A 60,948-nucleotide genomic window follows, 5' to 3' on the forward strand; every position below is an offset into this window, starting at 1 on the left:
TTAATAAATTTTTGCAAAGAATGTCGAGCCACATGATTACTAACATTAACAAAATAACGAGTATTATCTCACTCACTAGGAACTCTAACAAAATCACATGCTTGAAGAGTAACATTTTCATCACCTACACTCAGTACAAGCTCAGCATTACCTCCATCAATAACAGTTTTAGCAGTGGCTAAAAATGGTTGACCTAAGATCAAGGGTACCTCAATATCCTCATCCATGTCAAATATAAAAATATTAATAGGGAATATGAATTTATCAACTTTCAAAAGTACATCCCCAATATTACCCCTAGTATAACACCCCTAACCCGTATTCATCGCAGGATTAGAGTTACGAGGTATTACTTAACATAACACAATCTAACACAGTCATTTATTACGGTTCATGTCTACTAATCATATATCATATACAAACCATACTTCTTTTCCATGCAAACCAATTTCACAATACAAATAATACTCTGAAATTTAACCAAGTCATAATCATTCTACTATTCAAAGTTCGAACCAACAAACATACATCGAATCATATTACATTATAACAAAACACAACCACCAACTAAATCATTACTCAAGCCGAATCTTATAACCAAACATTATCATACATATATACCTCGAAACCTACTTCCCAAAAGAGCTTATAACATGACTGAATATAAATAATAATTAGTATCTCTAACAAGCCATTTCGCATGGCAACTTATATACAATTCAAAATTAGCCATAGTCTATACATGCCATATGTCATAATATCAAGCTTTCAAAATACTGAAATGGCGATTGATAGTGTGACGATATTCCTTGACGATCCCCAAGCTCGAGCTACCTTTATATATCTATAAAACAATGGAAGGATGTACAAAGTAACCTTTGGAAGCTTAGTAAGCCATAAGCAAATAAATCATCTCAATGATATTTATAATTCAATTCAACTAGGTCGAATTTAAATAAATCTCAAACACATATACATTTAAACTAACTCATATAAATTCATATTATCACATTAAATACTAAACTTACCTTAATATTTCATGAACATATAAACTTCACACATACCTGAACCATTTAGCTCAAATTCACATTCTAAATTATAAAGAACATACGGAAATCATATAAAGCTCGTACAATGCCATATCCCGGAGATGGTCTTACATGCTAATGCATATCGATGCCACTATCCCAGACAGGGTCTTATACGAATCATATACGATGCCAATGTCCCAGACATGGTCTTACACATTTCCTTACTTCAATGCCAATGTCCCAAACATGGTCTTACACGTTTTCTCACTTCAATGTTAATGTCCCAGACATGGTCTTACACGTTTTCTCACTTTGATGCCAATGTACCAGACATGGTTTTACACGAAATCACATCTCAGAAGTCCTAATATCATGACATCAGTATCCTTTACATTTCCTAAGGTTCATTCAGAACTTTCAACTTCGTAATTAAATCAATTCACGCACGAAACTAGTCATCCAATGCTCAAATCAACTCGGCAATATATATGTATACATATACAAATCAATTCGAAAATGTATATCCATATGCAAATCAATTTGGAAATATATAAAACATATACATTTGAATTCAAAAACATTTATTTACTTATGAACCTACCTCGTACGGAAACGAACGGATCGGATCAACTACTCTTCAACTTTCCATTTCCCCCAATCTAAATCCGATTTCTTTCTTTCTTGATCTATATGAATTCAAATTTAACTCATTTAATCACCTATTTATTCAGTTTCATCCAAAAATACCTATTCAGACATTTTTGTACTTTATCCCCTACAGTTTCACATTTATTCAATTTAGTCTTTATTTCACAAATACACAAAATTCACACAACTCAATACAACCCAAGCTTAACCAAATTAATATAATGCCCCTATCAGCCCAAAAATTTCATTTATTTCACATTTTAACCATCAATTTGCATTTTTCACAATTTAATCCCTATTTGACATTTTTGTCAAAAATCACTTTACAAAACATATTAATCTATCAACAATTATTCATTTGTCATCATAAAAATTCAAAAACATTAAGCTATCATCAATGGAAACTCACAAATTCATCAACCAATTCAAAAATTAGGGTATGGGTTAGCTAGAACACGAAACAACGATCTCAATAACATAAAAATTTTTAAAAACTAAGCTCAAACCGTACCTTAATCAAGCTATGTGTGTGCTGAACCCTAATTGCTCATCAATGGTGTCTTTCTTCTTCAATATTTGTCCAAGAAAGAAAAGATGGACAAAATTTTAGCTTTGGTTTTATTTATTTTATCATTAATTTAATTATTTACTATTTTACCATTAAAAACATTAGTAATTACACCAAATGTCACTCCACTATCATTCACTAACTCATAAATGGACTATTTACCACTTAAAGACCTTTACTATAATGTTCTATAGCTATTAGACACATTTAGCTTATAGAACACAACTTTTATGCTTTACGCGATTTAGTCCTTTTTACCAAATTAAGCATTCAAACAGTACAATTTATTTACGAAACTTTCACACATATATAATCACATGTTTTAAATACCAAAAATGATATTGAAATAATTTTTTGACCTCAGATTTTTGGTTCTGAAACCACTGTTTCAATTTAACTAAAATCGGGTTGTTACACCTAAGGTACCTAATTGATCTGTCAGCTAATTGAATATTCATCCTAGTAGGTTTTGGTTCCCCAAGACCAAGTTGTTTGAACATTTTATAATACATAATGTCTATACAAGCCCCTAAATCAGCCAAAGCTTTTTCAACATTTAAACTACCAATAAGACAAATAATGGTAAAACTCCTAAGATCTTTAAGCTTGTTAGGTAGTTTGTTTTGGAGAATGGCTGAGCAATCCTCATTGAGTTCCACAGTTGACAAGTCGTTTAAGTTAATTTTATTTGTTAACAACTCCTTTAAAAATTTTGCATATTTGGGAATCTGCGAAAGAGTTTCAACAAAAGGTAAGTTAATATGCAATTTTTTTTAAAAGCTAAAGAAATTTACCATACTGTTCTTTTATATGGTCTTGCTTCAATGTTACCGGATATAGAATTCGTGGTTTGTATTCTCTAACCATCGGCTTATGCTCATTCTTGCTTTCCTCAACCCTATCATTTTTCTCAACAACTTCTAGATTTAACTTCTTTTCAGACTCGACTAACCCTTTTACACTTCGAACAGTGATTGCGTGGACTTACTCCTTTGGGTTAGTTTCAATGTTACTAGGTAAACTACCTTGTTGTCTTTCCAAAACCAGTTTAGCAACATATTCGATCTGATTTTCAAGCCCTTGAATCAATGCTTCCTGAATTTTCAGAGTTGTCTCAGTGTTTTGAAATTGAGTTTCGGACACCAAAATAAATTTAGCTAACATCTCCTCAAGGTTCAATTTCTTTTCCTGCTTATAAAGTTGTTGAAAACCCGAAGGGGGTTATGACCTCTGATTTCCTTGATCACCCCAAGAGAAATTTGGATGGTTTCTCCAATCTACATTATAGTTATTGCTATAGGGTTATTTTGAGCTCTAGAATTGTTATCCATAAAGTTGACTAGCTTATGCTCCATGCTAGAACCAGAGGGTAAACATTCTGATTAATCATCCCCGCTCCATTAGTAACATATTGCACTACTGAATTCACCTGCTTAAAAAATTTTAAACCATCAATTTTCTTACCAAGAGCTTTAACATGATTTTCTAACATAGAAATTGCATCAATATTAAAAACATTAGCTACTTTAATTGATTTTGTTCTCATGACTTGCCACTAATAGTTATAAAGTGTCATCTCCTCAATAAACTCATGAGCCACCTTAAGTGTCTTACTAGTCAATGTTTCACCAGATGTTGCGTCAATTAGTTGCCTAGCTAATGGATTTAAATCGTTGTAAAAGGTTTGAACTTGTAACCGTAAAGGTAATTCATGATGAGGGCACCTTCTCAAAAGATCCTTAAATCTCTCCCATGCATCATATAATGTCTTCAAATCAATTTGAGCAAAAAAAAGAGAGATCGTCCCTCAACTTAGCTGTTTTAGCCGGTGGGAAATATTTCAACAAAAAATTTTCAATCATCTGATCCCAAGTCATGATAGAACCCCGTGAAAGTAAGTTCAACCACTGTTTTTCCTTGCCCCTTAAAGAAAATGGGAACAACCGTAAGTGTATGGCATCATCGAGAACGCTATTAATCTTGAATGTGTCACAAATCTCTAGAAAGATAACCAAATGAGCATTTGGATCTTTATCTTGCAACCCATCAAATTGAGCATACTGTTGTATCATCTAAATTGTATTTGGCTTTAGCTCAAAATTATTTACAACAATAATAGGTCTGACGATACTCGATTCAACCTCAATCAGAGTAGGTTTAGGATAATCATACATAGTCCGAGGAGTAGGAACTGCAGAAAGCTACTGATTATTTTGATTATCATCCATCTCCACAGTAATATCATTTTCCTCTTGTTTGTCTACTAAAATATGTTTATCTTTATAACACCCTGAAATTTGAGGTTAGAAGTTTTGGGGTATGTGCTTAGGGTTAGTGTGTAGGTTGAGCAGTTGTGTCTGTTTTCGTATTCTATTGTCAAAATGGGACTGCTGGTGTGGTGTTTTTTTTTGAAAATATGGGTGGTTACATGGCCGTGTGTAATTGGGAATTAGGGTTTCTACGTAAATTTTGGTGCCATACAGTCGTCTGGCTAATTTTGGGGATTTAGGGATTTTTAGTCATTTTGCACACGGGTGTGTTGACCTCATATATGACCTAGGCACTTCCACACGACTAGGACACGTGACCATGTGGCCCTTTTTCGCTAATTTTGGTACTGTGTTGGTTTTTGATCTGATTGTATTTTTGTGTGCTTCGACCCTTGGCTAGGTCTTAGTAAGGGTGGTCAGGACTCTATTTCGACTTGGACTTGTGCGTTATTCGCAATCATAGCTCTAGTTAAATGGTTCGTTTAAGTGTTAAATGATGTTACGTTATAATGATTCTAAATCTAGGCAATCGAATGTGTGTATTTCTGATTTTGTATTCTGTTTCAGTATGTCTATTTACAAATGGTGTGCATTTTGCATTTGCATCGATCGTTTTGGGTTTGATTGCAAAGAGAATGGAGTCTGATCTGTTATGGGTAGTTTTAACTACGACTCATTAGTACAGCAATTTACCGCACTGTATTACACATATGTCAGCTCTGCTACATATTATCATTTGAGTGGCTTAGTCTATATTTGTGGTGTGTAGGGTTGGATGGGCCTTTCGAGGTCCTATGTTGTGTGCATAGTTGGTTGAGCTTGATTAGCTCATATGTGGTGTGAATGAGGGGTCGGAAAGATGTTTGGCTGGATAGGTGGGTTTCATATTGATGCATTCTTTCCGCATTCTGTCTGTCTGTTTGATTGTGAGACTAACTATTTATAGATCGATGAGTTTCAGCACTGATACGTTTGATTGTTTGTGGTGATTATTCGTATATCAGATTGCCATTGAGATATTTTTAATTGTCACACTTGACTTTTGTTTTTCTGTCATCTTCTAATTCACACTGAGCTCGTGTAACTCACCCCCTTAGTTTTCTCTTTCAGGTACCCTCATGTTCAAAAGCTGGACTCAACATACCGGAGGTCTTAGACAGTCGCGTTTTTAAACAAAATAATTAGTCTTCTCTTTTTTATTTCGAACTATTTTGGATTGTGCTTACTAAAAAGGGACTGTGGTATAAATTAAATTTTGGAATTCCATAAATTGAGTTTTATCTCAAAATGAATTTTTGATTTTGCGGATTTATATTTCCGAACGTTTTAATGTATTCTGAAGATTTTTGTTTTAAATCCTAAAATAATAAACGGAGCTGCGTTTGAATGAGATTTTGACAAATCATTTGTGAATAGCTTTTCGATCACTTCGGTGATCAATGTAACCTCAGGGATTCGGTCTAAACTTCTAGGCCGGGTTTTGGGGCGTTACAATCTTGCCTTGATTTTCTAACCTCTCTACGATTTCTACGAGTAGTCTTTTCAACTTCACAATAAAAAATTAACGGTTCTGACGGGTTTTCTCTAGTCATAAATCAAAAAAACCTTTCAGAATCAAACAAACAAAAAATTAGAATATAAAAATTAAATTAAAAACAAAAATATTAAAATAAAAATAAAAAATGACTAAATCAATAGAAATAAAGTTTTCCTAATATTTTAGTCTCTGACAATGATCCCAAAAACTTGATACAATCATAAACTAACTAAAAATCTGACTAAGGCAAGTGCACCTATCAATTAATAGTATAGCTACGGTGAACAAAGATATCGTTCCAACAAAGACTAAAAGTACTAGTAATTAATGTCTTTCTATTATTTAACCAACAAACTTGAGTGGTTAATTTAAAACTAAAATTAACTAATTAAATTAACTAAAGAACACGTCAAAGAACAAATTAGGAAAATAATCGAGTAAACAACCAAGAAGCGAAACAATACCCAGGAAAGAATTCACCTAGATTTCATCTATCACTATCAATCCAAATTACACAACTTCTTCACTTAGTATCTTGATTTGTAGAAATCCCTAAATTATGTTAATATCTAACTTCAAGACTAAAAGCAACTAAGTCTATGTTGATTAATTGAATTTTTTTCTAATTAAAACCACTATTATCACATTAGCTCGGTCTATGGATCCCCTTATTAGATTTGACTCTAATTCGGTAGATTTATGTTGTCTTATTTCTAGTATTGCATGTAACTCCACTCAATTATGATAGAACTACTCGTAAACAGGGTCTATTCCTCTTCTGATTTAAGTACATCAAACATAGATTAATAGTCTAAAAATATTAAAATAAGAATTAAGCACACATAATTGAAAATAAGATCCAAGTATTTATTGCGTAAAAATAGAAATCAAATAACATAATCCATCCTAGGGTTCATCTCCCTAGGTATTTGGAAAATTAGTTCATGCTAGCAAATAAAAACATCCCAAAGATAGTATAAACACAATAAACAAAGAAACTCATAATAAACTTTAAAGAAATCAAAAGGAGATCTTCAATCTTGATGGAAATCTGCTTCAGAATTGGCTTCAATGGTGTTTTTCGAGTTGTTTGCTTCAATACTCTCTAACGGCTCACTCCCCTCTTCTTATTTTTTTCTTATATAGGTCTTAAAATACCCGAAAAACTTAAAAATGTGTTTCCCCACAAGTTTGGAGTGAGATTCACGATTTCCACACAATGTGACACAGGTGTAACAACCCATTTTTCAGTGGTATCGAAAATAGTATTTTCGAGGCCATAAATTCAACGAGTGAGTCCATAAATATTATTATTTAATATTTATGATTCAAATATAGTATTATAATAAATTTTTATTTGATAATTTATGTTATTTGAATGATTAATTAAGTTCAAGTGATATATCTCTAAAGTCAAGTGGTTTTAGAAAAGGAGGTATACGTGTATTAAAATTTGGTTAAGAAATTTTAACGTTTAAATAGTTAATTAAGTAAAAAAGGACCAAATTTAAAAATGTGCAAAAGTATATTTCTATTAGATAAAGGGGTCAACTGGTTATGGAATATTAAACTAATGGACTTAAATGGTAAATGTACCAAATAAATTTATAGTAAACGATTTTGGGTGATTAAATGCATGAAATTTGATTAATTTTAAAAGGGTAAAATTGTAAATTCATAATTAAATGGAAATTCAAATAAACAAAAGGCCAAAAATTGCTTTTATCTTCTCCTTTTCTCAAAAGCAAACCAAAAACACCATTAGAGAGGTTGGAAGCTTTCGGCCAAGTTTTAATTCCACACATGGTATGGTATTTTGTTTCGATTTTAATTTTTTTATGTTTTTATTATCGTTTTAGCTTAATTTAGCGAGCTCGAGCTCAATTTATAAAACTGTTAAAAGTCTAGAGACTTGCCATGAATGGCTTTGAGGTATTTTTTTATTTTAAATGATAGATTATTAATGTTGGTAGTTAAATATAAGTATTTGGTTAAGTGATTTTTGATGATTTTAATTTTTAGGGATTAAATTGTTGAAATAGTAAAATTCAATGTAAATTGTGTGAAATGAGGGAAAATATGGGTTGTTATAAGACTAAGGAAAAATCAGATAGCATGAATTTTAATTAAAAGAGGTTAAATTGCAAGTTTTGGGTTTAGGGGCTAAATTGCATAAAAGTTAAAATGTTAGGGGTAGTTTCATAAATTCACCTTAAATTGGATTATAGCTTGAATTAGTTATTTTAAGCTATCTGAATTGTTTAATTGAATTAAATTATCATTTAAATCAAGATATGCAACAACCGGACTTGAATCATGGAAAAGTTAAAGTCTCAAATTAGTTCTCGATTCAATTTTTATATATTAATACAATGAACGGTTGATAAATGGATGAATGAATAAGTAGCCTTAAACTAATTGTATGGAAATGTTATATATGGAGTTGTATTTTCTATTTGAATAGATTGAAGTTGATTAATGTGGATAATGTAATGAGTTAAGTTACGAGATGATGGAAGTAAGATTATATGATTACGCATCTTGAGGTATAGGGTATATATAATAATTGTTGGTTTCACCGACCAGTGCTGGGCACATACATATATATAATATTTGTCAGTTTCACTGACTAGTGTTGGGCACATATATATAATAATTGACGGTTTTACCGACCAGTGCTAGGCATAAATATATATAATATTTGTCGGTTTCACCAACCAGTGCTGGGCACACGTATATATAATATTTGTTGGTTTCATCGACCAGCGTTAGGCTCAAAACTTTATTATGAAATTATCCGTTAGATACTGGGTACCAATAACGGGTTATTTGATTGGAGTAGTGTATCACTCTATTTTGATATGCTTGGTATTGAAAAGGGTAACAACGGAATGGCTATTATATCAATGTTCTACGGTCAGGTATGTGAATAAGAACTTATGAGTATTAAATTCATGGATTGAAGTTTATTATGTGAATAAAAGGTTGAACTGAGTTTTAAATACGTGTATGGGTAATGTTTTAAGTCATTATAAGTTATTTGTTTCATTTGGTTTAACGGGTGATTAAAGCTTAAATCGATTACATATGTATATGGAACGATTTAAGTTTTTAGAAGATGAAAGGGAAAAATGTTGATATATGTATTTGAAATGAAAAGAATGTCAATTGAATATATGAAGAATGAAATATATATTAAAAGCTTGTTGTGATATGTTTCATGACTTAGTTGGATTACATGTACATTGTTACATTTTCTAATTTTGTGAAGTGTTGTGGATAGGAAAGAAAAACATCCATATGATCTAATGAACAATATTTGAATGGTTTAATTGCTTTAGGTTCGGTAAGTTTAAGTTCCCTTTATACGAGTGTACTATGCACTACTTGCTTACGTAGTTGCTTTTCTCTATTTTGTAGATCATCAAAAAGTTCAACCGGTTGGAATATTGTTAAAGCTTTATCACACTATTTGTCGATCATTTTGGTAGTTTTTGGTTAATTTGGTTTATAGTTATAAATGGCATGTATAGGGCTTAATGTAATCTTGGTTTCTTGGTTGTTTTAAGTTGTGATAGGTTTAATTGTGGTTGGATGCCTAGTTGATGTTGTGTGCAAATGGTGATGTAAATAAGTAATGTTGCACTTGTGCATAACCTTCTTAAGTAGGTAAATCATAATTGAATGGTATGCTTATGAAATGGTTATGTTTGATTTATGTAGAATTAATCATCTTGACATATTGAATGGGATTATGTTTGGTTTGTGATTGTGGTACCTTTTTTTAGTACATTGGTTAGTCTTATAGGTTGATGGAATTGGTATGTTTTAAGTGTGTTTAAAATGTGATTTGGCCATATGAATGGTTGTGGAAATGGTATGTCTTGGTGTGTAAGAATTATGTTTGAAATAGCTTGTTCTGGGGGTAATTTTTGAAGCACACGGCTTGAAACATGGGCTTTCATAGGGTCGTGTGCCACACATGGTTGTGTGTCATTATTGTTTTAGGAACAAGCTTCACACAGTCTAAGACACAGCTTGCGACATGGTTGTGTGTCTCAAGTCAGTATGTAACACGGTCTAGCATATGACCTACGACATGGCCGTATGACCCAACATCGAATGCACACATAGTTTGGCACACGACCTGCGACATGGCTGTGTGGCCCTATTTCGAATACCCACAAGAGCGGTCACACAAGCTGGGACATGGCCGTGTGTTCAGACTTCGAATGTCCACACGGTTTAGGTTATGTCACATGGCCGTGTGACCCTTGTTTCCAAAATTTTCAAGTTTTTCAAAATTTTATGTTTTATTTTAAATTGATCCTAAAATGTTCTCAAACTGTATTTAAGGCCCCGTAAGCTCGTTTTAGGGCCTGTAAGTGTATTATTGCTTAAATTAAATTAAGTTATTCAATGATAGTTCTTGAATTGCATAATTGTTTCTATTTTGATGTTCAATGTTCTGTTTTGTACAGTAATGCTCCGTAGCCCTAATTCGGCGACAAAGACAGGCTAGGGATGTTACAACATGGCCATGTGGCATCCACATGTGGCTCTTGAAACTTGCTCCGATTTTTCGATTTTCACTCCTTTTTCCCCCAAAGGCTCCTATGTATAGAAACATGAATTTAAAGGATTAGGAGCATAAAATTCACCATTTAAATCGAATAATCATTCAAAAATGCATTAATAATGAGGCTAAAACATGTTACTTTTGGCACTTATCATCTACAATCCTTGTGGTTTCTTCTTTGTCCTTTTTTCCATTTCATATCAATATCATAAATATGAAATATTAATATTCTTAATCCACAACACTTTCATGCTCAAATAATTATATTAAACATGATGCTGCTACCAAATCATGAAAATCTTACCTCAAAACCTTAGTTTCTCACATTATATAGATTTTCTCTCTCTTCAAACATGAACACTCCACTTCTATCTTGAAAGTTAAGCTTGCTAGTTTGTAGGTAATTTGATTTAGCTAAGGTTTCTATGGAAATTTGATGATTTCAAGCTTGGGGATGATGATAGAGGACTAGATTGTAAAAGAAATAAAAATTTCTTTCTCCCCCAAATGCTCGTAATGTGTAAAAGAAGAAGATGATGATGGAGAATCTTCTTCATCTTTCTTTTAAAACATCATCATCATTGTAATAATAAAATATTAATAATAATATATAAAAAAAATTTATAACTTATTCATAAAACTTTATCCATCTTCATTATCCACTAGATCTTGGTAAAATTGCTCTCCATGTCCTCACATATTTCACCATTAATTTAATTTAATCTTTTTTACTTTTAATTTCTCACTTTCTCCCCAATACTTTGTAAAACCTTACAATTTACTTTATAGATCGGTCTTTTAAATTTTCTTCAGTCTCCTAGTACATTCTCCACTAACACTTATAAATCTCATTTTACTTATTTTGAAAAATTCGACTCGTAATTGCTCAAAGTAATTTTGTTACGACCAAGGGATTTTCGTGGATGTTACATCAAAATTGAAGTTGGCCATTGGCACAAGTTTAAGAATTACTTGATGCAAAATTGAAGTTGTCCTTTGAGTTTTGATGAAGAGGAACAACACAATAAATTGATTTCCCCCTCTTGAGTTTTTTCCCTAATTACACAAACTATAAGTGACGGAGGCGCTATAATTTTTATATGTGTTTTTGTGTGTAACCCTATTAAATAGAAGAAAAATCAATTTGTAATGATAAACACATCCATCAAATAACTAAACCAACGAATATGATTTAATTTCGTAAAACTCTTATTCCTACCATTTCAAGGTGGGTTTTGTTTGGAAGATGGTGGATTTCGAGCTGAGCATGTTGTATTCCACTCAAGATAATTACAGAAATAAACATATATAATCTGACGTAAGACTTTATGATGTATTGCACTATTGAATGGAGGTCAAATATATCATTTAGTCTGGGGGCAAACAAAACTATCTTGAAAATTTCAAAATATAATATCACTATATTGAGTCAAAGTGGAGGCATGCGAAAAGCCTACTCTGCCCACCTCCCTCAATATGCGTCAATAATGGAGATTTTAACAATGGACGTCCAAGAGCCGATGAAATGAACTTCAACGTTTATTTCTCTCCTAGAACTTTCCCTTGCAATTCAACACTTACGATCAATTATATTAATTTGATTTTTGTTATATAATCATAATAAAAAAATTTCGACCTAAAATTGGACTCGAGGTCTGACCCTATATAATAAAATTCTGCAGGTATCTAAAGAGGAACGATATGCTTCTTCTATACTTCTCCTCCACATCCGTCGATATAATATATCAATACTTTTATATACTTTCATTACACCATCCTGTCTTTTTTTTCTTTTTTTCAATAAATTCTAAATATTAAAAGCAAAAAAGATAAAATAGAGTTTTGACTAAATTGTGAAATGGCCAATAATTAATTACTTGATGGTGAGAGAATAAAATTTGAGAAAATAATAGTTAAGATTTGAAGGAGAGGTGAGTTGAAGTGGTAGGGTTCAGAATGTTTTAATTATTCAAAAAGCTTCTACCTACAGCTTTGCGCAGAGCCGAGTAGTGGTGTTGAACTATTTATCCGAATTAATAAAAGACTGAGCAGCAGCAATGCTTAAAAGTGACATGAAATTTGCAGGGAATAATAAAATGAAAACCCAAAGCAGAGCTCATCATAAAAGCCCAAAACCAACAAAAATCTCAGACTTACAACAGAGTATGAAACTGAAATACTGGGAATTGATGAGGGAATGGAGCATCATCTTCTTCACTGATCTCTTCTTCTTTGGCTTCCAATTCAGTCCCTCTGGGAAAACCTTCATCTCTCAATTTTACTAACAAATCAATTGAGGTAAAGCTGACTTCATCCTCCGCATTGCCAGATGTTGCTCAATTTCATCCTTTCATTTCTGTTCTTATTATTTTTTATTTTTAAATATATCATCCAGTCTTAATTTATTTTTATTATTAATTAAAAATTTGTTATTTAAGTATCAAATTAAAACCAAATTTTAAATAATAATAATTAAAATCATTTCTTAATTGGTCATCATTATACAGTATTTTCTTAAATTAATGATTATATATAAACTATTTATTTTATCATAGGCCTTATATTCGCTGAAGAAACTTGCTTCTAATTTTGTTGTCAAATTGAAATAGTAATTTTAAAAATAAATAAACAAGAAAAAGAATATGTTAAATCGTCAAGTATGTAAAATGAACTTGAAACAATAAAATAGGGATTTGTAGCTTTCTGCGAATGCGTAAATTTCTCTTTAAATCCGTCCATTTTTTATTCATAATTTAAGCCCTCATTATTTCCAACTTTGTAAAAATTAGGAAACCCTTTATTAGAAATACAAAATTAGACCCTATCAACTTAATTTGATTGTCCATATGCATGTCCAGACACGATAGTTAACAAACAATGAAACAGAAAGAGAAAACAAAGGAGTAAAGAGAAATTTTGCACGTAGTCATTTTTTAAAGCAGTTTGAAAACAATTCTACTGTGCGGAGCCTCACTTATTTAATGATTTTTATTCAACAATCTTTCGGATCACCTATTTGTTTTAGTTCAATTTATCCTTTCACAAAGAAGTAATTGCGGCCCAACATCGATCCTAACCTCAATTGTTACAAATCACTCGCCCAAAAAACCTCACTTACATCAAATATAAACTCTCCAATAAAATCCTAACATGAGTGCAAACAATCAAGTAAAAGATACACAAAGAACCAACCAAAAACACTCTTCAAATGTGCCACACAATAGCCTATTTATAGGCTAAAATTGACATCTTCTCTATGTAGTCTTGATAAAGCAAAACTCCCAATTATAATATGAATATCTTCTTGAATTATCCCCAATAATTACCCTAAAATAAAGTGGAATTAATCTCCTTAAAATCAACCTATAAATCTATCACAAAGGATAAGCACAAGCATTATCCACAAAGTTCGATCTCAACTTCTTTAAAACTCCAATCATGACTATAATGATGCACAATAAACCTCATCCATAAATCACGTCCTAAAAGTACATTTGCTTATGGAAACATCACATGAAAAAACCTAAATCAAATAAGCCAATAAAACACCAAAATTGCCCCAACGTCTTGACTGATCAAACATCTTTTCTTTAGTGCTTGGAAAGCCTTTGTCCTAACAATTTTTTATTTGTTTTAAAAAATCAAATAAATTATTTAAGTAATTATAAATTTTATTTTGTTGAAAATAATTACCAAAGAAAAAATAAACTTATTATTGTTATGTTTTGAAGTCTGATTTTATAAATAAATGTGATCACAGAAAATAAATTTTTATTTCTTTATTAAAATATTAGCATAAAATTTTATATATATTAAAAGTTTTTTAAAAATTTAAATAATACATGCGATAAACTCGTACATGGCATGAGAAAGAAAATTAGTTATATTATATAAATAAACTAGTATCTTGTAAAATGCATGAGTTTGATGTTAAATTTATTTATTAAAAATTTGTTGCAAAGTTGGTAACTGAAAAAGTAAAAGAATAATATAATATAAATTTTAAAATTAAGAATCTTGGTGCATCAATTTGTATCGAATTTAATTTAATTAAAATAAAAGTTTTGTATGGTGAAAAATAAAATAAATGTGTTTGCAAATCCTACGCAAGTTGCTATTTATAATGTGAATAATGTAAAATTATTCAAAATTCCTTAAATTACTATATTATTTTTATTGGATTTTCTCCTTTTTTCTATAATTATTGTTATATAATATATGAATATTTTGAGATATAAAACATTTTTTTCCATTATAAAAAATAGTTAAACTTGTGATATAATGTTTTAAATTAGAATGGTGTAAAGTTGTTACCTTAATTCACCCCTCTTTCTTTCTGTTGCAGCAAAATGAATTTGTGTGTGGGGTATTAAACAAAGTGCATTGGTTGAATCAAATAACACCAAAATGGTTTAAGAACATGTCTACCCTGCACACCTCTTTCGGATCTGATTCATTTTTCCTTTATTTATCATATAATAATTTCTTCAGCAATGCATGAGGCATTAAACATCATTTTCTATTAACTAATAATATGAATACTTCATGTAACTCACTTAATATCGTTATTATTGCAATAATTAAGAGATAATAAATTTGAACAAACTTAAACATATATTTTCCTTCAATTTAAAGGTTATTTATATAAAAGATATTTTTAAAGATATATAAAATATTTTAAAATGATTGTCACTCCAAACTATAACAGAAGAGTAAATTATTTTTAATGTTTTAGAACATATTATATATATTAAAATTTGACATATATTTTTCAAATTTTATTTATATTTCTTTTCATCTAAATATAGATTAAATATAAATGTGAAACAAAAATATTTTAAAAAAATAAAAATACTTTCAAGTTTTAATTATAGGAGTGTCTCAAAATCATTGTCTTCTAGATTTTTAATGAAATAAAGTACTTTTTCTAAAGAAAAGAGCAACCTTCCACTAACAAAAATTAAAAGATTGTTCAATACATAGCAACTCTTTGAGCATCAGCCATCAACATAGTCCGGAGGAGAATTATAGATGCAAAAAAAGTGCATGGAAATAAAAAGCATTCGAGGGAGTTTGAGGTTAAAAACTGCTCGCCAACCATGCAAGTGCATCAGCACATTTGTTTTCTTTTCTAAAGACATGATTAAGATTCCTAGAAATCACAGTATCCAACCTAGAAATCACAGTATCCAACAGCATCTTGCATTCATCCATCAAGGGGACAAAGATTAAAAGTATTATCATTAGACATGAAATGAATAATTGTAGTTGCATCTACTTCTATTTCAAGATGCCTAAAGTTCAAGTCACAAGCAAGAACAAGGTCGTCTCTGAAAGCACACAACTCAGCCTATAGGAGCCTTGGATCCACCTTCCATCATGGTCTCGGATTAAAGCTTCGACACTTGCTTTCCACGAATTACCTATTGAGGAACCATCCATATTTAACTTAAACCATCATCCATTACACCAGAACAGGCTTTTAGCGGCATATTTTGTGGCGTTTTGATAACAAACGCCGCTAAAAATCGAGCATTAGCGGCGCAAAGAATAAAACGCCACTAAAGATCTAGCATTAGTGGCGATTCTTATAAAACGCCGCTAAAGAACATCATTAACGGCGTTTACCACACAGCGCCGCAAAATCTGAAGACCAACACGCAGCGTTCTGGTCTTGATGTATATTGGCATTAGTGGCGCTTACGAACAAATGCCGGTAATGTATAGTATTAGCGGCGCTTAGCGGAAGCGCCGCAAAAGATGTTAACCAAAATGCAGAATTTGGTCTTGATGTATATACCAATTAGTGGCGCTTATAAAGAAAACGCCGCAAGACATCTTAATCAAAACGCAGCGTTTTGGTCTTGATGCATACTATAATTAGTGGCGTCAGTAAAGGATAGTTATAGCAGCGTTTGGTGGTAAGCGCCTCAAAATATCTTAACCAAAACGCAGAGTTTGGTCTTGAGGTGTATTAGAATTAGTGGCGCTTGATGAAAAAAGCCGTTAAAGTATATCATTAGCGACGTTTGTGGAACGCGCCGTAAAGTATCTTAACCAAAACACAGCGTTTAGTTCTTGATGTATACTGGAATTAGTGGCGCACATGGGAAAACGCCGCTGAAGCATAGTATTAGCGGCGCTTTTACCGAAATGCCACAAAAAACCTAAGCCAGACGGCATCGTTTCGGAACTTTTTAGTGCTTTAGCGGCGTTTTTCCTTAAAGTGCCACTAAATCATTTTATATGTTTTTTATATTTAATTTGTTTATTTATATTAATTAAAATTCAATTTATTTTTAATTGAATATTTGTTAAAAATGGAAAAATTGAAATAGTATTATTTAAAATAATTTTAAAAAATTTTAGGTACATGACTGATTGATTTGTAATTTATATATTAAATAATTTCATATATAATTATAAAAGATATGATAGTATTAATTTTAAAATATTTAATTATTTATCATTATAGTTTAGGGTTTAATATATATGCAGTTTAGGGTATACGGTTAATTTAGGATTTAAGGTCGGTTTAAGAGTTACAATTTTAACGTTTATATAGATTATGGAATTATGGATCCTGGTTAATTTAAGGGTTGTAATTTAGGGGTTATAGATTAAGAGTTAGGGACTTAAGGTTTATGGATTCAGTGTTAGGTTAGGCTTTAGGGTTTAAATTAATTAGTGTGTTTTAATTTTTATAAAATATGGTTTAAGGGTTAGGGGTTAAGGATTCGAGTTAGGATTTAGGGTTTTGATTAATTAATATTTTTTAATTTATGTATTAAATAAGGTTTAGGGTTAGTACAAGTTAGGGTCGGGGTTAGTGGTTTAAGGGTTAGAAGATAAGAGTTAGTGATTTAGGGTTTAAAAATTCGGGGCCAGGTTAGGCCTATTGGGAACTTTAATGGCACTGCAAAATTTTTATTTTATTTAAGGGTTTATGTTATAGAATATATGATTTAATGTCCATGATTTAGAGTTTTAGGGATTACAGTTTAATGTTATTATTTTGGGTTAATAGTTTATGTGTTAGAGTTTGTGTTTATGGTTTAAGGATACTGTTTAAAAATTGAAGAACATTTAGATTTTACTAAAGATTCATGCAATTTAATATATGAATATAAAATATATGTTTTGTACAGTAACATTGGCCACGCAATTACCCTAAAATATGGTTTAGGAAAATTACAGTTTGGGACTTTTGGTTTTGACTTTTACTGTTTGGGGTTTTGGGGTTTGGGGTTTGGGGTTTGGAGTTTGGGGGTTGGGGGTTGGTGTTTGGGGTTTGGTTTTGAGGTTTAAGGTTTACAAATTATAATTTAAGCAGGTTTAAAACGCGAATTTATTTTTTTTAAATGTATTACTCTCTCATTTTTTTATTATTAATTTTTCCATTTTATAACTTTGTTTTAATTTTGGATCAATTTAACTTCATTCTTGGATGACATTATTTTGACAACTCACGTGCTAGTATATTTGTATTCTATTCTTAGCGTATATATAATTTAAAATAAATTATAAATATTTTTAAATTTTGTAGAAATTTTAAATTTTTTTTGCAATGAAAGCCGTTGCGAGGCGTTTATCTCAAAACGCCAGAAATAGTATTTAACGTTAAGTAAAATTGCGTCGTTTCCTGTCATTGGGAAGGGGAACGGCACCGTTTTGTTCATCTGTATTCGCGGCGCTTTAAAAAATGCCGCCAAGTTGGATTAGGAGTTAATGAAACTACACCGTTTTACGTTGCTATTAGTGGCGCCTTCCATGAAACGCCGCAAAGTTTTAATTATGTTTATTGAAATGTTGTCGTTTTTGTCTATTGTATTAGTGGCATTTTTCGGAAACGCCACAACATTGGGTAAACTGTTGGGGAAACGGCTTCGTTTTGAGTTGTAGTTAGTGGCGCTTTACTTGAAACGCCGCAAAATTGTTCAAACATTTGTTGAAACATTGCCGTTTTGTAAATGTTATTAGTGGCGTTTTATCGAAAACGCCACGGGTTTGAGGTAAGTATTGATGAAGCGACCGCATTTTGAGTTATGGTTAGTGGCGCTTAGTTTAAAACGCCGCAAATTTTTGACCTATATTTTGTGGCGCTTTGCTTAAAACGCCGCAAAAATGTTTTTCAATGTTTGATACGATGCCGTTTATCTATATTATTAGTGGCGTTTATTGGGAAACGCCACATGTTTCAACTGTTTGTTGATGAAACGACCGCGTTTCGATTAAATTTAGTAGCGCTTTGATGTAAACGCCGCAAATGGATTTTTTTTAGATGAGAACGGCGTCGTATTTTTTCCATCAGTCTAACCAAATATTACACCCGATATTTCTCCATCACTTATCCCCCAAATACTCATTCTCCCCCAAATCCCTAAAATTTCCCCTAATCCCTAACAGCCCCCCAAACCCGACCACCTGCTACTCTGTTGTCTCCTGTGCCGCATCACTCCGTCCGTCCGTTTCCGGTGCCACAACCATCGGTAAGTTCGAGTACTTCGTTCTTGGTTCTTTTTCTTCATGCGTTAATGTCTCTCTGTTGCTTCTTCATTGCTGTTGTTTTGACTCCTTCCTCGTAGCAACCCACGCTTTCAATCTTCCAACTTCCCCAAAAGCTCCAAGGCTAAAACCGAGGAGAAGACGCCGCAATTAGTAATTTCGGATTCCATCTTCAGTTTTGGGCAATACCCTTTCCAAGGTATAAAGCTCTCGGTATTAATTTTAGCATTTAAAATTAGAGGCTTTGGGTCCTTAGTTCTGATATGGTTACTTTTTTTGGACTCCTTGATGCTCAAAAATCGGTCCTTTATGAGTAAATTAGTCGATGCTTTTGATCAGTTCGATAGTGGGTTTAGGGTACGACGTGTTTCTTTTATGTGAAATGCCTTTAGTCTGCTACTTAGAGAGTTATGGCGTGGAAAAGTTATTGGCATTTGTTATATCTAATGAATTTGTTTTAAAAACTTTTCAATGGGAAACTTTTTTGTTAAAGAAAAACCATTCTTCTGTTTGATTATAATGAATATATATAGGCTTCCTTTTATCATTTCTGATTTGGTTTGATTTTGTTGTAACTTGTTATAACCAAACTGAAATCCGAATTCAATTGCTATAGGTGCCTAACTGTTATTTTGCAGTAATGGATTTAGAGTTAAAGTGTTTTATTTTTTCCTGTTTATTTGGGTGTAATTTACATATGTTTTCCTTTTTTTTTCAGTATTTACTCCTATTTTAAATTTATTTTGCATGCATTCCAATTTTAGATGAAGTGGTTGTATGTTTGATATCGAAGTCAATATTTACTTTCATATTTCTTTCATGCCATTCCCATAAATCATTTCAGCACTAGGCATGAATTCAAAATTGTTCAGGTATCCTGCAAATGGCATTGTTGATAAGGATGCAAAATTTGTTTTCTGATGTTAATATAGCCTTGATTTTTCTCATGTATAGTTGTTAGTTGTTATGGGTAAATTTTAAATAATTTTATATAATTTTATTTAATTTTATAATTATTCGAATATATATTCATAATTATATTGTATTTATAATTATCGATTTGCAATTTTATCGATTTACAATTTTATTTCAATTAATAAATGTTTAATAATCTATGATGATTCAATAAATTGATCGATTAATTGATTGAATGTCAATAAATTATCAATTTTGGTTAGTTAATTGATTGAATGTTTAATAAATTCATTATATAATGAATGTCAATGAATTATCAATTTTGGTTAGTTAATTGATTGAATGTTTAATAAATTCATTATATAATGAATTCTCAAAAAATTATTACTTGATTGCATGTTTAATATAAATAACTTATTAATATATATATTTTAAAGTTAATATATAATTTCAATATTTATTATATTTTTAAATATATTTTTACAATTTAATTTAACTTATTGATAATATATATATTGTTAAGTTTTGCATGTGTAGCTGAGGCGGAGGTATTTTTAATTTTTTTAATATTGTCGAATATGTATAACTTTCTGTTAAATAATATTTATACTACCATATTGTAGGAACTGTCATCCGGTCAAAAAGTTGGACGCCTTCAACTTTTTGAAATTACACATAAGAAGAAAGATGGATCTCCCATGACTCCTGAAGCTGGTGAAATAATGGTACGTTTACTTAATACGATTTGACTTATTTTAGTTATTTTTAGTGTTTATTTTCTAAAGGTTTAATTCATTGCTTGTAATGCGACTATTGTTATGTTGCATATGTTTTTTAATATATAATATTGCGTTCCTAACTATGTGATTTATTTATTAGGAAAAACTAAAGGATAAAAAGGCGGAGTACAAAGCGATTGCTTCTAGTGATAGTTCTGTTCATCTTGAAGACATTGATAACCGGATTATTACTGAAGTTTTGGGTCCTGAAAGGTATGGTCGGGTTCGATTTCAAGGATCTTTTGTTAGCCCAACCCAATATTTTGGATCCAGCTCCCACCAATACATGGCTTCGGGGAGTCAGGCTCAAGCTGAAGTTCAGAGGTTGAAAGACCAGATGGCTGAGATGCAAGAGACCACAGTTGAGGTTCAAAGGAAATATGAAGAACTCCAGCTACAACTTAAAGCAGAGGCAGCAGCGAGGGAAGCAGAAGCTGCAGCGAGAGAAGCAGAGCAAGCCAAAAAGTACGACGAACTCCAGCAACAGCTTCAGGCTGTGATGAAGATGTTTCAGTCACAACTTCCGCCTTCATAGTGTATGACATAAATGTTTTTATCATTTTAACATTTAACATTTTTGCAAAAATACTATGAATTCACTTTTATTTATTGATATTAATATTATTGTATTCGTTTAATTTGAAATATTATATAAATTTATTACTTTTGGCTGGTTTAAATCTGGTTACTTTTGATTTGTTGCTACATGAGGGCTGAAAAAATGAAAAATTTAATATAAAAAAATCCCAAAAATAGTGGCGTTTTTGTATACAAGCGCTGCTAAAGAACATTGTCTTTAGCGGCGTTTTTTTCTAAGTGCCACTAAAGAACATGGTCTTTAGGGCGTTTTTGTTTGTAAACGCTGCAAACGTTTGCGACGTTTTCGTTAGCGGCCTTTTTTGTGGCGCTTCTGGAAGCGCCGCAAATACCTTTAGTGGAGTTAAAAAACGCCGCTAAAGACCTGTTTTGGTGTAGTGATCCAACAAGGGCATTCCACGAGACTGACAAAAGGTTGGCAATGATCTTCATTTTGTGGAAGCAGCTAAGGCAAAAAACTCTCTAGCTCCTATTTACTCTTCCAATTGCTTCCTCTTGTTGACAATGGTTACCAAATACAATGACATCAATTTGAATCTAGATTTCCCACATCAAATAAAATACCACACACCATGGAAGTTTGGGACCATGAACCCACTTCTTGGAAGTAAGATTTATATACAACCAATTCTCTCAATTATCAAAGTGACTTGGCAAGTAGTTAGAACTATTCGGTAAGGTAGCCCACCATTGATTTGAGGACTGGCCGGTATAGAATAAATGCTCAATAGTTTCTTAACTAATTGAGAAAAAGGGGAGCTACCCCATATCATTAAGTGCTTGACCATTTAAGAGCTAATGAATTGGGAGGACTTTCAAGCTACATTTCCGTAGCAAAATTTTTATTTTCAATGGAAATTTGGCTTTCCAAATTTCCTCCCAAAGGCTTTTGTTCGTACAGAGGGCAAGGTAATGTATTCCAGTACCAAGCTTGTAGGCACTCATAAAGGAGAAAGAACCCGTGTTGGAGAGACCCCAAAAAAAGGATCATTTGAATTGTTTCGATTGATAAAGGAGTGCTAAGGAAGGTCTTCTTGACTTCAAGTGGAAGACTGATAAAGATGTTGTTTTGGCCTTCAACTTCCCATTTCCTACAGACTTGTTGGTCAATGAGCTTTCCTCCTCCTTAAGGGTTCCCTCAACAAGGTGTCATAAAAAACCCATCCCAAACCAATTATCATCCCATAACCTCACAGTTATACCATTATGTACCACCCTATGTAATCCTTTATCCCAAACCCTAAACCTTTTTAAGCATGTTTCAAGTAGGGAAAATGTTTCTCCTAAGATAAGAAGCATTTGACTTATTTGTATACTTTGCTAGAAGGGTTTTTGCTCATAACTTGTCTCACTCCTGAATGAGGCGTCACCCATGTTTCATTAAGTGGGCTTGGTTTCTAGGTTTAGCCATTATGAGCCCTAACCCACCCCTAGATTTAGGTTGTGTCATTTTCTCCCAACTCAAAAGGTGGGTTTTCTTAGCTTTTTTGCTACCTCCTATAAGAAGTTCCTATTAATATACGAAGTAAAATTGAATTATGAAATCTTATTGAAGCACTACGAAAATAGCTTATATTTTTGTGAGTACCAAATGAATAATGTTATGATATATATTGAGTTACATTGTGATCTTGATTTAAATTGTGATATTGATTTGATGATATAATGTAATGAATAAATAGCATGTTTATATATTTTACATGTTATGTAATGAATTCAAATTATAATAGCTACTGAACATCTAATGCTCAACTTGCAAACATGTTTGTTTTGTACGTAAATATCAATTGAAGATAGATTTTGATCGTTTAGCTCGAAGACAATTAAATGTTACAACTCAGTTCCATTATTGTTTGATTTGTTATTTTGAATCTTAGAAGTGTGTATCTAAAGTTAAATGTAGTTGTTGGAGTAAATCTTGCTGATTTTGGATAATTGAAATAGAGGATTCATAATCTAAGTCAAGTTGTACATATGTTGATCAAATTGAGTATGTTATATTATGTTCTTGGTTGAGATATATGTATTATGAGTTGCTTGCTTGTCAAGTAAACTAAAATGGTGTTTTTAAGTATGGTAGATTGTGAACATGATTATGTTTCATGTGTTTAAATGTGTATTTGTATGATCAAATGGTGTTTAAAACTTGATTATTGTATGTCATAACCCATGGAAATGATTAAGTATTATTTATGACCAAAATAGGTGACTTTTAGGATGATTTATGGTTCAGGTAAACTTGTTTCGGTACAAGTGGCCTGCAGTATCAGTACAGGTATGTCAATAAGTAAAAGTGTTCAATACATGTGACTTGTATCAATAAGTCTTAGGATGTAGCAATACATCTAGATTAGTACAAGGTTTCTCCCCTGTTTTGAGTTGTTTCGGCCTCCGGAGACCTGTACTTGGTCCTGATCACCTTTGAACACTAAGAACTATTTAAAATGTTTCTAAATTTTTCTTAAATGATTTTAAAATATTTTAAATCAATGCAAATGGTTGTATATGAATGGATAAACGATTTGATTTCCATGTCGAATTCAAAGTACAAGTTAATCTAAGTTGCTCCGACAATGAATGTAGCATCTTGTATTTGGACTTAACAACCGGGTTGGGTATGAGGTGTCACAAACATCCCCCTTCTTCCTGAGCTAGTAGCATTGTCCATTCTTGAGTAATTTCCCCATACTCTTACAAATCTTAGATAGGATTTCAATTTCAAAGTATTCAAATGGTAGCTCCAACAACCTTACTAAAACCCCGATAGAAATGAAGGATGCGTCCGATGTTATGTAATTTGGTTTCCTTTTCCTTGTAATAAGAAAATTACTAGTGATAAACCATGGATCTCCATTCATAGATGTATCATAGTCTTCAATGTATAATTGATTTATCTTGAATAAGAATTGATATATTATTGTTCTCCCAAAGACCTTTACTATAAGGGTCTCCCCCACCGCCTTACCATTGTCTTTTATGACTTGTTCTTGACAAACATCATCTGAGCCGTCTTCTGCATCATCTACTCCCTCTTGTCCATCTAGGATCAACTGTTTATAGCTTTTAAACTCCTGCCCCACTAGTTTATCTTTGTATGATACAATCTTTCTTCCATGTGATTCCTATCGAATCTTAGAATGCTTCACCTTCTTCGTGCTTTGAAGTAAATCTTCTTTCTCTTAAATAAATAGTGCTTATAGGTAAATCTTCTTTCTCTTAAATAAATAGTGCTTATAGGTATAAAACACCCTTAAAAGAAAAAATGAAAAAAAAATCAATTGAATCTTGGCACTAAATTCGCACTCAATTAAGCTCTTGTCATTAACAAAAAAAATAATTAAGCTCCTCCATTAACGATTTCCGTCTTTGACCATGTTGACTGTTAAAATCTATTAATAGACCAATTTGATGGTGACACGTGGTAGCTTCTTATTTAATCTTATATTTTTCTCATAAAAATTATAAAAAGTATATTAAAAATCAAAAAATATTATTAAAATTATAAAATATGATTTAATCTTACATTATAATATTTTTAATTAATAGATTTTCTTATATAAATAAATAATGTAGTAATTATTAGTGTGAAAGCAAAACTATTTACTAACTTATGGTACAAGGTAATTTGAAAAACTTTTAAAGGAATAAAACTAAAAATCAAGATGTTAATATTTAATCAATGTTCAAATATGTTTGATAAAATTTGAGATTTAATTCATAAATTTAAAAAGTTAAATATTAAGTCCTACTTTTTATTTAAAAATTTCACTCAAATCATTAAAATTGTAAGTATTTTTGTCAAAATTGTTAATTTGGAGTTTTAATCAGGCTATCCTTGTATTACATGGCATATAATTGATCAATTTTAAAAGTTGCCGCCGTTAGTTAGTCAGTGACCAAAAAAGACAATAATTGAATAATTGAGTGACCATTTTGTAATTTTTTATAGTTGGGTGACCAAAAAGAAAATTTACTAATAATTGGGTTACTACTGATATAGTTCACCCTTTCTTTTAAGGCTTAAATGAAAAAAAAATCTCCCAAAGGTTTTTTTTTTCATTTTAAGTATCTAAACTTTCATTATTATTTTAATTTAAAAAAACTCCATAGACAATCAGAACCTGCCATTAATCTAGGATAAATACTCAAATTAGGGTTCAATCTTTCAGATGTTGCTCACGTAAGGGTCAATTTTTTTAAAATGGTCAAATAAGGGCCTAACATTTATAGTAGTGCTCAAATAAAAAATTTTCACGTACTTCAGCCCAATTTGTAGAAAAAGTTAGGTAAATGTCGATTGTTTAGAATGAAACACATAACACCTAATTCGGATATTGCTTGAAAGAAAAAGAGAGCAATCAGAACATAATTTGAAACTTGATATATGACATTTGAACTTATTTGAGCATTTTATAAAAGGTGTTTTTTCCTTATTTAAGGTTAAGCCCTTATTTGACCATTTCGAAAGTTTTGGCTTTCATTTCAATACTTTTATAAAGATTAAGTTATTATATGACCATTTTGAAAGATTTAATCCTTTATGTGAGCAACCCTTAAAAAATTAAGCTGAATAATACCCAAATCAAAAAAAGTTATCCATCCCCAAATCTTTGATTGATTCGATTCATAACATGAACATATAGAGAAGAAGAGGAAAAGGAAAAAACTTTCATGTTGTAATCCTAGAATCAAAAACCAATAATTGGAACCATTTTCTTTGATGGACGTACTAGTGAGCCATGGAAATTGATGGGTTCTTTTATTGAAATTGTTTTTTTCTTTTGGTATCTGCAGTGAATTGCAACTCATATGTATACATAAAATTTTGATTTTATTTCAATTGTATATATTTAAAAGAATAAATACATACATTCATTTTCATATCAATATAAAATAGCACTAATTCAATAATGTTGTTAGTAATTTGTGAAAATTGAATCAAATCAAAATTTTATGTATAAAACCGCACAAAATTAAAGTTCATATATAACATTACACATTAACATTAAAGTAGAGGAAAATATATTGGTGGAAATGTTTGGATATATTGAACCCTATGTTTCTCTTTCTACTATTTTATATTGCTTTAAGTTGTCAAATATTTAAACTTTGAAGTTAAAAAAATTATATTTTTTTTATTTTTATATTATCTCTTTATTTTTAAAAAAATTTAAAATCTTATTTTTATTTTCTTGTTTTTTTAAATAACTAGGAGTATTTAATTTTAAAATTTTTTGTATATTTTTTTTTGAATTATTAGATCTCAAGGTATCATTAAATTATATTTTTTAAAACTTTTAACAATCTTATTTTATTTTTTATTTTGTTATATTAGTGGGAATCCATAATTTAGATTACTAGGAGTCCTTAATTTGTAATTTGATCAATTAAGCTTGTTTTAAATGTTGATATATTATTGGCTAACACTTTAATTATGAAACTTATGCAGAATAATTTTTAATTTAATTTAATTTTATTATATATTATTTATGTAAAGGTTAAAATTGGAAAACATATCATTTCCTTTCATTTTCACAATTTAACTAAACAACAGATGCTACAATTCCTTTCCTTTACTTTCATTTATAAACTTTAACTATCCAAATAAAAAATAAATATATCATTTCCTTTCTTTAACCTTCCTCTACTTTCTTTTCTTTTCCTTTAATAATATTTATCCAAACATAAGTAAGGACTTTAGTCCTCAAAATATAAATTATATTTTAATAATTTACTACTAAATTGTAAAATAATAAATTGATATTGATGAGGTTGAACAATTCTTTCGAGAGAAATCTTCGAAATGTCGTCTGTCAGGTAGCTGATCGGGCCCCCAACAACTAAAAGTGTTGTCCCCATATCGAAGTTTTGTCCCCAACCTCTACAAAGAGATATGTATAGTTCGCGGCAAGGATGCCTCAATTGATTGAGATATTACCTACAAGCCTCAACAAATGTGCTAGTATTTGACTTGTGAATAATAATGAAAGTATCTAAGCACGGGATGACTCAAACCACCAGCCAAAGTTTATATGACCTTAACATGCAACTATAATACCACTTGAACTATAATAATAAAATTTTATTTTAATCATTTTAAAAATTTATAATTTATGTCTAACCCTTCCAAAAACATACTTATACTTTAGTAAATTAACCATTTAATCATAATTGTAAGTTGCTTTCAATACTTTTTTTTGGCAAGTTAATTATTAAAAATTCTAGTAAGTCTGTTGATTAAGTACTAGTTCGATTGGCATGGATATTATTGTCAATATAAGAGAATATGGATTTAAGTGTACTGAAGTGTATTATCCTCCTATTTATGGGTTGGGAGCTATGGATGGTTCTAGACATTATGTTAAAAAAAATAGATATGATCAGAACCTATAATACTATTTTTATTCTGGCTTAATGAATAAATCAGTACTTAAATTATACCATTTTTCTATCTTGGTATTTAAACTTATTTTTGTCATAAATGGTACCTTGTTTTTTCTCAAATGAGTAGCTCTATCAATCCAACTTTTAAGTCTATTTTAAAAAAAGGCTTAACCCACAAATTAGTATTTAAACTATACTTTTTTTTCCAAATTGGTATCTAAACATTTGTTTTGTTACAAGTGGTACTTAAACTACTTTTTTTCTTAAGTTCAATAGTTAGTCAAACCATTAAGTGTATTTTTATTTTTAAAAAGATAATCAATTAAAACTTGTTATGTGGCAAAAAAATTTATTATTTCCTCTTTTATATATATCATACCCCCTATACAGCGGGGGCACATGACATCACAAGAGGATACCTGAGAGACGTCCACAGATGGACTTCCGTCTCACCCAACTGATTACCACCCAGACGCCTTATCCTCTAGCCACTCACTTTTAACAGGAATGCACTTACCTCCAAGAGGGGACCACTAGGCGTAACAACCTTGTACTATCTCAACAAGAAGAATATCAGAGTTGTGTCACACCCGATGATAACCCATGTACAACGACCTTACCACTTGGTCGACCACACAATCACCATGTCCCAGATTTTTTGGTGACGTAGCATTACTGGACAAAAGACCTTACTCCTTATAAATACCCTGTAGAACGATGAAGGAAGGATCTCTCTTTTGGGGCCATCTTAGCAACCTTAAGCCTTTGCCTGCACTTAGTCTCCTTTACTCCCTTACTTCTTTCCTTCTTCGGCTCTCTGCCTATCTAGGTGAATCGACCTCTTTTGCACTACCTCCTCCTCCTTGTCTCCTTCCTTGTTGTACACTTTTATCAACAATATATACATTATATTTTTTTCTTTCCTCTTCCTCCCATTTTGGGCTTCATGATTTTGATCAAGGTTTTCAAAACTAAACTAATGGTTGAATCGATTAGGCACCATCTTTTAGCTTAATTCAATCAGTATGTATTAGTTGCTAGTCAATTGGTTCAACCCCTATCTTCGGGTAGGTACCCTTGCTTATTCTCGATCCAATCAATCTAATCGGTTGATCTAGTCTAATTTTGAAAACACTGATTTTGATTAATGAAAGAACTTTTTGATCTAGTCAAGTCGAGTAAGCATGTGATGAAATTCAAAACAAAATAAATTGCTAACATCTCAATCTCGGGAGGGAAAAATTTGAACATTGTTGGCATTGTCATTATAATTGGAGAAGAATGAAAAAATATAATATATATATAGTGAGAGAGAGAGAGAAATAATGTAAATGAAATAAAATAATTAAAAATTATTTTTTAAAGTTTATATGATGTGAGGGTCTATTATTACTGAAATTTTTTAACAGAAATAATATTTTGATGTCAAATGGGTAATGAAAGAACACTTTAGATAGCACGTGACAAAAAAAGTTTTATCAACTTGAAAAAAAGTTATAATTTAGGTATTAATTTGTGAGTTAAGCATTTTTGTAAATAGAATTTGTTTAATTAATGGTTTAATTAATGAAGGTACCAACTTGAGGAAAAATAGTTTAAATATTATTTATGACAAAAGAAAATTAAGTATAAAAAATAAATAAAAATAATTTAATTAACAATTTATGAGTTAAGATTTTTTTTAACTATAAAAAGTGTAGTACAATTACTGTAAATAACTACAAGAATCAAACTATTATAAGGTTTAACAAAAAGTAGAAATAAAAAAATTATATTGGGAATCGTTAAAGAAAAAACAGCCAATGGCAAAAGCCGCACATTCCTTCCCGTAGAGCGAAAAAGGAAAATGAGAAGGCATCGGTATCACCGGGCGGCCCGATCAGAGTCGGAGACGGAGAGCGAGAGCGACACCGAGACGATGAGATGCACATCGTGTAAGGAAATGTACGCGGCACGTGACACCGGACGTGCAAGGAGTGTTACGAGGAAGCTAGCGAGACCGAGGAAGAACTGAAGATCTCAAAGCCAAAGTCGCCTTTTTACGATTTTAGTCTCTGCTCGATCACGCCGACCGTGGTGCCTCCACCTCCCCTGGTCCCCTCTTCCCCGACGTCGTTTTGGTTGCTTCCGATGATGGCTTGCCCCCTGTTCCTGTACCCGCGGATACAGCCGTTTTGGTGCTACTCCTACTACCAGTCCCACCAATTGGCTTCATCTGCTCTAATTTCAATTTCAAATGAAAAAATTGAAATTTGAATGTGACCCAAACTTGAAATTTTCGAAAATTACATTTGGATGATGGCTATTTTCTTTTACAGTAGCTAAAAAACAGGACCTAAGTCAGGAAATGTGTCTTTTAGGAGCATTAATTGTTTGATTCTTGTTATATGTATGAATATTTGGATGTGAAACCAGGTGAACCGTTCACCAGTATTCAAAGCAATGCTTGAAAATGAGATGGAAGAAAGCAGAAGTGGAACAATTAAGATCAGTGAAGTATCATACGATGCTCTGCGAGCCTTTGTGAACTATTTGTACACTGCAGAAGCATGGCTTGATGAGCAAAGGGCTTGTGAAAAATACCAGGTGAAGCATCTCAAAGGCTTCTACAAGAAGTTCCTTGTATCAAAATTGAACTGGGATAATTCACTCATGACCTATGTCTTTGCTCACCAGCATGGCGCCAAGCTCGTGCTCGATGCAGCTTTGTGTTTGATTACGGACAACATGGATAAGCTTACGAAAAAGAGTATATGGAACTAGTTGGAAAGGATCCTCGACTCGTTATGGAAATATATGAAGCTTATGTCTCTAAACAGGTTAATACTGCTGTTCTTAAGGATACTTCAATAAAATCATAGTTAATTGTGATAAAGGATTTTGCTTTGTTTATCATTTGGATAGTGTGAGTTTGTAATCTCTGTTTATGGATGAACTGTTAGGATGATATGAAAAAAAGAAAAAAGTTTGATGATCATTGATTGGTGAAATCTTGGGTTACAAGTTGTCAGTGGAAGGATCTTTTAGTCTCCTTTTATTCCACACGATTGGTAAAATTGTTGTCTCCTTCCTAACACATTCTCTAAAAGTTCCTGGCATGATGAAATCACATATTCCTACCGAAACATGGAACAATTTTCCTAAAGAGAATCAGTAAGACGTAAAGGTTACATTGACACTGACAAACTTTGTAATGTACAATTACACTTGGAATACAACAGAGAAAAATGAAATCCTTTAGTATATGTTCGTCCAAATGTAGTAATACCAATCAGTAATATTTACTACATACATAGAACAATAGATTATATTTATATTATTTGGAACGAGTTGCAGCTCTTACTTTTTAGTTCAGGGAGTTGCAGCTTCTTTCTATATGTGATTTTGACGTACTTCCCGAAGTTGTGAAGCAACATGGTTTTACGGATATTCATCAAACAAGCACATCACATACGTTTCTCAGAGATCAAAATTTTCCAGCTCGCGTGTGGACCTTCACCTGTTTCGTGCAGCATAGCCACCCATCCCATTGCAGTTGCTATTTCTTGAAGTTCACCCATAACAGAGATTGAATCTCGTATATATACACGTCCACCAGGTCTCAGCATGCGATCCATCTCTAGCATGATGGTTGACATATTACACCTATATCAACCAGAGAAGGTAAATAACAAACCGTAACTTAAGAATGTGCATTATTATCATAAACTAGGACACAACAGGAAAAGAGGATGAATAATACCTCTTTTTCTCAACAGAGAAAAGACCTGCTGCGTGTAATAGGTCATATGTTCTAGGATAAGTATCGAATGGTTCACACCTGGGAAAAGAAATTAAGAATCATAAGTATAAAGCAAGAGGAATATGAAATCATATGTAGAAATTCTACAGATGAGCTTAAAAGCATTTATAAACTCAGTAATGAATGAGCTACAAAAGAAACCCAAGGAAGAGCATGGAAGGCTCTCTTACTTAGTTCAAGTACTATTACTTGTATAAACATGGTGGAAGGTCCCCTTACTTCCCAACCAAAAAGGTTTAAAGGTTTCACAGATTGGTGTTACTAAGTGCTATTTTGACAGCTGCTTGACTTAGTTCAAGACTCATCCTGGTTCATTCTAATTAACTGGATGTGCTAACTACAATATGGCTTAGCTAAACATAAATTAAGCCTCAAGCCAAAGCTCAAAGAAGCTGAGTTTTTGGAAATCCATGTATTGAACTTTAAATATTGGAGAGGAAAGGTTTTCCCTCGCCCAAATCAAACATGATGGCTTCCAGAAAATACATCTGAGTAGAAATTTTGATGATGACATCAAAATGATTTCCTTCTCACATTTAGATATCTTTTACCATTGTATCCTTTTCTCATTTAGATGTATTTTACCATTGTTGCCTCCAGGTCAAGCACAGAAGGTGCATAATTTATGCTGCAAAATTTCATTGTGGTCTCAAAAGCATTACACTTGGTGGGATTCATGGTCCAAACAGTAGCTTCATGTATTTTATATACGAGGCTAAATAGAATCTGAATAGATGCTACAATACCACCAAGCACATGATTTGGAAGAATATGAAAACCAGAGCAAAGTGAAGGTTGTCTATACCAGTCATGCATAACTCCTATAAGCCCACGATCATAAATAACAGACAAGGTGTTGAACCCACTAACAGGAACAACATTCATAACCCAGCAATCAATCTGAAGATCATGTAATGCTGCTGCAAACCTGTCAAGAGTCGAAATAAACAAAAATTTCAAAATAATGCAATACATACTTTTCCATTCTTATCAAATAAAAAGCATTCTAAAATCAGAAAAGTGTATGCAGTAGCATGTTATATAAGATGCTACCCGCCAAGTCCAGCTCTCATGTCCATCACATTCCGTAGTTTCAAATCTTTCCAGTGAAAAGCACGTACATAACTGTCTATTATTTCATTCCAGTATTTCGATTCAGCTCTAAAGATTTCCTTTCTGGATATATAGGCATTCATTTCTATGCTTTGAAGCCTGTCAGGTGGATCATGAAGACGTGCAGGCCATGTGCTAACATTAGAGCCGTAACCATTCACTGGCAATTGAGTGATGCAGGCCCTCAAATCAACATACCTGCAAACATGTTACACTGCAACTTGTTATGAGTTGTTCAACTCTGGCTGGTTAAACCCCCTTGAGCTTTTCTGCCATGTGTCATATCAAAATTCTTTTAATGAGCAGAGGAAGGTAACAAGAAAGCACCCAGCTTACTCCTGAAAATGGTCTAAGCATTCTCAACTTTTAACTGATCTCTCAATTCTTCTGTTAAGCTATTCTTTCTAGTACTTTATCTATTAGGTTTTTTTATATGAAAATGGAAGAGAATGGTCTAAGCACTTGCTGAATTCTTGCTGATTTGTAAGTAATGTAAATGGCTACAGAAGTCAAATATTTTCTATTTTCCGCAGCACTGACTACAGGTACCAACATCTGACAACGATTCTTTAAAAACATTAAGATAGTGATTTGGCATACTACGTAAAAGAAAACACGCTCAGAGATTTTCAACTCATTGGTGGTTTCAAAAGTCTAACCCCTCAAGCAATTGATGCTTCATTACACTGGGGCCATGATCTGAAGAGCGATTTAAACAAAATATTGCAAGATAAGGAGTCTGAAAGAATGGCCCAGTACCAATCTAATGAATTCATTCATCTAAGATTTTTTATCATCATTTAAATGTGGACCTTTATGCATTGAAGTGGGACATACCAAACATTGTCTGAATTATCATTGGAGTTACAAAGGAGAGGTAGCACTCCAGTATCACGATTAAGATAGCAGCTATTGTTCAAAGGCTTCCGCCATATGGCAATATATCCTTCCTTCTTTACTAGTTCCCAGCATATGCGAGCAGTAAGATCCTCCATTTCTGTAGATAAATCAGCTTGCAAATAAGTCTGAGCTACTTCAATGTATCGATCTTATTTTCGTTTTACACAATAAAAAATGATAAAGGTGGAATGGAAAGTCATAGTTGATCAAGGTATTATACATGCAACTGATGTTTTGGTTCATTCTTATTATTCAATTAAGCAAAGTATTCAAAGCATCTAAAACACTATATTGCAATATCAAGCACCATAAAGAAAAAGTGTCTTGGTGTGTGTGTGGAGAGAGAAAGGGGGGGAGGGGGGCAGTAAAAAACATGACATGAGGGGCCTACCTTTCCATTGCTGTTGTAGAATCTCTTCATGTTTATATACAGGCTGTGCAGCCCAGACAAAAAAGCCTCCAGCTCTAAGCATCCTGTTGACCTCAAGAAGCAAAATTTCATCTTCACCATAAGAAAAAAATAGAAAGAAGCATCAAGATCAAAGAGGTAGGATGTACATTACAGCATATAAAATCCTACAAACACATACAGACACAGGATACACACCTGCATACATACAATCCTAACAACTAAAAGATTTATGCTCAAATAACCATGAAAGAATGCCGTTCGAAGAATTTAAATTTCATTATTGGGTTGCAATAGTCAATTATAGACAACTGAATCTTGATCAGTTGCAAACAGTTTTCGAATAATTCAAGATATAGCAGCTGTTTAGGATATGTCCAAATAAAAAAGAACTTACCATCACGGGTCCAATTAAGTCTACATCTTGAACAATGTATCAAGTCAAAGGCCTGACTTGGATACAACAAGCGATGAGTAGCAAATACCGCAACCATGGCAGGTACCCCACGCTCTAGTGCAAATTGAATTTGGTTTTCATGAACGTCTTTTGGTGCTATTGATAAAGTGGTGACATTGCGTTGAAGAAGAAAGGCACCAAAACTGGCAACTCCACAACCAATATCTAATGCAACACGAACACGGTGGCCAAAAGAAATTTCAGGAACCATCTGCATGCAGAAAGCTGATTACCAAACCCATGTCAAAAACAAGTACTAGAAACAAGCAGAGATTGGAAAAGCAGACAACCTGTGAAATCTGATTCAAATATTGATCAGCACCATGAATAAATTGTGTTCCACCTCCTGGGAAAATGAACTTATCTTTCTTTATTGATATCCAATTTTGCCCACCTTTATCTTCAACTAGACGAGTATGTGGCATATTGCTGAACCAAACCTGCAATTATAACTCACAATTAGAAAAAAGAACCTTCAATGAAATTTTGACAAGGTAAAATAGTTACTTTGAGATATAGAACCAAAAGAAAGTCGTAATATCAAATTTGTTTCCATTGTAGCAGCAACAATAATAACTGGATAATGCATGGGACAATTTATAGAGAATGACATGGCTTTAACCCAATAAATTCCTAGAAGAAGGATATTAAAATATCATAACATCTATGCTCAGGGTAAATAGGTCAAAGTCAAGAAATTTCCTCCACAAACAAAAAAAAATTAACTCAGTTGAAAGAAATTTACTTGCACAATAACTAGGAAGTCAAAGACCACAAATCTGATGAATCCAACCACTAGCAAAGTATCAATAATTAAACCAACTCAGAGGCTAGAGATGGTTGCTTGCAGGTCTAAGCTAAACTTATCTCATTGTGTTGTAGCTATCATATTTCATTAAAATAGCAGTCACTAGTTTCGTTAGTCCTATGTCATAAAGTTTGGAAATCAAAAGCTATTATCCATTCAATACTCTCCATTCTCAAAGTTCTGCAATGCACCAAAAATCAATTCACCTGCATTTCCATTATGGTGGTTTGGGGGGGGGGGGATTACAACTAAAACTGAGCTTAGACAATTTCAGCAGCAATCCAGATGCATCCAGGAGATGATAACACTAATCCAGGGCCAGTACTTAAAAACATAACATTCTAATAGTTTTCTACCAAGACTACTACTGCTTTACGGTACTAAACACCACTAAACTTAAGAAAAAAGACTGTCCATGAAGAGTTTCTTCATTCACTTGATACCTTAGGCAATCACCCAAGCTCACTAAACGCCTTTTGTCTACCTAGTTCAACTCCAGCCTCTGCCCTGGCATTTGACATCTAATTTCTCAGCTAACCACCCATCAACAGAAAAGCAACCTCCTTGACACCCCAAAATACAATTACTTGAAACCAAGAAGCCCATCTACACCTTACTAAAATCATCAAGGTCTCTTGCTAGAAAGCTTAATTACAAGTCAATTTTTTTTCTTAAATAGTAAATAAAATAAAATAAAATTCAGGAAAAAACTTACCTCATCACGACTCTGAGGCCAAGGTATAGATCTCTGGTACCCTTCTGGCCTTGGAATCACACAATCCAACATTTCATCTTTTCCAGGACAATGTCTCTCGTATTTCTCCCCTTTTTCACTCTTACTAAACAGCTTAATTGCTTTCTTGTTATCCAAACACGGTATATGATCAACTTTACTCTTATCACATACCTTATATTTCTCAACCCCAACCCTAACGTCACCGTCGCTCTTACTCTTTCTTTCCTCCTCTTCTTGTTCTCGTCCTTCCTCGTCGCCATCACTGAACTCCGTTAAACCAGTCGTAGAGTTCGAACCTGACTCTCCGACAAAGAATTCGTCCGACATTGCTCCATTTTCGTCGATTATCCCCGTTCTTCGCACTGCCGGTGGAGGAGGAGATGGTGGCGGAGAAGGGGGAGGAGGTGGTGGTGGAGAAACCGGAGGCGACGCTTGCGGAGTTAGTAAGGAGTAATTGATCGAGAATGAAGAAGAAGAGGAGTAGGATAAGTGAGTAGCAAGGAAAACGAGGGAAACAGAGAGGACAACAATGGCTACAAGCTTAACAAACTTGAGGGTTTTAAGGGCCTCAATCGTCGTCGAAGATGCCGTGACGGTTGCTGTAGTACTAGTTATTGGAGCAGTCGGTTTCATTTTGTTTAAAACTATTTTTATTCGTAAATTTTCTCAGGAAGGTTGGAAGGAAAAAAATTCAACAGAGAAGCAGAGAGCTTTTCTTTTTCTAATTTTGAACTAACAGAGAGCTTTGATTTGCAGAAGAATGTAAAAGATCGGCGGAAGAGAGAGAGGATAAGTGGAGCAGAAGAGCGTGTAGTACACGCTTCAAAGGTGGAAATATTTAATAAAATAAAATAAATAAATTCAATAGTAATTAATGCAAGTAGAAAATGTGCTGAGATTTATATTATGAAAAAGAAGAAGAAGAGGAAATACCGAAATAGAAGATACGGTCACGTGGCTTCCGTTTTTCTTTGCCGACGCTTCCTAGGTAAACGTCATCCTTCCTATTATGAAAAAGTTTATTTATATTAATATTTTATTTTTTATAATATTTTTAATATATTAAATCGTTTCAATTTGAGATACTAAATTTATTAAATCTTTTAAAACTGAAACTAAAATGATAAATTTTATAAATATTAAGGACTAAAATTGTTGAATATCTTATGTTTAGATCAAATTGATAAAATATCTAAACATTGGAGAATTAAATTTATTATTAAACCAATAAAAAAGCTCACATCAACTCTAGCTAACTAGAGAGTGACAAAAATGTTTGATTTTAAAAAGTTTAGTGACTAAATCAAAAAAATTAATAGTTTAGTTCTCAAGGGACAATACCTTCTGTTGTTGAGGGTTCGGATCGACCTCCCCAAATATGACATTTCAAATATAGGAAGAACTTTGATAACAAGCGAGTCTAAACTTAAATATGAATGTGTTTAATTAAGTTGAAGTACAAAAATTAAATAAATCAGCTTAATTAAAGTTGAACTTGAATAAAAGTCAAGCTCCAACTTAAATATTAATGTTGGAATTAAGCCTAAACTTACCGCTCACAGTTAAACCACAAAATTATTAGGGTTGAGTTACATTAATCAAGGGCCCAAGGCATGATTGGAATGAAAAGGCTGGAAGCAGCTCATGCTCCACGGGCTTTCAAGTTGCTAATATTTTTTTCCGCTTTAAGACTGCTCTACTTTTAATTGGGCTCCAATCTTCAAACAATCAATTTTCACTATCTTAAAAATAAAAATAAGTCAAAAAAAGTTTGTGGTGTTGTTTCTCATAAAAGAAACTGAAAAAGTGAGAAAAACAATTGGTTTGTAATACTTTAAATGCAGTTTTCCTAAATTTAATGTCTTTTCCCTCCATTTTAATTCTTAAAACAACGACAGGTTGAAAATAAAATCAAAAGATTTACATAAGAATATCCTATGTTAAAACGCCCCTTAATCCATTCTCTTCTAAAATTTCCTGAATCTCTAAAAGAGGAATGACAAGTAAACTTTAATCAATGATGCTGGCTCACACATTCGCGGCATTAATTTACTTTTTTTTTTAGTATTTTTTTCCTATTAATATTTTTTAATTTATTGGTCCCGCGGTGTTACTTAAAATTATTATAGCAAACATATTATTTTCATAATTAATTTATTCTTTACCTTATTTTTGTAATTAATTAATTTTTTAATATTATTTTATAAAAAAATACAAAGTAGCCTCGGTTTATAAATATTAAAAAATGAATTTAAAATCCATTAAACACTATCCTTTCATTATAAATACATGAATTGTCTTTTCATTTTTTCAATGTCAACTTAGCACCTTCCAGGATCCATCCCTAATTTATGTTTCAACAATGGGTTAATTACATTTTTCGTCCTTTATTTTTTCCAATTTAATTGTTGATTCAAGCATTATAAGTCTTCAACTCTAGCTTATACTTTTTTTTAGATCCTCAACAGAAGAGTTGACATAAAAATAAAAAATAAAACATATATAATTTAAAGGCTGAAGACGAAATTATAATTTTTAAATAGTTAAATCTTTTTTAAAAAATAGAATATATAAATTTAGGATCCAAAACTGTAACATGTCCCCACTGCGCCGCCCCTTGGTCTTGTGGAACTTCGCGGAACGTACCAAAAGGGTACATTACCGTACCTGTCTATATTTAATATCAAGTCCTTTTCAAATAGTCGTCTGTTAAAGTATTTCAATATTTGTTATTTTTAAATATTTTTAATTTATATTCTTAAAAAAAACTAATCTTTAAATTATAATAAAAAATAAAATTGTAATATTTTGAATATATGTAGTGAAATTTCATTAACCAACAACCATGGATTTATTTCCGCAATAAAAACTAATAATAATTAATTAAAATTGTGACGCTACTTTAATTTTATTTGGACGGTCCACATCACCAATGAATTTTGTCCTTCAATTTTCTTGGTCAACAATTTACATGTTCTTTTTTCGTTTGGAGAGTAATTCACTGAAGTCCATACACAATTTTCATTGCAAATGGAAGGAAATTGATAAAACTGACTCAACATAGTAGACGTTAGTTATCAAACTTAGTGTATATATATATTATAGGATCACGAATCAATTAAATATAAATTCGATTGGATATCAGTGAAAATATATTTATTTTACAAAGTATAGTATATTATTTTGAAGTTATCTTTTATTTTATATAGAAAATAAGAAAAATATTAGAAACCTTATTACACGTATAGAACACGAATATATGTTTAAAATTAACAGATAATAAATAATAAAACATATGGTTTGAAATTAATTAATGATAATTACACATGAAAAATATATACGATATTAAATTAAAAAAATGGATTCAATTGTTTATCACTGTACTGTTATCAATCTTGAGTCGGTGTCAAGTTAACTTGTGACACCAACTCAATCAAATACATCATTAATAGTATAGATACAATTGATGAAAGTAATAAAGTGTGCATAATTAAAATTAAATTGTATAAAAATATTAAATTAAAGCTTTTACTAATGCGATTGGTTCGGGTTTAAAACACGCTATAAGCATATTTTTAGTGATTTTTAAATGAAAAAGACTAAAATATCCTCGAATAATATAACTTAATTTACATTCGGAAGGGCATTTTCATAATTTAACGACTAAGTTTTTGACTCAGTTGAGGGTGACATCAACTCAGTAAAACACTTAAATAGTAAGTATAGATGCACATGATCAGATTTTAACATAAACATCTATAGTTTTCAATATTTGTACTTTCCCATTCAACCAAAATATCATTTATTGTTTAAATTATTTTTTATAATTATATTTTTTATATAATTATATTTTTCATCCACATCATAATTGTGTCACAGTCTAGTTTATATTAGTCCTCTGTTTACTTTTAGTATAAGAGTATTCAATACTTTTTATTTACACTTTTAGAAATACAAATATAATCATAAAATTAATTTGAATCTTATTAATTCTAAACATATTCTACACGTGAGGAATTTTCAACCAGAATAAATTTAGACAAAATTCAGTATTATAAAATAAAATTCAAAGCTAAACATTTAAAATCCCAAAAACTAAGCATTAACGGCACAAAACAATATTTCATAGTGTTATATCCTTATTCCAATCTAGATCTAGTTGTATTTTCTATTAGGTCACTCAGAGTTCACTGAGTGACATAATTGGATAAAAATCATCACTCTCCTATAACTATACAAATATATCAGCGTGCATTGTAGATAGACTCCTCACATTTCCTAAAATCCTAACAAGCTAATCTCTCACCCCTCTTTTGCCCGAGTTCCTCTACTTTTTTGACTGTCGGCCTTAAAATAGATGAAGCGATCTTCTTCAATCCCAACCCTCACCTCTTTCTCTATCTCCATTAATACTATGTATCAACAATTAACAATATTATTATTTATTTGGTCGAAGCTATTTTTTTTATAAAAAAAATTGTTGTCAATAAAATTAGATTCAATAAAATTGGCCATTAATGAAAAAGGGACAAAGGCGGTGAAACTGAAAAGTTTAATACAAGATCCACTCGTTTCCGCCAAGTACTTTACCGTACTTTTAGCGTGTGGAGCTCTTTCAATGCTCCTTTCAATTTCTGTTTGTTAGGACAAAGTTGACCATATATCCTTTTAAAGTATTAAGTTACATATGAGATTTAATGATAAATTTATTTTTTAATTTTATTTAAATTTATCCATTAACATTTAAAAAAAAGTTAAATTGTATTTTTTTTCAACAAAAATATTGACTAAAACATATTTTTTAAACGATATTAGTGTGGCAAACCACATGACAGGGCATGTATATTTTATGCTAATACGTCATTATTTGTCTTATATGCCAATTAAAAAATTTTAATTGTAAAAAAAATTAAAAAATATATGAAGTACAAGTGGATTGTCACACAAATGAACATTTTAGTTAATATATCTATTAAAAAACAACAATACAACTCTTTCTGAAAGGTTGATGGACAAATTCAACTATTTTAAAAAAATTAAGAGCCAAATTTAACTAAAAAATTAAAAATGAATTTGACAAAAACTATAAACATTAAAAATTAAATTTATTATTATTCCTATTGAAAAAGTTCTAAATAAATAAATAAATATATACCAATTGTTATTTTATACATTATTAAAAATTTTAACCCAAGAAAAAATAAATGTCTTTAAATAATATAAAAAATAAAAATTAATCAAAATGAACACGTCTTTTTTAGTTTTATTTGTAAAGGTTTTTCTTTCGCTTCGAATGTATATTTTTTGTGTTCAACTAACATAAAGCTTAAAATATGCTCAAATTCTCTGTATTTTCATATATTTACTTTGTAATATATTTTTAATTTGAGAATTTAGTCTATATATATTGAATTTAAAAATGTATGTTGTTTTTTTCAAATATATATATATATTATTTACATGGTTATCAAATGATTAGGAGCAGTAGTAAACTCTCGGTCTCCCTAAAATTAGAATTTTAAAAATTTAAAAATATAAATTATTAAAATGGTGAAATTATATTTTAATTCTCATAAAATTATACAACTTAATTCCAGCTCCATAAACAAAATTTCTATGAGTATATATATATTATTTTAAAATACCACACACTAATGAATTTAACAAAATAATTTTAACCTGGACCTAAATCTTGAAATTAAAAAAAAATTCTTGAAAAAAAAGGACTAAACTTCAAATAAGACCATATTTTAACCTAACGTTAAAAAAAAGGGGTTGAGTTACAAACTCGCTCAAAACAAAAGAAAAAAGAAAGAAGAAAAAGGGGTAACAGAAAGCTGTAGCACATTCATACATCATGATTGCATGAAGCATATGGATATTAATTAAAATATTTTAAATGTACAAGATTATTATTTGTATAGTCATTAATATTTATAGGAATTAAAATCCCTAATAGCATAGAAGCAAGAAACAAGCGTAGCTCAAAAATGGTAATGAAATCAAACTTTTTTATTTATTCAGACATGGGGATGTTTGAGAATAACTCAAGAACGGGAATGTAACATCATGTTTTTGAATTCTTGAAAATCAACCATGCCGTCTGAATTGGTGTCGTAATACCAAATCATGCTCCTGCAGTCTTTTCCACTATTTTCATCCCACAAACCCAGTCTTCCCAGCACGTATTCAAGCTCCTCACATGAAATAAACCCATCCCCATTCAAGTCAAACACTTTGAAAGCCTTCGCAAGGTCACTGTCTTCTTCTTCACCGCCGCCGTGAATGACCAATTCCTCCTCCTCCTCTTCGTCACCACCATGTGCCAGTGGGTTCGAGATGGATTCATAAAAGAACAAGAATTCATCCAAGTTCAAACATGGTTTTCCCACTAAGGGCTCCAATTCTTCAAGGCTGAATTGGACAGACCCGATTCTCTGGAGCAACCAATTCAGCTCCTCCAGACTAACGAAGCCATCTCCATTCTTGTCGAGCTTCTCGAATACGCGTTGCAAGTCGGTCTTACTAAGGGGGGACATTTTACCACCAAAGAGGATATGATCACCATTAACATCAAACCTTGAAGCTTTACAAATTAAGGCTTCTTGCAGATACGATGATGATGATGAAGACAACATAATGATGAAGGGGGCTGGGGAGGTTGCTTTGTATTTGTATACGAAAATGGCTAAAGAAGAAAGTGGATTAATGCTTTTTTCTTTTCATTACGAATTCATTTATGGGGGAAGACGATGGACATGCAAGGAAACTTACAAGAAGTTTCCCCATATAGATTAATATCAAATTGAATTTTCTTTTTCTTTTCTCAGTTGAGCTAAGATACGACTAAATTTCCTTTTCTGTTTTATTTCTTTAATCATATCTTCCTTTTAGAATTTAATTAATTTAGACTTAACTAATATCATTACATAATTTATATCATAATAACTTTAAATATTAAGCATAATTTACATAAATTCAAATCTAAACATTTTAATCGATTGGTATAAATATTATTGTCGAGTGTATTATGAATAGTTAAAACATAAATATGATAAAAACCGATAATAAAACCTATACAGATAAAATATCATTTAAAAATTTGATAATAAAATTAGATTCTAATTAAAGACAAATAAACCGAGTTAGATGATAATACTAAAATGAGATGACTATGGCACATGTAAAATGATAATATAAAGTCAAATAATGACTAATAATATGCTTAAATTGGAACACGTGCCCTACTGCAACCAATGCCAAATAATAGTGGACCCATTTTCTTTTTTATATAATTGGTTATAAATAGTTATAATAGGTGAAAAATAGAGACACGTGGATACAAAAGAATCCGAAGTTACTTGAGAAGGTTACATACTATATTCATTATATCGTATTGGATCTTGGTTTATATATTCTTTTTATCGGTTCACCTTTTTTTTTTAATTTTAATCTAAGATTGTTGTTCTACCGATTATTAAATTTAGGAGATATAATAACATAATTTAAAGAATTTTTTATCATATTTAATTCACGATTGCCATCAATTTTGTGAAAGCGTAACAACTTAATCTTAGAATTTCAAGGATTTATTATCTTTATCCTAATTTTTGAATTATTGTTTTATGTTATTTATATTGTAAATGTAACCTATTCGGTTTAGTTGGCTTAGCCTGTTTCGACTCAAGTTAGCAATTTTTTAATCTTAAGTCAACTTGATCCGGTCTTAATTCGAATTTAAATTAAATATTTTTATTTAAATTTAATCATAAATATTAATATAAAATAATTTTTTAAATAATAAATTATATAATTTTAATGGGTCCAAATCCAAACTTATTTAACTGTAATCAATCCATTAACAATTTAACTGTAATGATAATATATTAATTTCGAAATTCGAATAAATTATTCTATAAAAAATGTCAGCAATTAAAAACAATAATTAATGGTAATAATATTTTCAGTCCGAAAATCTAACATGACAAATTTGAAAAAATAATATTAAAAATAAAATAGACACTTGTTGAATTATTATTGGATCACCTAATCTAAAATTAACACATATTTTCACCTAAAAAACAAAATAATAATAATAAAAAATCTCCCAACCCAACCGGGTTATCACCCACCCAAACCCATTTTCCCCGACATTACAAAAACTGAAAAAAAATATCTTCTAAGATTTTCTTTGGATGCAATCGGGTCTCAATGCGCTAGCTTTTTTAGACTTAAAAACATTACAACTGAAATGTTAGTAAACACAAGGCTATTTGGAAAGCATTCTTCAGTACGTTGAAAATGCATTACATCTCACTGGAGGCTTAACTCCAGACTGGAGCCTTTTGATCTAGTAAAAATTTAGCAATTTCAGTTGCTTTTTCTTTTTCTCTTTTACCCATATATTATTTCTTTTCTTTCTTATTCTAGAGTTGTTTTATTATTTTATCTTTCAATAATGTTTTATTTTTCTAAAGGCTCAATAATTTCAATAATCTTTCAATAATGAATTGAGCTCCTATAATTAAATATATGATTAATTTTGAAATATTAAATAAAATGAATTTTTAAATTTTTCTCGAGTTTTAATTCATTTTTAATTATTTAATATTAAAAATAAATACAATTGTAATAATTTTTAATCATTTATTAATTTTGTAATGGTTAAATAATTTTAAAAACTTCTATTATATATCATTTTTAATTTAATGTCCTTTTAAAAGTCATTTTTTATTTTCACCTCACCACTACAGCTGCATTTGAATCTAAACACACACTCCACCGCTGTTTCTAATCTCACTGTTACATTATCCAATCTCACTGCCATCGTTGTTTTTAACATCACCGAAGGTAAAAATACCGTCCATCCAAACTAAGTCTAAGAAACCAAACATGTCCATAGCATTATCATCATCTTCTCACCAAACTTTCTTAGCCAACGCTTTCACATTTAATCGAAAAACCAAAACAAAACTTCCCAAATCCCCTACCAGGTTCTACTCAGACGTCCACGAAGATTCCTCCTGCTAATAATAGTTCATTTCCATGGCCACTCTGTTCTTTGATTCTCAGAATCTTGCTATTAATTTGAGGTTAAGAGCTAGATTTTTAATATAGGTATAATTTTGGGTTTAATCACTCTACAGTGTTGAACTTTAGAATTTAATCCTCGACTTTGTTAAGTTTTTTAGATTTTGTGTTTAATTTTGGTTTTGATTTTTCTTTTAGATTTTGTTAAGTTCTTTTTCTAGGTTGATTCAATGGGTTCGAGTTTGGGTGGGTAATTGATTAGGTTGAATAGTTTTTTTTTTTTTAGCTTATTTAAGACCCAAATCTATAAGAAACAATTACGTGATTATTTGACCAAGAATTTTGTGGGACATTCCAAATAGCTTCACAACTTGCAATCCATAAATATGTAATAATTACAATAGCACAAGTTTTAAAAAGAAAACTTTTAAATGGAAGAAAAATGATATTTAAATAACATTTTACTTTTATTATTAATTTTTTAAATATTTAAAACATCTTTTATTAATTTTGATATTAATACATACACATTTGAGTAATACTTTTTTATTATTAAATTTAAAATTACATTATTTATCCATATTAAATTCATGGCTTTAAGGTGTACTTGACAGGTTGACTGTAGGTTTCCTCCATTCTGAAACCTCGGATCCTCATTTTATCCGGGAATGCTGTATCTTTGTAGTCGATTCTCTCAATCAGCCAGCCCTTGTTCTTTATTGATCCTCCAACTTTTACCTATTTCCAAAACCACACTGTTATTACCATATTGTTCAACTGAGCTAAATTGTCCATCCAACACACAAGAAGTTTACTTGCATATTTACAAGCAGAGAAGGATTACATACTCATATGACAACTAGAAAATCTGAGCTAATAATGAAACGACAGGGAAGGCAGTGATCAAGTCAGAGTTATCAAGCAAGAAGAATGTAAGAAAATTGAAGTCATGAACAACATCCAAAACATGGAATTGAATAACAAATCTAATAAACATTGTGGCAAAATAGTGCAAGGGAATGGATGCGTCTACCGTTAATGGCATACCTCTGCACCGTCAGTTGAATTGATGATAAGAACTCCATCCAAGATATCACGCCCCTTAAGGGCCATGGTAGACCTTAGAGAAATAGAGCAACTTCCACTAACTTTGCTTTTGATTATCCCCCATTTAGGCTTCACGTAGCCACACTTCCACCTCTTGGCCGTTGAAAGCCTGTTGCACAGGAACCTCCACTTGGACACCCGCCTAGCAAACGGATAAAATTTGTTGTTTAACAATAAGATGAGAGACAGAATTAGAGTGAAAAACATCCTAAAGAACGAGAAAACATAGAGCTGAGTTTTAGCAGAAGAACAACATGCTCACCTTTTTAAGGATGAGATATATGGCCATTTCTCCAGAAGTTGCACTGTGATATGGGTTCCCTTTTGGTACCTTAGCAGCATCCTCAGGGTTGTTTTTCACTGGTGCATACGCAAGCCATGTATCCATTACCTACACAGTCGCATTACATCAGGTTAATGATGAGTATCTATTTACATTAGTAGCAAATTCATTCACAGAACCACAAGAGAAGTAGGATCCTATCTGACATAAGACAGCCTATTAACACAAAAAAGACTCGAGTGAAATTATAAGAAATGATTCAAACCACCCATTACCGTAAAGCCGACTCTTGCTGGAGGCAATGTTTTAGGATAGTCTTGCATTTACACTCTAGTCGAGTTGAGGACTTAAATGATGTTTTACTAGCATCTTTATACCTGCAGTAACATAGGGCAAAACAGATGACATATTCACTCGCTTTCTTCTTTACAAAGAACAAAATATATGAAAACATAAATGATAAGTTTTGGTGAACAATTTACTTGGGGTTAACGAATTCCTTAATAGTACCTCCTGTTTTGGTGAGCTCCTTAATGTATGGACCAAGCTCCAAAATCAACTGGTAAACAGAAAAAAAAAAGAAAAAAAAAAAGGAGAGGGATGGAGAACGCAATTAGACAACGAATGAAACATTTTCTACATATGTATAAGAGGTTCCACCGGAAAAACCAGATCAAATTTAATGAATATCACAATAATAATGAAGATTTCAGCTGGTGTAAAATGTGGTGATTCTTTCTACTTCCAACCATATCAATTACAAAGGTAAAGAATCATCATTATCACACTAGACATGATACGATCACGCTCTGCGAACGTCCTTGGTTCAGCTTATCAAGCTCATTTGCAATTTATTGCAAGCTGAATTTTAATTTAATTAAACTCATCTTAGTTAATAATTGAGTTCCTGAACTTTATTAAACTCATCTTAATTAAAAATTGAGTTATTGTTAAACTTTATTTAATATATGTTGCTTTTAATTAATCTAGTTGCTGAAATAATTTATTGATGCATAAATTTTTAAGTTTATTTATTTAAGTGTTTAATGTGTTTTGTGTTTAATATGAGTTTAAATGTGATTAATGTGTTTGTTTTAATGTGTTTGATTGCATGTGTCTTTTCAGCTGGAAACCGTTACATTCAAGGGCTGTTACAAATTGATTAAAGTGACTTTTCAAGTAGATATCAGTTATATACAAAGGGAGCATTATATATCATTTAAAGGAGCTGTTATATCAATTAAAAGGAGAGCATTACACCTCCTTAAATTGGTAGCAGCCTTTTCTTATTCCATAACCGATTGTTGCTTAAATGGTCACTCCATGAGCTTAAATTTCATTAAAAGCTGCTGGTGTCCATTCGACTGGCCAAGAGGGACTTCAAAAGTTTTCTTAAACACCTTTGGATGCTTAAGAATGAAACCTAAGCATTCAAATGAATTGAATCAACTGAATTAAAGAATTAAATCATATTGAAGGAAGGAGTTACTTAGGCCTAGAATTTCAAAAGTTTGTAAACTTTATTTCAGCTCATTGTTAAGCTGAAAAAAAATGATCTTTTGGTTAGGCCTTTCATAGCATTATAAATAGTTGTATTCAGCCTATTGTATGGGAGACTTTTGCTGACTTTATGCTAAATTTAAGTTTTGTGAGTTATCCAATTATCTTTGATTCTTTTGGAACTGATCTGACTTATCAAGCATAGCTTGTGGCGTCTATCATTTCCTTTTTTTGCCGAACTTATCACTTTTGAGTGTGGCGTTCGTATACCTTTGGTTCCTATCACCATTGATAGCGGGTCAATATTTTCCATTGTTTTCTTAACCGTAAATCACCTAAGAGCCATTTGAGATTCGGGTCAACAATCCAATATTGTTGGTTCTTTTTCGGCCTTAGTCAAAATTATCCGTTATCTTTGCTTAACCATTTTGTTACCTTATTTTAAACTCATTTCTTTCATTCTTTAACATTTTTCTTTGCTTAAAAACTTAGTTAATTTCTAAACGAATCAATTCTACTCAAATTCATGATTGGACATAAAATGACTTGAATCATTCACGAAATGAGTTCATATCATTTGGTATCAGAGCCAGATTATTTGTAGTAAGAATTGATGTTTTTGGCACTAAGGTATTGTAATTTGATAAAAAAAATCGTCCAAAAAAGAGAGGTATTCATTTGAATTCATTCGTAGTTAGCATTTTATATAAAAAAATTGAAATTGAAAAAAAGAAGTTTTCAAGTTCTTGTTGCCGAGTTGGAAATCTGGTTGCTGCCCAAAAATATCCAATCCATATACTATTATTCGGCCATACCCAACCCTTTCCATTTCTTTATTTCAAGCCTACCTTCTTTGTCCTACAACATTCCTACCTAAAACCATACATTAAATTTGCAAGCCGACCCAAAACGACTGCTTCTAAGTCTAACTGGTCCCTTTAAGAACTTAGAGAGGTGGAGTGAGTGGAAAAAGGCACAAGGGTTATGAGCACAACAGGGTGAAGAAAAAGCCAAGTTTGTGTGTTTTCTTTGAGAGAGAACTTGTGAGGTTTTGTTAAGAGTATTCAATATGACGCAAAATATAGAAAGAAATCCAAACGAGAGAGTTGGTTTCCATCTTGTAAGAATTGTTGGAGGAATTGTGTCAGATTTTACACTCTAAGCCTTTACGCGCGAAGTGGAGCATCTATTTGATCGGAAACTCGAAACCATCAAGAAGCAATTGGATCGTGTTGAAGAGCGGGGCCATCGAGCAAGAACCCAGCAGGAGCAAATTTATCCAAGTGAAAGGACGAAAACAAGATCATCAAAGAAACAAACATCCAATGAATGTTCGAGAATAGATTCTTATCTTGACTCCTATTCATCAAGGAATTTGAGACAAAGAGAAGCAAGCTTTGAGTCTGAGATCTTTCAAGGTGACGAACAAGAAAGTACAAGTTATTCTTCATATGCCTCAAAAAAACCATCTACGAAGGAGTGAACGTAAACCATATGTAAATCATTCCATTCATACTCGACGGAAAACATTTCATTTTGATTCTTTTGTTTTATCTTCATCTTATAAAGAAAAAACGAGAGAAAAAGAAATAAAAAGAAAAAAGATGCAAGAGAAGTTAATAAGGGAAAATGAGCGAATATGGAACGAAATAGAGAGAAGAAAAATGAAAGAAAAAGAAAAATAAATCGAAAAAGAAAATGAGAGCGAGAGTGAGAGTGAGAAAAATAAAAATGAGATTAAAATTGAACAAAAATGTGAGAAAGAAGAGAAAATTAAAAAAGAAAATGAGTTAGAAAAAGAAACGAAAGAAAAAGATGATAGTGAGCGAGAATAAGTGAAGAATGTTTCCACTAACCAACATGTGAGTTTTCCTCGTGTTGTATCTTTTCAGGTTTTCGAAAAGCCGATTGATAAATTTCAGCTTCAATACCTTCCTGATGAGAGGCGATTCCAGTTGACCAACAAAGGTAAGGTTGAAGGTAAAATCCAACCACAAGTGCATTCATACATGGAGAAACACTTAAAATGATACGAACTCGTTTCGTGAATGATTCGAGTCGTTTGATGCCCAATCGTGAATTTGAGTACAATTGATTCGTTTAGAAATGAACTAAGTTTTTAAATAAAGAAAAAGGCTGAAGAATGAAAGAAATGAGTTTAAAATAAGGTAACAGAATGGTTAAGCAAAGATAACGGATAATTTTGACTAAGGCCGAAAAAGAACCAACAATATTGGATTGTTGACCCGAATCTCAAATGGCTCTTAGGTGATTTACGGTTAAGAAAACAATGGTTGACCTGCTATCAATGGTGATAGGAAACAAAGGTATATGTATGCCACACTCAAAAGTGATAAGTTCGGCAAACAAAGGAAATGATAGACGCCACAAGCTATGCTTGATAAGTCAAATCAGTTCCAAAAGAATCAAAGAGAATTGGATAACTCACAAAACTCAAATTTAGCATAAATTCAGCAAAAGTCTCCCATACAGTAGGCTGAATACAACTATTTATAATGCTATGAAAAGCCTAACCAAAAGATCACTTTTGTTCAGCTTAACAATGAGCTGAAATAAAGTTTACAAACTTTTGAAATTCTAGGCCTAAGTAACTCCTTCCTTCAATATGATTTAATTCTTTAATTCACCTGATTCAATTCACTTGAATGCTTAGGTTTTATTCTTAAGCATCCAAAGGTGTTTAAGAAAACTTTTGAAGTCCCTCTTGGCCAGTCGAATGGACACCAGCAGCTTTTAATGAAATTTAAGCTCATGGAGTGACCATTTAAGCAACAATCGGTTATGGAATAAGAAAAGGCTGCTGCCAATTTAAGGAGGTGTAATGCTTTCCTTTTAATTGATATAACAACTCCTTTAAATGATATATAATGCTCCTTTTGTATATAATTGATTTCTACTTGAAAAGTCACTTTAATCAATTTGTAACAACCCTTGAATGTAACGGTTTCCAGCTGAAAAGACACCTGCAATCAAACACATTAAGACAAACACATTAATCACATTTAAACTCATATTAAACACAAAACACATTAAACACTTAAATAAATAAACTTAAAAATTTATGCATCAATAAATTATTCCAGCAACTAGATTAATTAAAAGAAACATAACTTAAATAAAGTTTAACAATAACTCAATTATTAACTAAGATGAGTTTAATAAAGTCCAGCAACTCAATTATTAACTAAGATGAGTTTAATTAAATTAAAATTCAGCTTGCAATAAATTGTAAATGACGCTTGATGAGCTGAACCAAACCAAGAACGTTCTCAGGGCGTGATCGTATCAAGACATCTTCCTAGAAGTGGAACATCTAAATAATGATTTTGAGTTGGAAAAATTACTTGGTTTATATTTCCTGGAAAAGGAGAATAACCGGTCTCACAATTAACATCTCATCTGGATGACCGGTGGCTCTAAGCAGAGGATCAAGCTGATTCTATTCCACGTTGATCACCAACGATCTCCCTGAAGTTAATTTCATGGTGCATTACTAAAAATGAAGCATAAATCGTAGGGTCTTTGATGCCCAAAATACCTATCAGAGAACAGTTATATCATATAGACATGTATAATACATCATATACAAGAAAATGAAAGGAGATTGGAGGGGGAGAGGAAAAGAGGCAATTTGCGTTATCCTATATGTTGTAAAAGAACTTTAACACGTACAAGCACAAAGAAAAAGTTGGCACTAGAAAAATAAAAAATTACTGAAATGTAGACCTTTGTTTAGTTAAATGCCATCATCCCTAGAGAAATAGGTTATAAGCATATAAGGAATTCTAGCTTCCAATAGTTATGGAAGTTAAAGTCTTGTATATAAATACCATCACTATGAGTGAGTTTAGTAATTCCTCTAATAGCTTCTTTTGCTTTCCGTGGAACAACAAGAGAATTGGCATGGTACTCTTTAGGTGCACTGACTCCCAGGGAAGCTGGAATTGCCTACATTGAAATAGTAAATTTTTATTTCTACCAGTTTTGCACTGCTGACATAAGAAAATTATAGATAAAATCATGCAAATCGAGGTTCTAACCTTGAACAACAGTCCATTTGTGTCTTGGAAAAAGATAACCCATCACAATCTGGAATCATGACTAGCAAAAAGTGAAGATAAATGTTCAACATGGTGGAATATAAAAAGAATTATCCATTAAACCAATTTCCAGAGACTGACAGTTAACTTTTCTATGCAATGTCACTGACCTAGTATAAATAAATTTTGAGACGATTAAGGTCAAGAAGCATTAGAAAATGGATTATTTATAAGTGTATGGTAGCCAGTTAAGAGAGCCACATAGATGTTATAGCTTAATGTGGGTTTGAGACCATTATTGTTTTAGTCTTACTACCATAAAGAGATGCAAGGGCAAGGGCAGACACAATCACATAAGTATCATCATATAAGGAGTTTCTGTGCCATTAAGAAATAAGTTTTTGACAACAGGCAAATCTAAATGTAAAGAAAACTTGCAAAGGCATGAGAAGAGTATTTGAGAGACATATCATTCATTCAGAAGGCCGCTAGAATAAAAAGTGAGTGTACATCACCATGGCCATGAGATTTTGTCTAAAAAGATCAGAAAAGAGTCAAGAGAAGAACCTAATGGCTATAGCAATCAAAATATAGACATGTTTTTTTATACAACATTTATGGGGGCTACCTGAATTTTGTATTTGTTAGGAGGGTCCAAGGTAAGCCTAGCATCATTATCATCTAAGCATGCAACTTTTTCCTGCAAGCAAATACAAGGAGGTAAAGCACCTAACAACAACTTTCACCAACCACACATCAATGACAGATAACATACCTGCTTAAGAAGTTTAACTTGTGAAGCTTTCATCCCAAAATAAGAATTTGATTCTAAAAGGTCCACTGTACGGGCATGTGTGTCATCTGATGTCATGATAACAAAAGGAATCTCCTTTTGACATGTACCTTAATGTAAGACACACACTCAGAAGGAGCTGGAGAGCAGATAAGTTGTAAAATGCAACAATCAATAAAAAAACTTTCTGAAGGCTTCAAGGTTAATTCTTTTTCTTTTTACTTATTGAGGCAAATATGTTGACCTGGGCACTTCAAACATAAGAAAATGATTGTAAGAATATGAACTGCTTATGCTGGTGAGATGAAAGAGGTTTGGTTAAATAAATAAGTTCATTTGCTATAGTTGATTACGGAGAAAACAATACAGCCTGACTTGGAACTCTTTTCTACTTGTTCACTATATCAATTTTCCTAATGAAATGATGGGCATTTTACAGGTAAAGTGGTAAATTCTTGTCTTATTCGAAAGTGGCTTTTCTGATGATGACTATAACTTAAAATTAAGTTCGTCAAAGAGTTAGTTTTTCCACAGTTCCTGTACCAAGCAATTGTTGATGCATTTCAACAAGTGAAATAGACTACTACGAAATTCTCAATAATCTCCCATTGGCTGCTGCAATCAACAGTACTGAATGAAAATAACACTTAATCTTTCATGATTAAGTCAAGGGCAAATAGCTCAAAAGGCTATTTAATGCGGAAGGCCTCCTAACAAATGAGATACCACACAAACCTTGGGTGAGCCAACTACTAGCTTCCTGATGAACCAGAATAGACTCAATATACAAAAAGTTCAAAAGGCTATTTAATGTTGTTTGTAGAGCAAAAGTAGTCAAGGGTGTAGGAACAGGCTTAATCAATACGATGCAAAAAAATGTGATTAATCCTCTTCAAAGAGGGGCAAAGAAGAGCAAAATATTAACAGTTGGTCTATAGGTTATATACCTTACTTCCATTGTATCCTAGACGTTCACCAAACCCACCCGCAATAAGAACGAATGCTGCGTTTTTGGCTTCTTTGACACCAACATCCTCAAATTTGATGAAATTATCATCACCAAGAGAGACAACTTCTCCAGTTGGGACCTACAAAAAGAATTACTATGTTTAAAACAGTTGCATAGAAGAGAGTGAAGATAAGAACATATACGAGTAAAGAAAACTTGAAATATGTCAAATTAAACTAACAATAATATGAATCATGTTAACTAAGACAACTGAATATTGATTACATTACAACAAATTGTATAAAATTTAGAAAATTTCGAGTGAGTAATTTCATTACCGAAGGTGGGAAGCCGTCATTAGTTCTTCTCAGCTTTCGAGTCGGCTAAGAGCTCCCCGGCGGTTTTAATATATGATTCGGACCCCCCCACGATAGCCTGAATTTAGCTTAGCTACCTATATCAAAGAGAAAAAAAAATCAGTACACTCTTAAGATGTACAATACTCAAAATCATTTAATTTAAAACCCATTACTTATAAGTTCTAAATATAATTTTTATTATATTTTTATGCTTGAAAATAAAATTTTCATTTAGACTACTGTATAAACTTGAAAGTGAGAAGATTTTGACAAAAATATAAAGGTAAACTACACTCACGGTCACTTTTGTTTACCTCAATTTACATTTTAGTTACTTTTGAAATGTTATGTTTTAGTCACTTACGTTATCATATTGTAATATTTTAGTCATTGAGTCATTAATTGCCGTTAACGGTGTAGCGATAAGCTGACGTAGCATGTTAAATCATCATTTCAAACAAAAATTTTAGGTTAAATTATACAATTGATCCCCATATTTTTTGTTTTGAGCAATTTAATATTTTCTTTTATATTTTTTAAAATTTCCTTTTTTTTTCTATTCTCTTCTGCTTCTTCCTCTGTTTTCCTACTTTCTCCATTTCTTTTAACATATCAAGAAGTCGAGTTGACAGTGAAGAAAGAAGCAAAAAGTTGAAAGTCATCATTGCCTATGACCAAAACCCATAATCTCATACTATTTGCTAACTATCAAAACCCTCCAACGCCATCCATCATCTTCGCCACTACCATGACCTTTTGAAAACATCTCAAAAAATCCCCAACTTTTGGGCTACCCAAGATCGAATCTCCATCACTGTCCATTAGATCGGCTTAATTTTCTAATATGTGCTCCTTCATCACCAGTCATTGTCTAATCTTTTACTCTCTGTGATTTTTTGAGACTTATTAATTGTTATTTACTTGGATTCTTGATTGATTTGAATGTGAGTTTATTTGATAAGGGGATGATATTGTTAGGTTTGTCATGAATGAGGTCATGGTAATGGTGAAGGTGTTAATGGGTGAAACAAAAATGATGGATGGTGGTGGAGACTAGACCTATCCATGGGCCCCGGAAAAAATTTTCGGCCCGCCTCCTAGGCCTGGGCCCGGCCCGGCCCGAAATATGGGCCTAAAATTTTGCCCATGCCCGGCCCGAGAAAAATATCATAAGCCCGAGCCCGGCCCATTTTTAAAATAAACATTAAAAAATTATTTTAAAAATAAAAAACATAAAAAAATTATTTTAAAAGTATTTTAAAATTAAAAAATAAAAATAAAAAATATATATTTATTATATTCGGGCCTGGCCGGGCCGGGTCCAAGACAAAAAAGTGGTGCCCGAGCCCGGCCCATTTTTTATACGGGCCTCGTTTTTTTGCCCAAGCCCATATTTCGAGCCTATATTTTTACCCGAACCCTCCCATATTTCGAGCGGGCCATCGGTCGGGCTGGGCCGCCCGGCCCATGGACAGGTCTAGTGGAGACTTTTGATAGTTAATAGATGAAATGGGTTTATGGGTTTTGATGACTTTCAATTTCCTGCTTTTTTCTTCACTATCAATTTGACTTTTTGATGCATTAAAAAAAACGGAGAATGTAGGAAAACAGAGGGAGAAACAGGAGAGAAGGCAAAATAAAATAAAAAAGGAAAGTTAAAATAATATTAAAAAAATTAAATTGCTTAAAATGAGAAAACATTAGGACCAATTATAGAATTTAACCTAAAATTTTTGTTTGAAATGATAATTTAACGTGCCACATCAGCTGACCATTACATCGTTAACTGCAATTAACGGCTCAGTAACTACAATGTTACAACTCGATAACGTAAATAACTAAAATATAACATTTCAAATATAAATCACTAAAATGTAAACTAAGTTAAATAGAAGGGACCATGCGTGTAGTTTACCCAAAATATAAAAAAAAACCGATTTCGAAAAAAAAAAAAAGAAAAAACTGGCCGAGTTTATGTTTCTTTCCTCGCGAATAATTTATGTTTCAAACTTTCTTTTCTTTGAAAAAAAATTGGAAGAATCTGGGTTGAACTAGGGCAAGCAGCTCTGGAGAAAGCGAGCATATGTTTACTAAATTGTAGGCCAACTGGTTCTGAGACTTTGAAGAATCTTGTATATGTATAAAAATACCTCAACTTTCTTGTAATGCAGGTATGAATGGCAGAATTTGACCCTTTTTTTTCTCTTACAATGCAGGTAGAGTGCGATTGGTTCTTAGAGGGCTGAGATAAAAAGCAAAAGGTTCCTTCTTTTTCTTCTTTTCTTTTCTTAAAATTTGTCTTGTTATAATGGGGAAAGTGAAGAAGGTTAAATGTTATAATGGAGGTTCTGAAATGTTGGAGGATTTAAGGTTTGATAATCTGTTAGCGGAAGCAAGAAGCGAAAGTTTTAGAGTTAGAAATATAAAGGAAATCAACAAACAATTTAGTGAAATTGACATGGAAGATATTGATTCAGATTATGGAATGTTTTGGAGTTCTCTTATTGATTATATTTCTGTACTTGCTCATAAATGTGATGTACAACCTTCTAAGAAGATCAAACGTGATGGTAAAATAGATGAAAGCTTGGAAAAGCTTCTAGGTTCTCTGGATAAGTTCGAAAAGTATCCGGAATTTATCTTTGGAACTTACCACACAAATAGGCATAGGAAGTATGATGAAAGTTGTGAGCAACCTTCTAAGGAGATAACTTGTGATAGTGTGGTAGATGAAAGCTTGAAAGAGTTTCTAGGTTCTTTGGATAAGATCCCGGAATTCATCCATGGAACTTACAATACAAATTTGAATCGGAAGTATTACAGAAGTTGTTCTGATTTGAATATCCTCACATTGGATGATACTTGTGAAGGGGGTTATGCACCATTTGTACCATCAACATCATTGGTATGCTTATTTTCTTTGCAACTCTTTGAATTACATTTGTTCCTTCCTCCAAAGGAAAAAAAACTAAAACACAGTTTTTATATGTTCTAACCCCATCCGGAGGTTCATGAAATGTTTTGTTTTATTACATTTCCCCCCTTCATATGGTGCTGATTCTTTTACTGTTTTTTTCTTGTTGAATGTGCATATTGCCTATGAAAAGGCTAAAGAAGAGTGTAAGGATGCCATTAGGACTCCTAGCCAGCCTCAGTTTAGGGAGAAGGTTATGGCTCTCCTTAGAACTCCTTATGACCAAAAGGAGTTTGATAATCTTTGGCGGGAAGTAACTTACCGTAAACCAAAGCAAGGTGCTGGAAATATATGCCACAGACTAATCAAGAACTATTCAACCAAAACTAAAGAAAAATCACTCCTTGATTTGCACCAAGGCAAGACTGGTTTCTCCAACTTCTGTTGGTGTTTACTTGTTTGTTCTTTTTTCAAATATGCATGTTATGTCTAAAGTATGCACATAGTAATTGAGATCATTGCCCCTTGCAACTGTTTATTCCACTTGAAATATAATTCAGTGTTTACTATTACACGATTGCTATCCAAGATTCTTCAAAGTGCAGCTCTCATCAAAGATAAATTTCATTTGGAAGTACTTTGAGTGGTGTGCCTATCTTTTCTTTGGCCCATCAGATTTTGCATGATTGTTTGGTTCCATGGTTTTGGTTGAGCAGAACTTGTCGAACTTGTTAACAGTTGCGGTCTGTAGTTTCAGTATTTTCTCAGATATTTTAAATGAAATTTACTAAACAATGTTAGCTTTAATGTTTATTTCGTTACTCTTGCAGAAGTAAGGATGAAAATTGATGAATATAGGTCAGACCGCCGCAAACTTTTATGTCTCTTACGTGGATTTTTCTTTTGGTTGGAGGTGAGTGTTTTATATTATTGATGCATTGTCTAGTGTTCCTTTGTTTCATCCTGCCACGGTCCTCGTTAACTCCAAACATGTTCTCCTAGCAAATTTAGAACAGGGAAAAGAGCAGGTTTATTCAATGGAACTATTGCAAAATTTTAAAAAAGCTTCTCCCAGAAAGACCCTTTTAACAGTTTGTGCATATAAAACTAATTAATCTAAACATATACTGCCTTTATGTGCATTCCATTAATTTTTCTGGTTTTTAAGCCATATTTATGAAACTGGAACTCTATGTTAATAAATTCCATGATTTCTTGGTGCAAATGGCAGAAACTACTGTGGGGGCTTTTATTTTTATTTTGAGCAAAGCTTCCGGATATCTAACTGTGTATATTTGATCAGAAACTGCCTAGTTATGAAGATGCATTTCCACCACGGTTGGACACCTTGTATTTGAATGCCTTGGGATGAGATGACTGGAGGTTAGATTTTATCTGAACCAACATTGATAAGGCAAATGTTAACACTGTTTCAACTGTAGCATCGTGTATGAAATGATTTAAATCCTGGAAAATTTTGATATAAAATTAACTTTATTTATATAATATAACCATAGAAATGTGGAAACTAATGATTTATGTCTTTCATTTACATTGGTACATACCAGCATTTTTATAAGCTTTGATTGATTGGTAGGAAATATATAATGGAGTAATGATGCAAAAAATGCTTAATCGTAATATATTGTTTTTTGTACTTATAATGGATAAATCATAAAACTTGGTGCCTAGTTTTGAATGGAATTGAATAGTGGTGAGGAGCGACGTCAAGGGAGAATGTCTTGGTGTTCTTTTATGAATCATCGTTGCATTAATTTTGGAAATGGATGGGAATGGAGAACATCATGGGTCTTTTTATTATTTAAGCTTGTGGAAAGAAAAATTAAATATGAAAAACTCAACTAATATTATAAAACCAACCAAATAAACACAAAAAGGTGTAGATGAAGAATTAAAACTCAAGTAAGTGGAATCGTGTGTTGGCCGGTTAGGGTGTTCACCGCCTCAGGTGTAAATTGAGTTCGAGTCACTTTAGTCACGTTACTGTTAGGGCTTTGTACTCTTATAATTCAACAAAAAAAAAACTTGATTCAGTTCTACTCCTTTAATAAGCTTGCAAAATGTTAGAGATTAACAAAGAAAATTTAAAAAATAATAAAAAATTTTAAAGAAAGTGAGATAAAATATTGAAAATAGTGATAAATTTCAATTATTAAAAAAATTGGGCAATCGATGCTATTCATCAAACTTTTTTTAGATTTTTAAATTTTTTAAAGATTTAAGATAAAATTTTTATATATATCTTAATCTCTAAAATTTTATACCCTAAACTTTTAAACTTAAATTTATTTTAATTTTTTTAAAGAAATTTTGTAAAAAAAAAGTTTATATACTATTTGATACTTATATTTATCTTTAATGTTTAATTTAGTACTTGAGTTTGGATTCAATATTCAATTTGGTATTTAAGTCATTTTAGATTGATACTTGAGTTTTTTTTTTGTTCCATACAAGTACCTAAATGGTTAAATTTGATTTCAATGTTCAATTTGGTACCTAAGGGTTTCTTTTGTCTCAATTAAGTATTTATGTTTTTTTTAAATAACACACCTGTCAAATATTTATTAGGTCACATGATGTTTCTTAATTTCAATGTCAATTTGGACATCAAAACCAAACTTAAATATCAAATTAAAACAAAAAAAATTTAAATATTAAAACCAAATATAAATATTAAATAATATATTAACAAAAGAAAAAAAAACTCATCTATTAAGTTGCGAGAAACTTAAAGACTGTCACATTACCATTTTCCAAAAAATCTTAGTTGGTATGAGAAAAAATTTTGTAGCAGTGGTAAAAACAAGTTTAATATGATAAATGTTGGAAAAGATTTTAGATGGTGTTTAGATTTTGTTTAGTATTTGAATTTTACATTTTTTTTAATTTGGTACTTAAAATTTTCAAATATTATACAAATTACTCTAAAATATTAATGGTGTTATTTTTTTTAGGGAAAAAATAACTAATGTATGACTGGTAAGTGGTAAATGACATGAAATTTAATGACAAATTATTACACACTTCTTTGAAGCTTTCTATGTTTACTAAACAATATGCTTAAATTATACTTTTCATTAGAATTGAGATCATTTTGATTGTTAATGTAATAAATGATTTAAGGGGGTTCCATGCTTAAAGCATGACTTGGTCTTCACAAAGCCCTCAATTTTATAAAAATATCGTCAATATTAAAGAAAAATTATGTTAAAAAATATGCTTAACAAATGGATACTAAAGAAGAAAACATTAATTTAAAAAAAATCCAAAATAGAATAATTTCATAATGTTAAATTTAAAAAATAAAACAAAATAAATAAATAAAACTAAAAGTAACTAGACCTGTTCATGGGTCGGGCCACCCGGCCCAATTGAATGTGGAAGGGTTTGGGCAAAAATATAGGCCCAAAAAATGAGCTTGGACAAAAAAATAAAGCCCGTTTAAAAAATTCAAATCGAGTTAATAATTTTTTCGAGTCAACTTAAATTAGTAATTCAAGTTTCGAGTTTAAGTCGAGTTAAACTTTAATTCGAATAACAGATTGGTGTTAATCTCTTTCAATTTTGAAAATAAACAAATTAGTCTCTCCAAACAAAAATTACAAAAAAAATATAAAATAATTTTTAAAATTCAAAATATTAATAAAAATTCTAAAATTTATAATTTTAAAATTTTATAAAAAATTACTTTAAAAATGATTTTACCCATTATAATTAAGTTTTCTCAAAAGGCTGAAATGCAGAAAATAGTTTAAGTTTGAAAACTTAATTTTGTAAATGCAATTTGAGAAAATATTATTTAATTTGAAATTTTGGAAACTTAAAATGAAACTTTGTTAATGCGAAAGTTTTGAAAAACTTTGAGAAACTTTTGGGAGAAACAACTCAAATGG

General features: G+C 31.6%; 3 protein-coding genes, 1 non-coding gene and 2 pseudogenes across 7 annotated transcripts; 3 read left to right on the top strand and 3 right to left on the bottom strand.

Annotated features, from left to right (window-relative positions):
* The first annotated feature begins 3,953 nt into the window (after window positions 1-3,953).
* On the top strand, window positions 3,954-4,061 carry LOC121214964 (small nucleolar RNA R71). The gene has a single exon (XR_005910699.1). It is a non-coding gene; the product is annotated as a small nucleolar RNA R71 (small nucleolar RNA).
* A 25,598-nt stretch (window positions 4,062-29,659) lies between these two features.
* Window positions 29,660-30,941, top strand: LOC107910361 (BTB/POZ domain-containing protein At4g08455-like; annotated as a pseudogene).
* On the bottom strand, window positions 29,777-37,033 carry LOC107910360 (probable methyltransferase PMT10). 2 transcript variants are annotated; one of them, XR_001687619.2, is made up of 10 exons: window positions 36,018-37,033; window positions 34,785-34,934; window positions 34,435-34,705; window positions 34,020-34,130; window positions 33,566-33,725; window positions 32,669-32,926; window positions 32,421-32,543; window positions 31,556-31,633; window positions 31,157-31,458; window positions 29,777-30,028 (listed from the first exon to the last, which is right to left on the bottom strand). XR_001687619.2 is itself a non-coding variant. In XM_016838177.2 (9 exons), the coding sequence occupies exons 1-9, from the start codon at window positions 36,669-36,671 to the stop codon at window positions 31,260-31,262; spliced, it is 2,004 nt and encodes a 667-aa protein (XP_016693666.1). In that variant the 5' UTR covers window positions 36,672-37,033; the 3' UTR covers window positions 30,955-31,259. The 2 variants fall into 2 exon arrangements, 1 of the variants encoding a protein (XP_016693666.1); XM_016838177.2 differs by lacking the exon at window positions 29,777-30,028 and having other exon boundaries at window positions 30,955-31,458.
* Window positions 37,034-41,770: 4,737 nt separating this feature from the next.
* On the bottom strand, window positions 41,771-42,758 carry LOC107908351 (probable calcium-binding protein CML44). Its single transcript, XM_016835534.2, has one exon. The coding sequence runs from the start codon at window positions 42,674-42,676 to the stop codon at window positions 42,086-42,088; it is 591 nt and encodes a 196-aa protein (XP_016691023.1). The 5' UTR covers window positions 42,677-42,758; the 3' UTR covers window positions 41,771-42,085.
* Window positions 42,759-45,656: 2,898 nt separating this feature from the next.
* LOC107908019 (UDP-sugar pyrophosphorylase-like) lies at window positions 45,657-54,942 on the bottom strand (annotated as a pseudogene).
* Window positions 54,943-56,084: 1,142 nt separating this feature from the next.
* On the top strand, window positions 56,085-58,566 carry LOC107910362 (uncharacterized). 3 transcript variants are annotated; one of them, XM_016838180.2, is made up of 5 exons: window positions 56,085-56,217; window positions 56,337-57,025; window positions 57,228-57,453; window positions 57,865-57,947; window positions 58,338-58,566. In XM_016838180.2, exons 2-5 carry the CDS (start codon window positions 56,429-56,431, stop codon window positions 58,404-58,406), a joined length of 975 nt encoding a protein of 324 aa, XP_016693669.1. In that variant the 5' UTR covers window positions 56,085-56,217; window positions 56,337-56,428; the 3' UTR covers window positions 58,407-58,566. The 3 variants fall into 3 exon arrangements, with proteins under 3 accessions (XP_016693669.1, XP_016693668.1, XP_016693670.1); XM_016838179.2 differs by having other exon boundaries at window positions 56,105-56,258; XM_016838181.2 differs by having other exon boundaries at window positions 56,105-56,258; window positions 58,266-58,393.
* Window positions 58,567-60,948: the final 2,382 nt, after the last annotated feature.

Source organism: Gossypium hirsutum, chromosome D02, assembly GCF_007990345.1.
Source record: "Gossypium hirsutum isolate 1008001.06 chromosome D02, Gossypium_hirsutum_v2.1, whole genome shotgun sequence".
Lineage (NCBI taxonomy): Eukaryota > Viridiplantae > Streptophyta > Magnoliopsida > Malvales > Malvaceae > Gossypium > Gossypium hirsutum.

Excerpts from the sequence above, each read along its gene's own strand:
- LOC107908351 (XM_016835534.2), bottom strand. The coding sequence starts at position 42,676 with ATGTTGTCTTCATCATCATCATCGTATCTGCAAGAAGCCTTAATTTGT.
- LOC107910360 (XM_016838177.2), bottom strand. The coding sequence starts at position 36,671 with ATGAAACCGACTGCTCCAATAACTAGTACTACAGCAACCGTCACGGCA. Across the intron at positions 34,131-34,434 it reads ACTTAATTGGACCCGTGATG|ATGAAATTTTGCTTCTTGAG; the intron begins GTAAGTTCTTTT and ends CTTATGGTGAAG. Across the intron at positions 31,634-32,420 it reads ATAGGAGTTATGCATGACTG|GTGTGAACCATTCGATACTT; the intron begins GTATAGACAACC and ends TTCTTTTCCCAG.
- LOC107910362 (XM_016838180.2), top strand. The coding sequence starts at position 56,429 with ATGGGGAAAGTGAAGAAGGTTAAATGTTATAATGGAGGTTCTGAAATG. Across the intron at positions 57,026-57,227 it reads TTGTACCATCAACATCATTG|GCTAAAGAAGAGTGTAAGGA; the intron begins GTATGCTTATTT and ends GCCTATGAAAAG. Across the intron at positions 57,454-57,864 it reads ACTCCTTGATTTGCACCAAG|AAGTAAGGATGAAAATTGAT; the intron begins GCAAGACTGGTT and ends TTACTCTTGCAG.